Here is a 54379-nt window from a genome sequence, read left to right on the forward strand (position 1 = left end):
GGGTGGGGCGTGGACCTTTGACTAAGGTAGGTTAAATTTGAATGCAATGATATAGGTATCATGTATCATTGTATACGAAAATAGCTTATGAGGAACTTTGTATTAAATTTTCAAGTATTTTGATAGGGCCAAAAAAATTTTATCAACACATCAAAAGAAAATTTTCAGAAAAATTGAAAATGTCAGTTTCCTATAAATATCTCAAAAAAAGTCAAAATATTTTAAAATTAAATCATGTAATGCAAATGCCAATCTAAATAACTTGTGTAATTTTCAAGTATCTATGACTTATACTTTTTGAATAATTACAAATATTTAAAATCGTTTGAGGATTAATCGTCATTCTTCCCTCAAATTTACTCATTGTAACTTTATAGTATAGATTGTAAATATTCAATAAATGTTATTATTATTAAAAAAAAAAGAATCAAATTTATAATTTGTTAACGGTTAACTTTTAACTTATCGATCATGTGTCCACTTAACTTGAGTTAAATATTTTCATTAACTTGCCCACTTTTAGGAAACTCCCAATCAATTCCTAATGGTTGGTACATAAAGTTATACACTGATGCATCAATATTCTAATTTAATAAATTTAATCTTAAATGGTAAATAAAACACTTGCTTGATTATAACTGTATTTGTTCTACATTATAATTTTAAGTTTCTAAACACTAGTTTAAAACGCCTTATATCCACGCATTGTTTCCGTGATCTATCAGATAGTTCCCAGTACTTATGTATAAATATGATTGTTGTCACTGTCGAGAAAGGATCTATAATTATAAATAAATAATTTTATAATGGTTCAATAAATTCATATTAGCCAACATAAAAAAATTTGGTAGGCATCTAAATATTAACTTTTATATAGGTATATAGTATAGTTTCATAATATATCCATTATCCAATATAAATAATATATAAATACTTTATTTATAAATTATTAAGATATAAAATTTATCTGCGTTTTTATACATATAAGCATATTCAAGTTCACAAATAATTTTTAAATTGTACGTACCTATATACTTATATGGAACTATACCTTATTAAATGCGTATACCTATTGTAAGTACTTTAGAAACCAAAAATTTAGAACACTACCAGAGTGAGCTTTCTCAACTTGTTTTCCCCATCAAACCGTATTCAACAGCCAGCACGAAAATAAAATATATTCTACTATGAGCTTATTAAACATAGACATACGTAAATTACGTTAGAAAACATATTATATGGCTGCATCTGCATAAATGCATATAATGCATATATGTATATTGTATAAGTACACAATATATGATGCACAATTAATTACACATTGTATAATAACATTATGCTAATCCAAGTTTAGAATAATATGTATAGGTACCTACATCATAAATTATAGTAACAAAGTTTGTCTCCTTTAATGATATCTACGCTGTTGTAAGCAAAGTGAATGCCACTCTATAATCTATATATATATAATAATATAATATTGTAGAAATATAATATATTATAATGTAATTACTATTACTGTAGGCAGGTACTATTATAGGTGGCTTGACTACCCACAATCGAAATACATCCAATGAAGGCCAACATTGTCAAACCCAAACCAAAACAAACTTTTTGTAGTTCAACTTTGTGCCAACGAGGCAACGACCGGAACTTGCAGGAGAGAATCACTACAATACTGTGTTTAAATAATATGTATATACATGCATTATTAGACTTTTATGTTATGAGAGACGTAAGTACGACAGCAGTATTACAGTCGAGTGCCTATTATAACGACAACATTTTGTTTGAGGTCGAGATAAGAACTTCAAGGACTCACGATCAATAACGTTATAATAAGGTACTTGCTGGTTGATGCACTTGTTCGTGCACTAGAAATGAATAATGATGCAGGTACGTGAGTACTTATACGATTACAGATTTTGTCAATATACGTATTTTGTTCCGTCAGATCCCACTAGCAGAAGAAAGTCGATCCCTATATTTGTATGACAACGATAGTTTTATATTTTTATTTTTTCGGTGATAAAAATATGTCTAATTTTACCCCTACAAATACAAAGTATATAGTAATGATTATTCAGTAAGTTCATTAATCATAAGTAATTTTTCAATTTTATCAGGACTTTCCCTTGGTTTAGCAGTAGCATTGTTAATGCGGCACTAATAAGGATTGTATCCTAGAATATAATCAACAAACCGTATGTAGTTCAAAAATAGTTTGTCATAGGTACTTGTAATTTGCATCAAATAGACATTTGCTATTTATTATACAATTTACAAAATATTTGACTCATTTTAAGCTATTTAGAATTATTTTAAATATTATTATTTTTTCTTAGGCGTTTTTGCATAGTTGTACCTATATAATTATCTATATGTTTATGCTCAGTTAAAAAGTATGACAATTTAATACAAGATTCCACACAATTCAACACGTACTCGTTAAAGTATTTTAAAAATATACAAAACATAATATGTACCTACAAACACATTTATTATATTTTTTGTCAACGATTGAAGTAGTTTTGACCAAATAGTAGATTGATTTAGAGAAATAAATTATTAACATATTTTGCATTTTATCATTGTCTCATAATGAAAAGGTTTTAAAGTAATTTTTGTGATTGTTCATTGAATCATTTGTAAGTTAAAGGACATTGAATAATATTTTTACTGTAAATACTAAATCATAAAAAGTTTATGCAATATCCAGAAATTCGATTAACTTTAGTTTAGAATCAAAGTTTTTTTATTCAACTTGATTGTTAATTAAGTATAATACCGTATATTTTATTTTGAATTGTATAGTTGTATTTTTATTCTTATCATAATATTCAGCGACAGTCACGAATAATATGTTGAAAATACTGTTTAATTTTTAATAAACAAATCAATATAATAATAACACATTTTTATAGGGTGGTAAAAATATCCTATATGAATTCACTTGGGAGGTAAATATATCCTAGTATAATTTAAATAAAGTTTAATTTATCCCAGTATATTTTTACCACCTCTGGAAGCGTTTTACCGTGGGGGGGGGGGGGGGGTAAAATATCCGGGGGTAAAAATCGCCTGTTACACCGGCCCCTTGTCTGCGCGTGCGGCGATGTCATATATAGGCAAACAATATTATCACCTCAGCACATTTTCTTCATTGACCTTGACCTTTCTTAATATTAAAATATTCCTAACATATATATTTAATAACATTATTTTTCTAATTTCTGTCTATACAGTATACGATTACATGTAGAATTGTAGACCTATCACCAGTGAGGTAACCCGCGGAAATTTCATAAGAAAGACTCGTCGGGATGATGGCCAATGTTTTTTAATTAATCCCTTGAGTAACTTTATTATACATTGGCGCTGTATTCATATATACCATATGTGAAGTAATGGCTTCATTTCTTGAACTTAGATAGCAAGCAAGATGGGGTGGGTAACGAGTAAACATTTTAGATTTCACTACACAAAAAATGTTTGAGTTTGAGGCCACTGCCTAATAGTGCCTATAATATAATATGTATTTTAATATTGTATAGTTTTGAAAATACTTTAAGCAAAAAACAAAAAAATGGTTGTTGTTTCCTGATTGTTAGGTATGACTTGGCAGTTCGTCGAATTTGAATTATTATTATAAGACACTAACAATAAATTTAGTTTAAAATTTTTACTAGAAACAATAAAAGTCGAAGTGGAACGCATATAATAGTTTACTGGCAGTCCCCTGTGCGTTTTACCAGGATATTATTTACGTATAGTATTCAACTTGGCACCGCAGTGAAGTCACTTATATGAGTGACTTTTGAAAAAGTAACTACTAAACTTTTGTAACCAACTCGTACATCCAATTTTATTTTTAAATTAATTATTAATTATTACTAATTATTATTATACTAATATAATAATAATATATTATTATTATAATAATTATTATATATTATTTATTATTAAGTATTAATTAATATTTAGTATTAATATATATTTATATTGTTAATAACTGGTTGTTAATTATATTAATAAATAATGCGAATAATAAGAACAACTTAAAATCTTAAGTAATAAAACAGTATAACATTGGAATACTAATATACTATTAAGTTTGACTTTTGAAGTCAAATTCTTGAATGATTTTCAATGCGTATAACAGAAAGACCTGATACATTTTATTCGAATCAATATTTTTCTATTTTTTTCATGTATTTTATAGTTAGGTATTATTGTTTAAGATTCTAAACGTAACATAATTTTTTACAGTGAAATGTATTTTTTTTATCTGTATGCTCGATGTACATGTTATAGAAAAAAAAAAATATTTGTTTCATACAATTTTAGGGTTGTTTCTAATGGCAAATGCCACATTGTATATACAGTTGACAATTTTGACTTTTGAGGGTTAAAATTTTAGTAACACACCACTAAAATGTACATAATTGAAAAAAAAGTAAAGGATCATGTTTAATCGATATATGACTATATGAGAATGATAAATAGATTTATTTTATTATTAGGTACGACAAAAAGTGCACAGAGTCCCAACAAATACTGCCTTTACTATTATAGCAATAGCCAACTAGTTTTATTTTACCTATTTTTTTTTTTTTACTTTTATCAATTTACAAGCTTTTAATTTGAACAAATACAATATAACAACACACCATAAGCAATTTGAAATTTTATATTGGTAAGCATCAGAATAACCCGGGGGCGACATGTCTAATGCAAAAAAAGTATTTTTCAAATGAATGAATATTATTTATTTTAAAACCAAAATTTAAAATATTTACTGTTGCAATTTAAAATTATGAACGGTATGATTATTTTTTTTCTTCATTGTTATCCTCGCGAAATCTATTCGGTCAATCAAAAAATCAGATTTCATATTGGGTTTTATTTCGTGTGCTGAATGAATAATAGGTACAATGCTACACCGGTCATGGGCTATAAAATATATTATTGGCCGACCATTTTCTATTCATGAAATTACCTACCATTCGTCGTCTTTCACTTTGTTTACTAGTTTATTAATTTTTTGTGAAATCCGAAAGCATTAAATAACTAGTAGAATGACCTGTAATAATATTTTATATTAATTCGGTAACTAAAAAAGTAAGCAACTAGAACTTACGTATACTGTTATGTTAAAACATATAGAAATCATTATAAATACAGAACAATCATATTATTAATTATGAGTTTATGACAAATTGAATTTGACATTAAATCACTGAAGTCGTTCAGTGTCGCAACTCTCGACTGTGTACAATACTTTTAGCACAATGGACATTGGACATGTTATAATAATTTTAATATAGTATAATATATACATAAGCTAGGTGTACCTTGTACCTCTATAAATCAGCTATATATATATTATATATTATAGTATGTATTTTTCGGTAAAGTTATTTTTAAAAAGGTCTGAATATGCCTTATTATATTATTTATTTTTACTATGTTTTATGTATTAACAAACCCCAACCCCCTCCCCTTTAGACAAATTTCTGCGGGCACCTATGAAATAGGTAATCTTTTTGATTTCATCAGCACAATTATGATCTAGCGCATATTCCTATCCTATACCCGTAATACAAATACGAAAAGTAAAATAAAATTGTAATGTCTGATACACTTGCAAATTGAAATCGTTTGAGAAGACGTGATGAGAGTTACACGTGTATGGGCGTGAGGGTCGTTTTTTCGTTTCAATTATTTTGCAATATTATAATATTATTTGAGCTTGGTAACTGTGAGAAGTTTTAATTTACAGCCAGATATCATATTATTTTATAATATACATGTTGTATTAATGAGCTGTACCTATAATATTATAATCTCGACGGATAGCAATTAGGTTTTCCTATCGTTTTTGGTTTTACTCGTTAAAATATAACTATACTTATATTGATGTTATATTGGTATTCACAATTTATTAACATTATTTCCGTTCGTTTCACATTTAAAAAGTAAAAGTCTTATACCAACGAATAATTTAACTGTTATTTTTTATATGCCCACTACATGGAATGGATAGAGGCGATTAGCACTGAACACTAAACATGTTCTTCCCTTTATTAACATGGTTAAAAACGAAGTTTAAATTCTTTTATGGAGGAGTATGATATATATATTTGTGTCTAAAACCTGTTAATACGCATATATAAGAAAAACTATATTTATAATGAAATTAAGAACATAACATTATGTACGTACTAGTATGTTATACTGTCAATTATATATATATATATATATACATATATATATCGGCGGTTCAAGGTTAGGCTTGGTCCTGTAAAAAATAATTTTTAAAATTAATATAATTAACTATATTAACAATTAACAATATAACTTGATTTGAAATCGTAAATAATCTAGATGATCATACGATTCATACGCTATAATATTTTGAATTTTTATTTTCTATGCCCGTAGTTGTAGTCATATGTAATATTTCAATATTATAGGCATTGGTGATATTATGTTGAGTGGAGTGTGAACCCAATCTAGTTTCCTCAGAATACAAAAATCAATACCAGGGATCAATATACATTTCACATTTTAAAAGATGTTAAAAATTAATTTTAAACAAAAATGTCTTCTTATTAGTTAGTTTCATTGATTTTTAAAATAATAATAAAAATAATATTTGAATTTATTTATACATTATTGTAACTATTAAATTTTTCTAATTACACGCTAAACGGCTAAACGTAACGTTACCATCTTTTAGCCCTACCTGTTTTTGTACCACCACCATATTATATTAAGTCCAATTTTATTGTCCTGTGTATTTATAAAGACACAATTCATTTTATTTTAGCAATAATTATTTCATTTATATTATATTATTACAATATTACACACTCACGGCGTTGTGGATAGGCTATTCAAGTACAGCATGGACTATAACTACTAAACTCTTAAAATATATATAGTTACGTGCTTATATATTATAAACGACGACTGATAAATTTCATCTAAAGTTATTTATTTGACGAGTATTTACCTGTACGAAATCTGCAAAATGATGCTATTTGCTTTGTATATGCGAATAGGTATATTCAATAATAACTCACAGAACAACATATCGACGTATTTTTGTTATAACGCCTGTTGCTGGATTCTTGATTTGTGCACTAATAAATAAAAATGTTCAAAGTATTAATTTGGTCATGCAATTACATGTAGGTACCTATTAAAAATGTAAATATTTTGACATTTCCTATATAGATTTAGAGAAAGTTAAAAATGACGGTGAACAGTTATCATGCGCCGAATTATTGATTAAGTATGTAAAAAATTATTTGTCGTTATTATAGCATACTTTAGATTTGGTTAAGTATCAAATCTCAAACTATAATTTAATACTTTCTATAGTAGGTAACTATTTATACAAACTATTCACTAGTCACTACTAAATAAGGGGGGCTATAATAATCCGGAAAGTATATGTCCGGACCGTATAATTCCGGAATGTATTTATCCGGACCGTATTTCGACGGAATCCAAAAAATATAAACCGTATTTTAACGGAACATATAGTTCCGGAAAGTATATGTCCGGACCGTATAATTCCGGAACGTATTTATCCGGACCGTATTTCGACGGAATCCAAAAAGTATAAACTGTATTCTTCCGGAACATATTTGCCCGGACTCTTAAAAGGTAAAAACCGTATTCATCCGGACCGTATTTGCCCGGAACGTATTTGTCCGGAAAGTGTTGTAAATTGCCTATATTAAGAGGCCGTTCTGATACCCGAAATTCGACCTTGCAAAAATATGGAACACAAATTAATTGTAATTCAATGTATCCACCTGCGTTCAATTTAAATGGTAATTGGTATGGATTTTTCCCTAATACCCAATATTTGGTAAAAAATACATAAAACGTTCGACAGGAAAACCGTCATCTCTAACGTAACGAATAACGTATGCTAACTGGTCTGTGTGGTTGATATCAGAAGTTGAGTCTATCACAATCGAAAAATATTTTGCACTTTTAATTTCTTTTATAATTACATTAGTAACTTGTGTTGTCATTAATGTAATTATTTCATCACAATATGTTGTAGAAGAAAGGTAAGATGTATGACCACTACCCGGGTTTCCATGTTGAACTATATGATTGCTTAGAAAAGGGTCAAATTCAGATATTAATTCTAAACACATCATAAAATTACCATTATTTTGACTTCCAAATTTTTCTACGGAACCTCTAAATGGAAGACCACGACTTCCCAATGTTTTTATGACAGCAATATCCCGTTTCAACACATTTTTCCAATAATCTATTTCATTATTTATTTGAATACAGAGATCACTATCTATTCTCCCAATATTATTGCTCCTACGTAAAAATACTATTTGGCAGTTAGTATGTCCCTTAGAGACTTCATGTTGTTTTACAATTTTAATAACATTTCTCCAGTCCATTAAACCTTCTGTAGCAAGTTTAGTAGAACCTCCAAACATTCGACAGGGGATACAAAATAATGCATTTTTACTACGAGAATAAATTAAAAATTTTCTAAGCTGTTGTTCTCCATTTAAAAGTTTCCGATAAAATACACTTTTTTTTAAGTATCGCGTTTTATTCCCAAACTCTAATTTTTTTGATAATAAATCATAGTCAATATTTTGTTTTATTTCTTTTATTAATAAGCGATCAATTGTCAAATCATTAATTATCCATTCTGCAGGATCCTCGCTGATTAAATCGACTTTTGGTACATCATCTTTTTCAGTAGTATTATTTGAACAACTTTCTGAGGATGTGAAGTTTTGAATATAAGTGATGTCCGTAGTACTAGTACCCGAGTTTGAACAACTAGCGAGCATTTTCTGTGTAGTCTCATAATTTTCAACTTCATTTAAAATATTTGTTGGTTTAAAAAAAGAATCAATTTTTGGGATTTTTTGCACTAAGTTATTTAATTGATTTTTTTTTCTTCCGCGATTTTTTTATACTTATAGCCACTTAAACGTAATCGACCGTCACTCATTTTACTATAGTTTAATTGAAAAAGTTACAAATAAAAATTAAAGAAATCAAATATTCATACAAATAAGAAAAGTGTGAACTTCATCTGCACTAAAAAAAAATAACACCGAACACGTTTGTTACTATAATACTACAAAACATGTCACAATATAATAATCGCTCGTTCGCGATTGCATTGACTAATAATTGGGTTTTTTTTTTATTGTGATTAGGTACAGATAAACACACAATCGTCAACCCATGTTATATTAATAACTTTTTTTACTGTCGTCGTATCCACTTGTCTTGTCTATTGTCAAGTCGTAGATTTACAACACGATAACGAACAATTTACAAATAATGCAGCAATGCTATTTATTATAATAGGGCGATAAACTCTACGGTTATGATATTGAAAAACATAAAATATAAATATTACCACAATCCCGTTGGTCTAAAAACATTTTATAATAAGTTGCATTTATTTTAATAAAAATGTAATATTAAAAATGATTTGCCGAACTTGAGAAATTGCCGCCCTAAGCACTAGCTTATAGTGTTTACTGGTAAATACGGCACTGAATATGTCATATCTTTATCGTGCTTAAAAATTTAATATTTTTTTTTTACTTTGCCATTTTTACACGTAGTTTACAAAGGGTTTTTGTTGTGATAAATTATAACTTAATGTTCATCATATGTAGAATTTATTTTTTTTCGTTTTTTTATTTTGTTATTTTCGTTTTAAATTTTTTTTTTTTTATAAACATTTTCCATCCCTGGTTTAAACTGAATAATTCATTTTGTTTAGGATTTTGCAAACATTGATTTTTATGATATTGGGAAAATAAATCTACAGTGGTCAGTGAGTGACTTAATTAGAAATAACAATTTTTATGGTGAAATTGTTGATAGTTTTGGAAGAAATGCATGACGATTATAATTTATTCCTTTTGAGAATTAATAAAGTTAACTTTACATACTATGTACCTATACTGGCTATACTTGTAAGTTGTAACATAATAAAATATATAAACGAGTATATAATAAAAAAGGTTGTTTTTTTTAAATAGTAAAACTATAATATTTCTCCTCAAATCCTAACATTAGAAAACATCTAACATCTTAGAAAAATTTCTGCGGGCGCCTATGCCAAAATATAGTAGCTGATGTAAATCTAAATAATTATAAACTTGACTATGTAATCATCATACTTAGGTGGTAATGTACTAATGTGGTATGATTACATAAGATGGGAATGACTCAAGATAAATCAAAAGATGCATACAATTGCAAATGCAGCGTTTAGTGAAAAATCTAAACTATATTTATGTCTAAAAAGTGAACTTTAAAAATAAAGAAAAGACTCAATAAAACATGTATTTTAAGTATACCACTATAGCATAGCACTATACGGATATGAAACGTGAGTTATAAATGAGTCTGAAATAAAATCTTTAGAGGCATTTGATATGTTGGAAACGTATGTGAAAATGTAATGTACGTATGAGAAAATTGTGGGATAGTGGGACACACACTAAAACATCCAGAAGAACCTGAGCGACCTCAACATACATTTATTGAATAATTCAAGAAATATTAAAAAGTTTAAAGATGTATGATGTATGATACTATATTGTCCAAAATATGAGAATTGGCGATTAATCGTGAAGAATGAAGAAAAACAGTTGTAAACCAATCTATGGATTGAAAAAAACCTAAAGATTGAACTACCTAATACTAATTCAATCATCGTTTTACAGCTATTAAAGTTTTATAATCTTCAATTATTACCGGTTACTTGACTTTATCTTGTACCATAAATTATTCAAAAATTTACGTAAGTAATGAATGGTAACATGGATGATATTCCTATATAGGTACCAGCAGTATACTCATGTTAAGATTTTTAAAAATGGCAAAATAGGGATCGGTATTTTATACTAATATAATATTATATATAGGTATATTATTTAGGACTATATTCTGTATGATTATTATTCTTGTAATTCAATTTTAAATTTTAAAATAATATCTTAACTTATGTATAATAATTATACGGGAAACATTTATTTTTCCCTTCTATTTTGTTTTATTTTTAAACAAAGCATTGAATAAAATCTATTATAGATATCTGGATTTTACAATAGAATACCTATATATTATGCATTTTTGAAATAATGTTTCTATTTTTATTTTAGACGCGCATTCAATAAGTATAATATACGAATTACAGAATTTAATTATAAAATTATAAATAATATAAATAAAATGATTTGAGTGTAATTGTTTGTCATTCTCTTTCGTGATTTCAATGCAAATGCATGTGTTTTCTGAAGTTTTGTGCTCGAATATTATTACAAATTAACACTTACCTATTAAAGATTAAACAATATATTATATTATATTTTTTAATATATTGTATATAATTTTAATTACGTACTTTATTCAATTATGGAACACGACGGATACAGATACGATAATAATGGGAAAAAAAATGGAATTACGTAAGTATTCTAAAATTATATTATTAGTTATTATATGCAGTATGCACGAATAATTGCAAAATATGATCAAATATGCATCATAAATGTATACTACATTAAACAACTGCTATCATGAAAACAAATGAAACAAATAAAATATAAAAAAGTCGGCAAGTGTGTACCGCTCTGCTGTACATTAGGGGGTGGGGTGGACCTCGGATTAGGGTAGATTAAATTTGAATGCAATGATAGGTATCATTGTATACGAAAAACGATTCTGAACGGAGATGATTTGTCAGTCTAGAATATATTATAATTAAATATTGTCATATATTCTATTTTGAAACAAATATTCCGATTTCATAAAAATTTAAAACTCAAACGCTTAAAACATTTTTCCTATAATGACACTTAAAATTTTCTCTATAGCTTTTTGAAGCAAAACTTATGGAAAACTTAGTGTTGAATTTTTTAACGTTAGATATAAATACAAACAATTTTATGAATTTTGAACTACAAAATAATTTGCAAATATTCATGATTTTGACGAATTTTTGTCAAAATTTGAACTTCAAATGCTAATAAAAAAAAATTGTGCCTATGTATTCTTATAATTTTTTAATCACTATAACAATAACATATGAGGAACTTTGTATAAAATTTACAAGTATTTTGATAGGGCCAAAAATTTTTTATCGACACTTTAAAAAAAATTTCTCAAAAAAATCGAAAATTTCAGTGGTCTATAAATAACTCAAAAAAAGTCAAAATTTTTTGAAAATTTAACTATATACGGATACCATTGACATTAACATTTGGTGAAAATTTCAAGTATTTTCAGTGATTAGTTTTTGAATTACAACCATAAAAAAAAATCGATTTGGTCAAAAACTGGTTTTGCGTAAAAATTGCCGTTTTTCCGTCATTTTTTTTTTGTTTTTCTCGATTTTTTTGAAAACTGTTGGAAAATGTTAATTTTTTACCTCTATAATGCACCAAGGATATTCACTTTTACATCGGAAACCACCCCCATTGTTTGAAATTGGAGCATTATTTCGACTAGTTATGCTGTACACAGACACAAAAAAAAAAAAACAAAAAAAAAAAAAAAAACATACATCATTGTAAAATCAATACATTCTTCACTCCGTTCAGAATCTAAAATTAGTAGTGTTAAACCTTTCAACATCTACGAAAATTAACATATAAAAAAAAATATTATTGTTTTAAAAAACAATACGATGATATGACAATTTATTTATCATATAATGTATTTTAGTATTAAATACATTAATTTAGATATTTAGTAGATAGATAGATATTTAAAAGGTAACATTTAAGAATTCGATTAACATTGAAAAATTGAATCATTATATTAATCCCAATAAGTAATAGGTATTACAATTAATTGAATTAAAAAAATCCAATGAAAATTTTGAAATGAATATAAGGAAAAGGGGTTGGAAACTAATGAATTTGTTATTGATTTAATAGTTATTACAAATGTAGTAAACGTACCCTACATTTTTGCCTGGGTTCAATGAAAAAGATGCCAGATGGCTCATTGGTTGTTATGAAACTACATACCAATCATGAGCGTGAAAACAATGACATACAATTAGTAGATAATCTTAAAAATATTTTAAAAAGAAGAGCGGCCTCAGAAAGTACACAATTAAAATTAATTTATGATGAAGAATGTCGAAGGTAAATTATATATATTTTGTTTTTTAAAAAGTAAAACTACAATTTATTAATAATAGTTATATGTATTGTAGACATCCATTGTCAGCAAACTTATATCCGTGGTCTACTGCCGAATCGTTAATGCGCTTGGCTCGTAGATCATCTATGCCTCCTTTACCCGAAAATTTACAACAACTGGCAATCATTTTTGAAAATGGACAGTTACCAAGATATAACTGCTGTGATATTACCATATTTAGGAGCTGTGTGCAAGATATAGATGGGAAAAGTAATATGATATTTGCATGTCCAGTATTAACCCAAAATATAAGTAATATGGACATAGAAGAACTCCATGTTGATGGAACATTTAAAGTCATTCCGGCTAGAATGGGATATCAAATGTTGACTATTCATGTTATGATACAAAATTATGTAAGTTTTTTTTCCTTAAAATAAAATATACTCAATTTTTTAAACTTTTTATTGTAAAAATGTATTTGCAGTCAATACCATTAATATTTGTATTAATGGAATCAAAAACCAGAAATGCATACGACACAGTTTTCCATTATATAAAAAATAATATCCTAACAAATGTATCACCCACTATTATAATTACTGACTATGAAACAGCATTAAGAGATGTACTGCAATCATATTTTCCAGGAACACGGACTGCAGGTTGTTGGTTCCATCATAATCAGGTTGGTTAATATAATTATTAGATATGTGCTTTATAAAATGATTTATTTGATGCATACTTTTTTTTGATACAGGCTGTTTTCAAAAATATGAAGAGTAGGGGATACTATAGACTTGTAAAAACCAATGAAAATGCGTTGAAAAGTCTAAAACTTTTATTCGGATTACCATTACTACCACCTCAAGATATTGAAAGAGGTTTTCAATTAATTAAAATGTTTGCTATTAACCATGGAGTTGCAATGGATAATTTGTTCAGCTATTATGAAAGGTAACTTTACTAAACAAATAAATATAAATTTATATTTAAAAAAAATATATAAATCATACAGAATTTATTTATTAATATTTTATCTATATAGGTATTGGTTGCGTCGTGTAGGTGCTCCAATTATGTCGGTAAATGGGCTTCCAAGAAGAACCAATAATAATCTGGAGAGTTTTCATAATCAATTAAGATTGAAATTCTCTGTGACACATCCTAACCTATGGATATTCTTAAGTAAATATACAAATATTTATTCATTAAGGTCAATAGAAGTTATAACTGACATTTAAGAGAGAGGGAGTGAAAATAGTAAATAATAAGTTATAAGACAACAGAGCGATAGGGAACATAGCTTTAACATTTTCCCAATTTTGAAATAGTATGAGTATTTATTATAACATTATTCATATTAAGTGAATATAAGTTCAAATTAAGCATACCTAATAACTATACATAAATAATAAATAATAACAATAATTGTATTAATATAATTTATAAGTAGGTAGGTAGTTAGTGAATTGACCATAGTCAAAACAAAAACATATACATTTGTCTTTGTTTAGCCAAGCATTATTTAATATCTATACTAACAGGGAAGTTAAAGTATACTTATGAATATACTGTATCACCTATTCATGTATAATTGACAATTGTTTACTTTAATTATGTTTTTAACAATGTAATTAATATTAAAGTACAATGCATAATAATTGTCTTATTTGCAATTGTTTCTGACTAATATGTAAAATTAACAGCTCTAAAAACTTGGAATCAAAAATAAATAACACTTAGTTAAACATAAATGAAAAACATTTTATTAAATAATTTAAATATTAATTAGTATTAATTTAAATATTACACAGTTCATACTACAAAGATTATGGTTAAATTAATAAATTTGTGTAGTATAATATTATATTTTTTATGCATTTTAAATAGATTAATATATTAATTATTTTTGGTATAGTTCGATTTTAATTTTAATGTAAAAAATGTATTACATTTTTTTTTATATTGTAATTACTAATATTATTGTTTTTATTTTTCTTTAATTTAGTATTTATCTTATTATTATGTTAGGTATTTTGAAAATCAATAAATTTTTTTTACTTTTGACCCACCTGAATACCAACTACATGCAATTTCCTACTATAAACAGTATCTTAAGTTCTAAGCTATAAAATTATTCCACAATTTATTTATTTATATATATATATATAAATTTTTTTGTTTTTTATTAGGTAATTTGAGTAATTTGTTTAAAAATTACCATATAATTTTTAACCAGCTCAGTAATAATCTTCAACCCACCAGAAATTTAAAAATGAAATATCTATTACAGTCAAAAAGAATAAAAAATGCTACAAACCAGTATAATGCTGGTGTTATAAGTATATGGCAATTTATGCAAATGGTATCTTATTCTACTTCAAGATACTTGAATCGACAAATAAATTGGGCAAATGAAGTAGAATTAGATCCAGAACCAGACATAGAAACTACTCAAGAAGAACATGTACCAGAAGAACCACCACCACAACCTGCAACAATTGAGCCTCAAGAGTCTGTTTGTATGGTCTGTATGTTTAACACTGCATCAAATAGTCAACAATTCATTATTTTACCTTGTGGTCATGCTTGGATATGTAACACATGCATTCAAAATCTGCCAACACCAACTACATGTCCACGTTGTAGGATGGCCAATGTGTCTTTCCAGAGATTGTTTTTGTAAATTTTATAAGCTTAGTCAAGTTAACTAAATATTTTTCAACTAAAATATTTTAGTACATATTTTTTGCCGTGTAAAATAAAAATCAATAAATGCAATTTATTATGTTAGCATTATTTATTTTATTATTAACTTTCTTTTTCAGGGGTTTCAAATAGACAATTTACAATACTTTCCGTAAATATACGGTCCGGGCAAATACGGTTTAGTATTTTTTTTAATTCCGGAGGTATACGTTCCGGCCAAATACGGTTTTTAACTTTTGGATTCCGGCGATATACGTTCCGGAATTATACAGTCCGGATAAATACGTTCCGGGAAAATACGGTTTAATATTTTTTTAATTCCGGAGGTATACGTTCCGACCAAATACGGTTTTTCACTTTTGGATTCCGGCGATATACGTTCCGGATTTATACGGTCCGGAATTTATACGTTCCGCCCATTTATTTTCCGGATTAATACGGCCTCCCCTAAATAACTGTCATTGAATGATGATGTGGTCATGTATCTACATGTGATTTACCAAATTGATACGAGTGATAAGGTTTTATGTGGCTATCCATAATATAGATTCTTTTAATTCCATATTCGATATAAAAAATATAAAGAAAGTCAAAAAATATCGTATCTTAACTTTAAACCAGCTAATTATGACTTTAAATTGTTTAATTTAAATGCTATCACTACTATGAAATATATTATACCTATGTATTTATTGTACTCAAATTTGAAATTAGTGATATTTATTATGTTATGTATAATGTATTATATATGAAGAATAAACAGGAAATTATAAGAAATCATTAGAGCTGTTTATCGCTGTAATATGGTGTACAACAGTACAACCTGAAATTGTATCAAAAAAAAAAAAAAAAAAAATCACAGTAAAACCAAAAACATATTTACTTTAAATAACATAACTCATAAGTATGATTATCTCCTTCAATAAACAACGTTTATACTTTTTACTTCCTAAACTTTAATGTTCTACAAACGAAATTTGACTTAAGCTGTGTCAAGTTATATTCATTATTCAGTGTTATAATGTGTTTATTAGAGTGAAGCCTAGATATTAATTAAAAAAAAAAAATAATCTATAAATAAAAAATTGTCTGCCAATGGTTGGAATGTAGAAGATTATCATGATGCATAAAAAATCCTATTAATAAAGTTTACTTAAAATTGTTTGTATTAATTAAATATAAAATCAATATAATCATTTCACACATATGAGCATAAATTTAAAATTAAAAGTCCAATCAATTAAATTTTAAGTGAAAACCAATAAAAATAAAACATTAAAATTGTATGTATTTATGAGAAATTAAGAATAAGAATAAATAGTTATACTCAACTTTAATGAGTCGTCAACGACATCAGTATTTTAATTAATTACCCACTCATTTATTTTATTAATTATTACAATTTTTTTCTGATGTTTTTAATCGGTTCATGGCGATTACATTATCAACAATAGTAATTTATTATCATAGATATTAATATCTATGTTTATTATAACAATAAAATGTGATTTCCAAACTTGATTATGGTTCTATTTGTTATGGAAACTCAGAATCAAAGCTCTTAAATATTGTAGATAAGATCCACAATGCCGGACTGAGATTTTCAATTGGAGCATTCAAAAGCAGCCCGATTGTTAGTTTGTTATCCTTGACTGGTGAACCCCCACTTCAGTACCGAAGAACTAAATTATCACTTAATTATATAGCTCGCATCTTATCTTCACCGGAAAATTCAACTACTCACTTTTTAAACAAAAAACGCTTTTCAAATATATATGAACACAATTCTAAACTAAGAAGACCATTAGGATTGAGGCTACAAAAAGAGATGATGGATATCAATATTGAATATAACGAAATATGTCAACGCGAAAGCAGTCTGATTCCCACCTGGCAACAACCAAATTACCTAGTTGATACAAGCTTAACAGAACACCTTAAAAAAGAAACACCAAATACTATTTATAATAACCTATTTAATGAACTAATACACACTTCAAATACCAGCACTCAGATCTATACGGATGCATCCAAAACCGATTTGGGCATTGGACTTGCAGTAGTACACCTCAATACAACCAAACAGTACAAACTCAATAAATTATGCAGTATTTATTCAGCTGAATACCTAGCACTATTGAAAGGAGTTCAATTAGCCCTCGATATCAATAATACTAAAATCGATATATGTTCTGACTCACTCAGTGCCTTAACAAATCTACAATCCCAAACCCTATCAGAACCATTGGCTCTTTCAATTAGAAACCTTCTTTCCAAATCAAACAAAGAAATAAGATTTATATGGACCCCAGGTCACTGCAACATAAAGGGAAACGAGAAGGCAGACGAAGCGGCTAGAAATGCAGTCAATAGTCCTGATGGTGAAATCATTCCTTTTTCCTCACTTGTAGATATAAGAAGAAACATAAACAAATACTGTATTGAATTGTGGAACTCACAGTGGCACACGACCACGGAAAATAAACTAAGAGAAATAAAACACTCTGTCGTACTCTGGCCGAAATACACTGACATAAACAGAAAAAATGAAGTGATTCTTAATCGACTCAGAATCGGTCACACGAAACTGACACACGGACATCTTATGGCAAAGACAGATCCACCCCTTTGCCCAACATGCAATACAAACTACTCCATCAAACATATCATCATCCACTGCCCAAACTTCAACGAAACTAGAAAAGATTTCAACATCCCAGACAACCTGTACGAAGCAATTGGTCCATTTTCAAACTTTCATAGCATAATTTTATACTTTAAAAAAATAGAATTGTACAATAGCATATAATCATTTAATGTAGAAATTAACACATGCAAGCTAATAACCTATGTAGTTGATGCTTAACCAATAAAAAAAAAATAAAAAAAAATGTGATTTGGATGATCTAAGACCACAGATTTCTATACTGCACTCAGTATGGTTGTCTGTGTCTCTGACATTGAAAGCAGTAGAAAAATCTTAAATTAATGCGCGTACGGCGATAGCGCCATCTAGCGGAGAGTGTGTTTGTGTGTAGAGTATTCGTGCAAAGACTAAAGAATTATAGAATTTTCTAGAAACGGCAGGTCGCGCTGTGTGGCCGTATTTGTCCGTGGTAAACAGTAAACACTAATGACTAAATAAATGTTTAACGCTTAACATTTCAATAGCACGACTGCCACAGTGCCACGACCTACGGGCCACGACTGGTCTTCCTCTGCACTTTAGCACATTTAGTATTAACTATCAGCAGCGGCTCTTGGTCCGTTCACTGAATCGACTGATATTCGAGTTATTGCGTCGTTCCGTTTATTATTATATTTTGGTCTACAAAGTGTCCGAATTGATCGAGAACGGCGAGTGCTCTGTGAAGCGAGAAGAGTTGGAATTAATGTTATATTTACACAGCACCGTGTGATGAAATAAAGTTTACCTATATAGTGTTTGTCGATCGTACGTCAAATATTTCAAATCTAAAACTAAAAAATTGGTCAACGAATAATGACCATGTCGAGTTATAATCAGTGGGAGGCCCTCCTAAACTCGATGGACCACGATAGTCTAGGTGCCAGTAACCGTGAGTATAACGCCAACGTGCTTAAAACAAGGTCTATAAGGCGGGCAAACCAGTGAAAATAATTGAGTTAAGTTAAGGAGCACATATGATCCTTATGTTAAAACACTAATATAGCAAATTTACACTCAGCAGAACACTTGTAGCTCCTTTAGCTTAAAAATTACAGTGAATCGACCTATTATGAAAGTGTATGGTAAGTACATTATCTGTGTTTGTACGTTGGTTTTTTACGATAACTCAATTTTTAAGTGACTTATGAGCATATATAATATACAGTACATTAAAAATGCTCATAACTCACCTAAAAATTGAATTACAGTAGGGTCTCGATTATCCGAACACAGGCTAATCCGAAAGACGCGGTAATCCGAACGGGCTTGAGAATTATCTTATCGCCATAATATGTACATACTACATAATATGTACGTATTATGTATGTATTTATAAATAATATTTTCCGGTAATAAAGTTTTTCAATTATGTGGGACAAGGCTACCAATTCATAACGGGAACCAATGTACAAAAAAAAATCAATATTTTAAATGGTAAAGTTCATAATTAATATTAATATTTTTATGTATTCAATGTCTTTTGAAATAACGAGTTTTTACACGATTAATACAAATAAAAATAAAATTTCATATTTTAAATAAAAATAAAATTGATATTTTTTTTTTAAGCCATAGGTAATCCGAACAAATCGATAATCCGAACGACCCCTTTCCCCAATCTCGTTCGGATTATCGAGACCCTACTGTATTGTAAAAAACCAACATACAAACACAGATGTTCTTACCATCAAGTTTCATAATAGGTCGATTCACTGTAATTTTTAAACTAAAGGAGCTACAAGTGTTCTGCTGAGCGTAAATTTGCTATATTACGCACTGGTAAGACAGAGAAAACAAATTCCACTGTTACATACTCTTAACAAACTATGAATCTAAGCTAACTCGATAAGTTAAAAGTTAATCTATATTTTTAATTGGTACGTAAAGCACGTCATTAAGAGTGGCTGTGTCTAACGAATCTGATAAATTAAACCATTACACAAATTTATTTTATCCAGAAAAAGGACAAAATAGATTGTGTTATTATTAGGGAACGGATTTGAATGCAAATTACATTTTTTTCTGAATGTCCGAAAACATTGGTTTCCAAGCAAAAAGTTCATTTCATACATCAAAGAATTAAAAAATGTAACTTTTATTTTGCATTTTTTGTTTTTATTGAATATAAACCCATTTTTAAAGTTTTTTAGGGCATTTCTTTAGTGCATTTTTTGATGTTAAAGCATTTTTTTAAGGCATTTTTCTTGTTTTTTAGAGCATTTAAATCCGTTCCCTAGTTATTATAGTATTGGATTATTTTATATTAATATTTAAGTATTAACAAAAAATTTCAAAGCGTTTTTAACTTGATACATTATTTTTGAATCAACCGAGAAAAGCTAAGTTTTTCAACTGTCAATTTATTAAACTAGTTCATAGGTTTATTAGAAACTTGTTAAGTTAAAAAATTTAAAAAAATTATCTTTTTAATTTAACTAGTTAATGCCCACCTTTGAAACAGATCATATAATTATTATAGTGCTGTAACAATATATCTACCTGTTACATGATTAATATTGTGTTGGCCAGACATGGAATGGGGATGGGACCCCTTGGAATCAACCACTGATGTGAGTGTATCAGACGACACGTTTAAGGTAGTAATTCATCCAAACACTAGTAAAGGTACCGGAGCTGTTCGTGGAGACATGCCGTTTATGCCCGGTCATATCTACTATTGGGAGATCAAAATGGAAGGTTCGCCTATGGCCACTGACATGGTACAGTCACATTTAAAAATATTAGTATTTAGGGGATATTTCATAATGCCAATAACTTATTTCTGTACTCACAGATAGTTGGTGTTGGCACAAAAGATTTCGACTTGGAGAGCTCTGAAAATGAATATACCAGTCTAATAGGATCAGATGAGAAATCGTGGGGATATTCTTTTAGAGGTAAGCTAAGCGGTTGCATTCAGTTTTTTTTTCTGATGATATTAATGCATAATAATATAAGCTAACACTGATATAGATAACAAATTAGATTGCCAGGTTCCCTATACTTACCGGATAAACATTTGAAGTCACATATCTGCCATAATAGACAATAGTAGGTAATTCGTATCTTATCATGTTATAATTTTGATAATACCATTTCTCACAGATATATTAATTAAATGTTTAAAAATATATACTTTTACGTTTTTGAGTTATCTTTTTTTTTTCATTAAGGTAACAAATTAATTTTAACATTTTGATGTTATTTAATGTTGGTAATTTAACTTCTGATGATAATGTTTTTAATAATCTTTGGTTATGTTTGTATAATAAATAGAGGTCGGATTTTTATGATTTTACATATTTATTTCTAGTCTATGCAGTTAAGTGGGAGTGAGAAATCTTTACGATTCATGAAACACAGAACTCATAGGAAAAAATTTATTCTGCATAAAAAAGCATATTTTATGGGTTAGAGAATATTTAACACGTTAGAGAATATTTTTGTAATATCGGCATATAATGAATATATTTCACGTATATCAGCACTTTGATAGGTATAATGTTCACTAAATAATTCTGTTTATAAATAAGTAATTTCTGGATTTTAATAAAAATTAATCCAATTGCGATAGCACGTAGGTTATTTCGTTAGCTAAAATAAATTTAAACTGAATTTTTTTTTAATATTAAAAGAATATTTTTCATATTTAAGGACATAAAACATCATATATCTGGTATTTTAAAAGAATATTAAGAGAATATATTGCCTAATTTATGCGACATAAAAACATCATATTTTAAGGATTTTAAGAGAATATAAATCCGACCTCTAATAATAAACATCAACATTAGGTAAATGTATTATAGTAGGTACTATAATTTATTAATAGTTAAATTAGATATATTTAAATAAACAGTTTTTTAATTAAGCTTTCCAACTAATTTCTCTGAGGTTATTAACTAAATCCCCCTGATATGTTTCTAACTTTTCATTACATAATGACTTAAAAATAACAACTACCACTGAACTAGTCAAAACAATGTACAAACGTTTCCGTCGTAATTTAAGCACGCATAACAATACTCTAATATCACCCTCCCAAAAAACCCACCACATAGACTAAAGCGTAAACGATGTAGAGATCTATTAAATTAGCATAGGAGGTGATACCAATGGGGTTATTTCCTCAACACGTTATTCATGTTATTTTATTCTAGGTAAATACATCAAATATACTTATTGAAATTATTGTGCACAGATTGTAAATTGTCTTTCCTAATTAAAAAAAAAAAACTTACATATTCTAAAATAAAATAGTTTTATGAAGCTTTTGTCGATAACTAACCACTTTCATTATTGAATAAAATAGTGTTTTTTGCTAAAAGATTTAAATATGTGTGTTTTTAGTAATATTAAAAAACATAAAATTTATGTTATTTTTTATTATTAATTAATTCTTAATACAAATATTAAATAATAGTTACAGGATTACATTTAATAATGTTAAAATCAATCAAACAGAATATAAGAAAAAATATAGAATAAAATATGAATAAAAGGTACACATACCTATTAACTCTTACGGCATTTAAGTCAAAATTATTCAAAAAATGTTTAGCAATTGGTACACTTATTGTATACCAATTAAGAAATGATTTTGTCTGTTATTAGATCAGTACTCAAATTCGATTTTTGCTTGGTAGGTTAGATACTAAACAAATACCTTATTTAGTTTTTGATTACCAGAAAAAAAAATTTTCCTGGGCTGTTAGCTTTTTGATTACCACGACTAGAACATTTTTTGACACAACACGTTGTTAGCATTTTAACAAAATATAATAATTTATACTTTATAAATATAATATAATATAAAAAATAAAAATAAATTCCACTTTTATCTTAGTGTGTTGAATGTAAATGTATGGTAAAAAATTTTCTATTGTATTGTTTTGTTTATGTTGTACAATGTGTATAAGTACATAGATAGATCTGTTCAGTAATTAACATATTACATAATATGTATAGTGAAATACTACTTCAACTCGTCAACTGTTTTCTATGAAAATAGTGTAAACAATTAAAGAGTATTGAAAATAATAAGGTTTAATATGTAAATAATATAGTATAATATAATATTATTTATAAATAATACATATTATATGTAAAAAATATATATTGTATGAAATATGCTAAAAAACAACTCAGACTGATTTTAGCAAATAATTTCTTTATTATTTAAAATTCTAATTCATACATTTTAAGTATAATATACTACACACATATTTTATTCAAAAATGTATGAATGACAATCATATTATACCATAGTTTATTATATTGCAATAGTAATAAGTAACAATAAAAAAAATGTTCATTTTAAATTAAGAATTCAAATATTTGCCATGTAATTGATACAGATTGTTTATTACTTGTAAAAAAGAAAAAAATTTAAATTTTAGCGGGATTTCAGTATCCATATGTCCTACTCAAAGTGGCTGATAATCATAGACCTATAAAAGAAAGGTCTATGTAGATAACAACTTCACATCTTATCACTAGTCTAGTTTAGTTTAGCGAACTCTAGTTTATTATCTATATGTATATGTGATACCTAATAATACAATATTTTCCTCAATAGGTGTCAAACACCACGGTGGAGAAAGTTTGATATATGGTCAAAGCTATTTTCGCGGTGATGCATTGATAGGAGTTCGATTGGATATGTGCAGAGGGACATTGGAATTTTTCCGTAATAGAATTCCATTAGGTAAATGATTAATTAAAATTGCACTGCTAATCAAAAAACTTATTAAATTTAATAATTTTTAGGTGTGGCTTTTGAAAAACTGAATAATAAAAATCCCCTCTATCCCATGGTTTGCTCCACTGCATGCCGAACTAATTTCACAATAAATTACTGCCATTCATTGCCAGTAAATCTACAACTGTATTGTTTGCAAGCTCTTGACTCTAAAAAGACTTCATTAATACCATTTGGTATTTCAAAAATGCTAATGGACTCTTGGTGGATTCCTAAATCTTATTCTTCTTAACATAACTTAATATTTCATAGTTATATTTTATTTTTTAAGATAACTTTATAATATTGTTTCTGAGAAAACTTTTAGTATTTAAGATATGTAAACTATTAAAAATAAATAGGTAGTTTTCTACACAATTTTTTTGCATATGTATGAATTGTTATGAATACAGTGTCTTTACCAATCTGTCTTAATTAGTGATTTATTAATATTATTACTATTACTTTTATTTTATTTATTTTATTAAACAAACAAAAATTATTCATTTGCTTCAGTCATAGTGAAGATAATTTCTTTTTTTATTTACTTGTGATAAATTGTTACTTTCAAATGAATGTTTCAATTAAATTTGGCTTAAGAATTAAGTAAGAACGATGTTACATTGAAATTGCATAATTTAGAAAAACAAGTTATCAATATATGTATTGTTTTATATAAGTGCAACTGATAATAAATCACTAATACAATTTATTTAGGTAGTGTTGTATCATGCATATTAAAACTATTAACTAGATTAAATAAACATTTAATAACTAGTAATTACTTTATGTGATCACTGTGTACTAGTATAATAAAATTGTGTGTGTTTATTGATATATGTCAGAAGCGAGTAGTGTTATATAACAGAAGTTGAGCTTAATCATTGTAAAATATAATATACCACCCAAAAACTATTTATTTTTTGGACTAAATACTAATACTATCTTATAAACTACATAAGTAAGAATAATAAAATAATTCAATTTGTTAAAATTAATATTTTAGGATAAAAGTATTTGTATACCAGTATGCCAATAAATTTAATAACTGTTCAATTTTACAATTATGTATTTTGTCTTTACTAAATATTTGAAAGATTAGTAAAATATTTTCTTAAATTAAGACATTTAAAAGATATATTTTCGCATTAATAAATGTTTAAACTTAAATGTACCAATGCTATTTTTATAATGTTAAATATCAATAGATAAGTAGGTACAATAATAATTATTGTTGCATTAGTATATAATATATATATTTTATTTTATTTTGAATATAATATATATTTAATTAGATACGGTTTACATATTATGTTACGTTATAGTAAAATACTATTTTGTGTTGTATACGTAGATACAATACTTTAATTATGTAATAGTTAATTTTCTGATAACAGTTTGTCACTCAGTATAGAAGAAATAATTTAAAATTCCTATATACTTTAAAAAATTGTATGTATCTATGGCATCAACTGCTGGTATGTACCCTGTAGTAGTGTAGTCTATCGTTTATTATTTATATTAGATATTTAGATTTATGTTGAATTTACATTACATTGATCGTTATAATATATTTATTCTTTGCTTTCTCATGTAATATATATTAAATTAGATTTCGTAGTCAAACTTTGTTGAAAATGTGACATATTATGTTCCATTGCAGAATTATGTAGTCAGTGGCGGCTATGCCAACTTTTTCAGGTGTTGCTTAACATTAAATTTGAATTACCAACCCCCCCCCCCTCTTAGGGACAATAACCGGATTTTTGCAGTCACCAATTGACATAAACTTTCGAATTCCTAAGCCAGTATTTAAGAAACACTATTTAATAAATAATGATAAAAAGTAATTGAAATGTAAGTAGACCTATAGTTTAGCATGTTTTTTATCAATTGTATAGATATATACATGTATGTACATATAAGTCAAGCATGCATCATACATCATTATTCATTTATAACATACTATTAAATAACTAATAAGTTATATATTTTGATAATATTATTCAACAACTAAACACCAAAATATAATACATAAACACATTTTATTATTATTTTTTATTCATAGCAAACTCAAAATAATAAAATACATTTGGTACTTTTATATTTATCATTACAGTTGTAATAGTTGTTATTTTAGTACCACACTGGAAAACTAGTTCGCTACCACAAAATACTGAAATTAGAATATGAAAACGATGTTTTCTGTGGACTATAATTACTGATTGTGCATTAATATAAATATAATATAATCAATGATAAAATATGTAATCCTAATATCGTATTAACTATAAAAATATTGTATTAACCTATGATGATGCAGTTGTGCAAGATTGCGCTTGCAATAAACTGGCCACAATGTACATATACTAAGTTGTACCCCTACAACTCCGTGCTATGGACACCCTCCCCCATATAAAGGTGTTGCTTGAGCAACACATTAACCATAGGATAGCCGCCACTGTATGTAGTTGTGAGAAGTTGTCAGACTGTAGGTATATCTCTCAATGTGTTTATAATTTATACCATATTATTTGATCTTTATACTTTATTATGTGATAATAATATTTAAAATTAAATATTTGTTTATGAAATTATAAATGAAGTGTACTTTTAATAACTTCTAATAATCTATAAAACATAATGACAATATTATTATAAGTAGGATCTTTGACATAGTGCTATATAATAATATTGGAGTCTCCCTATTCAATAAGTAATATAATAATCTATAAGATTATAATAAATAGTCATAAAAGATTGATATTGAACAGTCAGATCCATGCATAGACACAATATAGATTATAGATCATAGAAATAATATAGACAAACGTTTAGTCTTTATCATGTCTTTGTATTATGTATTCTTGGTAAATATAATTATTTTTGAAAACATTTGTTTTAGAAAATTTAAATTCTTATTGAAAAACAAAACACTTAAAAAAAAGTAGTACACCTTTGAAGTTGTTTCAAAAAAATAGATAAATAAAGTATAAATATAAATTCACCGAGAAAATAACTATTTTGTAATAATGGTCGCAGTACAATCATATTATAGCTACAGTTGTATGCTTGTATTGTGTTCACTGTTCTCCTAGTGAACGAGTGTCAGGTGAGGCGATTTCGAGTGCCTCATGGATCGGTTTTATGATTCATTTCCGGCAATATACGCGTGAAAGCATTTAATTATTAAGGTGTACAATGAGCAAATTTTGATTTAATAATAAAATAAAAATTATCGTAGCGTATTCAACATTCAATATACTTTCATATACGGTGTTGGTACCTACGCAATCAGTGTCGAAAAAAGATAAATAATTAGTACCTCCGACCTCCCTATTGGTAATCCAGAATTCTTTATAATACAATTTAATATAAACTACTAAAACAAGTAGATAGGTGATGTGATAGGAACTGAAAACTGGCAGAGGTGAAGTGTAGGTATTTCATAAATTTATTAGTTTCGTATGTCGACGATTTACACGAATTTGTGGAAGAGATAAATAGTTGCACGACCATTTCTGTCTAGAAAGTTCTGAAGTGGATAAAAATCGCATTTTAATAATACATAGCTCTTTTTTATACCTTCGTATGATAAATACAATTTTGGAGGGTCATCTCACAAAAACCAACCTCATTAGCAGTTGACAACGAGTCACAAGCAACATGTATTTAATATTTTAATGCAATAAAAACCATATAGGTAAAAAGGATACATTTATGAACTCAAAAATAGAAAAATATGCAAAGATATACAAAATAATGCAAAACTAACCTGAAAGATAAATTCACAATTTTTTATTTTATGGGTTTAATGGTAGTGCTATGAAAAATAAAAATACTTTAAAAATAACAATTTATTTTATCTATACGTATTACTTAGGTATTCAACATACCTACCTATCAATAATATGAAAATATCAATAAATAGCCCTGTAAGTTGCTACAAGTCTACAACCAACATGATTTTAAATATAGTTTATTTTTTTGCATAATTTATGTAAAATAAACATTTTTAAATATTTAATAAAAGTTCAAAATTAATTTATAGGTACCTATCGAATTTGGACAATTCATACCTATACTTTCTTCTTCTGCAAAAAAATTAAAAATGATACTAGGTACGGCAGTGTATTTTTTTTTGTTTTTTATGTGTATCATCACTATCATCCAAAACACATTTTATACTTACGGACCAACGTTTCAAAACACCAGAAAAAAAGATGCCTTTGTATCAAAATCTCAGCCCCAATTATAACTATCAGCAGGTATACGTATGTTAAAATTGAGATTGTAAAAGACACTTTTGCAGTTAATTACTGTACCTAAGTAGGTGGTTGTATGAAGGTTAAATAAAATTAAAAATGAAATGACGAATATCGTTATTCTACGAATGAGTCGACTGATCAAAAATCGTTGTTCAGAGTTATTTTTCAATATTCAATATTCAACAATGACTGAATATTAGGTACTACTTATAAGTATATATGTAAGTATATACTACTTGTAAGTTGTGTGAAAAATTATAATTTTTTTCTTATATTTACATATTTTCGTTTTGTATTATATCAATCAAAATCGTGCCTTTTAAATAAGGAGATAGCCGCATATAATTATTATGTACATAATATTATAATAACAACAATTATTGTAATTAACGGTTATACGCATAATTTATCTCGGTTTAACTATAAAATATTATAAATATATACATAATATAATATATATATATATATATGGGTTATATACTGTTATATTATATTTATGTACACATATTATGCATATTATAGAACATTTTCCTATGCCCTATCATGTATATGACCCATATACTATAGTCGCAATCGCGGGATTCGTAATTGTACACATGATATTCGTTGCGTTTTTATTTTGTTGATAAAACAGCCATGCAAATTAGTCCGCAATCGCAGTGATTTAAACGGCACGCTGCTTGGTTGTTATGATATAATATGAATCATCGCGCAAGTCCATTAAACCGCTTCATTCCACATATTATTATAATAATCGCACCAGAGTATTCCTCCGCGCAGCAGCATCTCTCCAGATTTTATTCTTGTCGCAGCAGATATATTGGTAAGTATTTATAATAGTCTATCGTTATTCGTTGATATATACAAATGACGAAGGTGGGCAAGTTAATGAAATTATATAACTCGAGTTAAGTTAAGTTAACAGAGCTCATCATGATCCATAAAAAAAATAGTTAATAGCTAGATAATTATAAATTCAACTCGATGAGTTAAAAGTATTATTATGGAAACAAATTATTAACTTAACTCAGTTTAAAAAAAGCGGTAAAGCGGATATCGCTCTGCTGTACTGTAGGTTACAAGTGCAGGGTTACTGCAGTAATGGGTGGAATTAAATTTGAATCCAATGATAATATATCACTGTATACGAAAAACGATTCTGAGCGGAAACGGTTGATCTGTCTAGGATATATTATAGATTATTATTATGTATTATTAATGGTTATTGAAATATTTGACTTTCTGATGGACATTTTTTTTTTTTTTTTTGATAAAGGTAGAAAAACTTATAAGGAATCTTGAATTAAATTTTGAAATCTTAGATTTAAAAAGAAAAAAATGTTTTAGAGTTACACCAAAATAAGGAAATCGCTAAAAGTGAAAATCCAATTGTAAAAATTTAAATTTCAAATGCTCATAAAAATTTAATTTGAATTTCCGGTGGACTTTTTATTTGTGATAAAGATTGAAAAACTTGTAAGGAATCTTGTATTAAATTTTCAAATCTTAGATATAAAACGAAATTTTTTTATGAATTTCCAGCTTAAAATAATTTGTGAATTTTCGTAATTTTTACGTATTTTGTCGATATTCAAACTTTGAATGCTTATAAAAAAGAATTGTGGCTATGAATTTATTTTATTTTTCAACTGCTATTGTAACAATATGTTAAGAGCCTTGTATTAAATTTTCAAGCTATTCTGCCTAATAAATAAATTTTTATCAATATTAATTAAAAAAATAATAATGATTGAAAATTTCAAATGCCTATGAATAGTTCAACTTAAGTCGAAAATTTTTGAAAATTGCATGGTGGATAGAATATACTTATATAAACATTCGGTGAAAATTTCATGTATCTATGGTCATTTGTCAATTTTGTAATATGTAGTCTGTACAAATAACGAAAACTAGAAATTGGCTACCCAATGTTTATATTTATAGATTAAATACACTTTTTTTTTGGGAGGGGGGCAGAACCCCTTCATCACGATGAGTTTTATATAAAGTGTGCTGTAATACAAAAAAATAAATACATTTTAGACTACCGCATATATAGAGACAAAAATAATTTGTATGGACTAAATATAATGTGGCGGTGTAAAGCCTATGTGTCACAGTGGAAATTGAGTTGTACCTATAAATATATATATGCGATATATAAATTATATATATATATATATATATATATGTATAGGTATATACAGCATGAGTCGAGTGTATATTATGCTCTACTGATAACTAAAATTATTATATATTTATATTAGTATAATATTAATAATAATATACCTGCTGGTCCTACTGGCTATAATATTATAATAATTCATCATTTTATCAAACCTCAAATATTTTGGCATATGAATATTATTAGGTATACTACATAATTTTAGATTCTGAACGAAATGATGAATGTATTGATTTTAAAATGATGTGTGTGTTTTTTTTTTGTGTCTGTGTACAGCATAACTAGTCGAAATAATGCTTCGATTTCAAACATTGGCGGTGGTTTCCGATGTAAAATTGAAGATCCTTGGTGCATTATAGAGGTCAAAAGTAAACATTTTCCAACAGTTTTCAAAAAAATCGAGAAAAACAACAAAAAAAAAGACAGAAAAACGGGATTTTTGTGTTTATAACTAAGGATTAAAAATACAACACTAAGTTTTCCTTCAAGTAGTTATAGAGAAAACTCGAAGCGCATTATAGGAAAAATTTTAAGTGCGTTTGAATTTTAAATTTTTACGAAATAGCGTAACGACATAACGATTTATCCTTAAACGATTTTAATATTTGTTATCATTCAAAAAGTATATCTAGTAGATACTTGAAAATTTTACCAGTTATTAAGATTGTCATTTTCTTTACATGATTTAATTTTCAAAATATTTTGACTTTTTTGAGATATTTATTATTTATAGACAACTAAAATTTTCAATTTTTCTGAAAATTTTTTTTGAAGTGTTGATAAATTTTTTTTGGCCCCATCAAAATACTTGAAATTTTAATACAAAGTTTCTCATAAGTTATTCGTATAGTGATTAAAAAATTATAAGAATACATAGGCACAACTTTTTTTTTGTCACGCCTGCACCGAAAGTTTGGTTTTCGACAACGGTTGAAGCGTTCGAAAGCGTCCTTTTTCCGTCCAGCGGGCGGTAAAGTAGAAATCCCCAAAGTGCCGGGCGGAAAAGAGGAAATCCCCAAAAGTGCCGGGCGGAAAAGAGGAAATCCCCAAAAGTGCCGGGCGGAAAAGAGGAAATCCCCAAAAGTGCCGGGCGGAAAAGAAGAAATCCCCAAAAGTGCCGACCGCCGGGCGCGTATCCCCTGCACAACCAGAAATTAAAATGTATACCTACCACGGTTCTTACAAAACATAAACTTTTGGTTACATCTTAAATGTATAGTATAACCTCCTTGCATGACGCATAAACATTTAAACATATTTAATTTGCACTGTTCCTAGATAAGTGCGTCGAACGATGCGTTAGTAAATGTCTTCCATGAAATTGTTTTTGTAGAATAGTCTATAATTGTTGCATAGATCCCTGCATAACCTTTTCCATGAACGCAGGGGCGTGACAAAAAATAGTATGTGTGGCTCACTTCCCGCCCTTGCCACACAATATACTATTTTGTGTCTGTCATCTCGTTTTGGGGCAGTAAAAGTGCTTCGATTTTTTACTTCAGTACCTTATTAGATTAGAAAGTGAATCTAGTTGATATTTTGGGGATCAAAAGTAAAAAATTCTTAATATTTTTCTAAATAATCGGGATAAACAAACTAAAATTTAACGGAAAAACAGGAAATTTTACGTACAATCAGTTTTCGACAAAATCAATTTTGATTTTTTATGTAACTTTAAAACGAATGACCATTTATACATGAAATTTTCACCGAATGTTTATATAAGTATCTATGTTCTATCCACCATGAAATTTTTAAAAAATTTTGACTTAAGTTGAACTATTTATAGGTATATGCAATTTTCAATCATTATTAGTTTTTTTTTAAATTAAAAACTATAAAAATTTGTTTTTTAGGTAGAAAATCTTGAAAATTTAATACAAGGCTCTTAACATATTATTACAATAGCAGTTGAAAAATAAAATAAATTCATAGTTACACTTTTTTTTTATGAGCATTCAAAGTTTGAATTTTTACAAAATACGTAAAAATCACAAAAATTTACAAATTATTTTAAGCTAGAAATTAATAAAAAATTTCCTTTTTTAAACTAAGATTTAAAAATTCAATATAAGATTCTTTACAAGTTTTTCAATCTTTATCACAAAAAAAATGTCCACCGGAAATGCAAATTAAATTTTTATAAGCATTTGATATATAGTTATATATCATATAAGCAAATATTGACAAAAATTCGTCAAAACCATGAATATTTGCGAATTTTTTTGTAGTTCAAAATTCATAATATTGTTTGTATTTTTATCTAAGGTTATACAATTCAACACCAAGTTTTCCATAAGTTTTGCTTCAAATAGCTATAGAGAAAATTTGAAGCGTCATTATAGGAAAAATATTTTGAGCGTTTGAGTTTTAAATTTTTATGAAATCGCGTAATGATAACGATTTATCCTCAAACCCGGTATATGTATATCTATGATAATATAAAGTATTATGAATTATGATAACTACGTGCAATGTTTTTGGAAAAATTGATTAACCATGCCTTATGCAAAATGCGTCTTAATTGAATAATAAAATATTCGTTTCAAAATAGAATAAATGAAAATATTTAAATATAATATATCCTAGACTGACAAATCATCTCCGTTCAGAATCGTTTTTCGTATACAATACCTATCATTGCGTTAAAATTTAATCCCATCCATTACAGTAACCTACTGTACAGCAGAGCGACATCCACAACTTACCCGCTTTTTTTATACGAATTTAAAGTCAAAACACAAATATATAGGTACAAAATATTTTGTAGTTAGAAATTCCTGAAATTGTTTTTATTATATTATCTAAGACTTTAAAATGTATTGCAATGTTATTTGTATAATTTAACACATACTATAAAAAAAAAACAATGGAAAGTCACATCTTAACGCGGTGCATTATTTAACGGAATGTTACCTACTCATTAGTCATTAATGGGTAATTATTAAAGACTATAAAGATATTACGAGTAATTGCCGTTTCAGTATTATATTTTAATTAAATTTGTGAAAAGCTGTTTGTTATAACTATAAACGATAGTCGATAGTCATGTACCTACTCATACTATCAATTAAGCCTCGTGTTGTGTCACTTTTTCTCACTGAACTAAATACGAAGTAGTGCTTCTACTCAGCGGTGCCCAGGCAGGTTAACAATGCAACTGCATGTGTTCTGGAAAGGAGTGAGCATATATTGTTGCAGGTGTCACAGGGAAGTTTACAAATTTCTAGCATAAAGTATAGTCTATTTCTTATCTAATTTCTTTGAACTACGGTGATTAATAAGGGAAAATATTTTTATAAATAAAAAATTGGGTGGGTTGGTGACTAACTTTTTTTACTACATGTGTTCTTATAAAATACCTTTGTGCTCCACTGCTTCTACTAGCAGAAGATAAGGATATGGTTGCGATTAAGCTAACGCGTGTTGCGTATTGGGAGTCTAAGTCTAACACAAACTTTAGTAATTAATTAAAATAAATAAATATACGTATTTATTACTGTCATTATTGAGTATATTCTTTTAGCTGTAATCGTGTTATTTGTACCAACATAGTTAACATTTAAAAGTATAAACAACATATCAATAAGTGTAGTTTGCACCATCGATTATTCTTTCGTATAGGTGCCCGTTTAGATAGTATACCATATGTTAATAAACAGTGGTTAAAGTGTGGCTCAAAAGTCAAAATAATAACGGTGATCATTACCGGTAAATCAAGCGTTCATCAAGCGGGGTTGGCCCGCTGTATCCCCATACAGCTATTTATATACATAGTATATATCTCCGGTATTTTTCTTCGAGGACCGGCATAAGCCAGCCATAATCCTAGACATCTCGTGCTGAAAAACTCTTCTAAAGCCGGCCTTGGCCCGCCGCTTTAGAGGCTCGTACGGTGGTGGCCGCTCTCACTCAGCTTCTGCGGCCGGTCGAGCCCTCTCCTCTTCTTCCTCGGCGGTCAGGATGCTTTCGACCATCTTGTAAAAGAGTCTGAAGGTCTCTTCGGCGTCGCAGAGAATCGTCGACCTCTCCTTGTCGTCTGCCAGTAGATCTTCGAAAAGGGGACCGCAGAGTATGTTGGGCACATATGTAGCCGTCGGAGGACGCCCGAGACGCACGTGGAGATCTGGGCGTAGACCGTTCCAGTTCTCACAGTGCAATAAGGTGTATTCTGCTGTGTCTGAGAGACACTGGCAGTGAACACACCTTGAGCTTATGGCCCTAGCGAAGCGGTGAAGGTAAAACTGAATGCAGCCGAGTCCAGTGAGCGCATGAGTCCTGTGGTATGTCCAGGAGACTACTGGAGTCATCCTGTTATACCACCTGACTAGATCAGGGATGAGGCGGCTTTGTCCAGGCAGCCTTGCTAGAGCTGGACCACCTCATCTGCCACTCTACAATGGTCGCCTTCCTCTCTTGCTTTTTGATCTTATTTCTGGAGATAGGTGGATCCCCAGGAATCGGTTCGTCGTTGAGCTTGGTTTTGATCCTCACCCTCTCCCGAGCGATGAGATCCGCTGGCGGCATGTCAGCTAGAAGGAAGGCGGCTTCGTCAGAGACCGTCCTGTAGGCCCTGATGACCGTCAAGGCAGCCACTCTCTATGGTCTTCTGAGATTACGGTTGGATTTGGCCGTGCCACAGACGGGTGCAGCCTACACCGGGGCGGCGTAGAACAGCTGGCTTTCAACGACAGAACCCAGGAGTCTTCTCTTCCATTGCCCAGGCCCGTTGATGTTGGGCATGAGTCTGGACAGAGCGACCGCCGTAGTGGCCGCTTTTTTGGTGACCGTTTCGACGTGTTTCCCGAAGGAGAGGTGAGTGTCGATGATGACTCCTAGGTACCTCAGATGTTTTTCAGAGTGATTGGCTGGCATCCGATGCTGAGTCGAGGAGGGTTGTAAACCCATCTCCTCGTCAACATCACCGCTCTTTTGATGGGCCAGCTGAAGACCATGCTTCGCCGTCCAACCGTCGATTTGGTCCAGAACTGGGTTCACGAGCCTCTCGATATGTTCACCAGTCCTAGCCAGGCCCACAACCGCTAGGTCATCGGCAAAGCCAACCAGCTGAATGCCCGGGGGGACCTCCATGGTGAGAAGATCGTCATAAACTATGTTCCAAAACGTCATAAACTATGTTCCAAAAGCGTAACATATACTACAAGCACACTACTTAACTCGAACGAGTCAGGTTCAAGACTAAATTGCCGACAGGACCGATACTAATATACTATAGTCTTGTCACGCATAAGCAAAATATCTAAGATAAGACGCCTACATACAGGAGTTATTATATTCTGTAAAACAAGTGGCTTTATAGTCTATATAGTGGTTGGCAATGGGCATATAACAATGGAAATAATGTGTTATTACTTTATTAGGTATAATATCTTGCACGTACCTTCCTATTTCAATTTGAAAAAAAAACATGGAATGACGACCAAATCAACAAAAATAAACGACCAACCAGAACGCATCATTTGGAACAACAACAAAATATTTTATAATAATAACGATAGTATAAACAACAACAATAACAACGACAACGAAGATCAACATTCAACAGACCGTCGACGCGCAATCGCTTGTGACTCAGGTTGCGTGGTAGTAGCATTGAACTAGGTATATGATAACTGGAATGCTCACCCTCCATAAGACCAATGTAAACATAACCGAGATAGCCTGTTAGAAAAAGACAGCAGATAAGAATGGTGTTGCTAATTTGCTATCTCTTTATATCACACTTATTTATATGATTGTTTACCAATAAATAATAATAATATCGTTGTTTTGTTCTTTTTAATACTGTTAATTTGTGGTGTATGGTTTTATTTTTATTATGCTTTAATGGTTGTATGAATGCTTTTAAATGTAATAAATCAACTATTATTTTTCACTATGATTTCTTATACAGTTTAAAATGTTGCTATTTTATTTTATGTAAAATATTTTTATTAATATTATATAGTTTTATTGTCATACAGGAAAAATATCCAGCTGAAGTCAACTCAACAAAAGTTATCTAGTTAACTTAACATTATTTTATAACTTTAAGGTTAAGACTATAGTTAAAGTATCTACAATTTCTTATAGTATCTTTAAATAATTACTTATTTTAGGAAATTTTGGCCAAGAAGTATAACAAAAATCTATTTAAGATTCTGTTTACTGTATCTTTCCAGTAGTAATCGTAGCTATATTACACATATACATTATTAAATTAAGTTAGGAAAGTAGTAAGAACAATAATTGAGGTAATTTGTAGGTACAGCTTCAGGTAAGTAGTGTAAGTAACTTTTCTTTCAATTATGTATAATATTATAAATACCTACTAATTACTATATGTTTTTATTTTAATAAAAATCAATTTTTCGTAATTGTATATGCTTTATAGTTATGAATTAAAACCTTCTAACTTTAAATTTAAAACTTAATATGTTATTCCCAAGATATAACATACAATTCCTCGCAACTTCCTATACATTTATATGGCAAATGTAGAAGTCCACAAGAAAAGCATGTTTCAATACTTGTTAAAGGTATTATAAATTATAAATTATAATTATAATATATATAATATAATTATAATTAATTTAGACCCGTTCTTACAATCTCCGGTTAAGTGTCGGTTAAGACTAACCGGTAGAATTCTATCGGTTAACTCATGATAAATTCTTCCGGTTAGTGTTATCAGGCACTAACCGAGCATTGTAAGAAATAAGAATGGCCCTTAATCATAAATATTTTGTGGAAGTTAAAAAATAAAATATAAAGATACCAAATTTTAAGAACCAAACTAAAGTCTAAAATAATATCGCGGACCGTGGTAAATTAATTTAAGATATTAGCGCAATGTGTAAGACAAAGATAGTAACACCAATAGTATGTCCCATCTCGTTCTAACATTCCGTTTTGGGCAACACTGCTTGGTGAGCATTCCAGTTATCATATAGTAATTCAATGGGTAGTGTAGTTGTAACCTCGCACAGATAATACAAACATAAATAGCCATTTATTATTATTAATATTATATCCGGTGGTGGTGGTGGTAGCAACGGCGGCGTACAATGAAACGGTGACGGAGTGCGGAACTGCGGAGTGCAGAATATCGTCGTCAGTGATAGTAGTGCGTTACCATTATTATGAATGGATACAACATCCAAGTGAAACGTAGTAAATTGAGTTTGTCGTGGGGGGCACCGTGTCCGTGAGTCTGCGTTTGGTGTGTACGTTACGTAGGTCCAGTCTTTTTATAAATTTATTCTCAGTTTACCCTTTCCCGTCCAATCAACGACGTGGAACTGTGTAAGTATTGTAATATTAGGTAGGTAGGTATACCAATTTTTATTTTTTATAAACGTCTTCTAGTGGTTCGAATTCGTTGACTTCGGTATTTCGACATTTCCGGTCGTCGTGCCGTTTCGTTTGCAAACGTATAAATATTGTTGTTATACCTATTATATAGTCTCGTCATTCGTTCAATATGTTACCGCGTTTCCGGTGGCCAATTCGGGACCGGGCCAACGGCGACACCGCACGAACGGAACGTTTGACGCAGCAGTCGTCTTATTAGTTATTAATACCAGAATATCATCTTCAATCCAATTGTGTGTTCCAGCAGAACCAGCGCGGCCACGGCTGCGGCTCATTCAATCAACTATCGCATCATGTCGTCCCTATCGTTGCCGAGGGTGTTGCAAAATCGGAAGACTAGTCTAGACCAGGAACGTGAGCACTTTGAAAAGATTCAGGTAAGATATTAACAAGTTACTTATGATTCCGTTGGGTAACCTCGACACCTTGTATAGTCATACTTCCACATAGATGTGTACCGTCATTACTGTTGAAATTTAATGTATACATATTATCTATATATTATGTATTTATGGACCTTACTGTTTGCAATAGAAAATAAACACTTCAAACTTATGTCTTGGCCCATTGTCAAGACCACTTGTTTCAGTTAAACATGTTGATGTTATTGGAATAATTAGAGATAAGGATTTCACTTGAAAAATAATTAAATGATTAGAATTGATAATAAATTTAAAACTAATAGTATTTTCGTCATTTGTATTGTAATTTTTGTTTGATTTTTTTTATTGAATTTAATTACAAGTACCTCCTATTAAAATTGTGTAGTGTTGTATAATCACTTTTAGAAGAACGGAGAACATTTTCTACTTTTTGTCACTTTCAGTAATATTTTTTAGAGGCCTGACAAGCTGCTCCCAATTTTTCATTTTAATAATGGAAGTATTTCATGTAAAAATTCATAATTACCTACTTACATTCATTGGTTTACTTATTTTATTTTATTTACTATACTTACCTTTTATTAATATTAATGATTTTGATGTAAATCATAAGCTACCAAAAAATGGAAAAACTGAATTTCTTACTAGTAGATATAAATTGTAATATAGTATTACTTTTAATTAAATTTATTGTTTCAGGCTGCAAGCATTAGTAAAGCAATTAATACATTGGAAAATCCAGTAAAAGAAAAACATGCTAGAAGTATCCTTTTCTTAATAATTAATAAATTATATTCAATATATTACTATATCTAGTTTATAATTTTAAACAATCCATTAAATTAATTCCTTATAACAAATTATTTTAGATGCTATTATAGGTACATTTCAAGAGAAAAGTGCAGATACATTTTGGCGTTATGTCACTAAATTACCTTTACAAGAACATCGTATTGTAGCCTGGAAATTTTGCCATGTGTTGCACAAAGTTTTGAGGGAGGGCCATCCAAATGTTCTAGCATCATCTCAAAGACATAAAACACTTTTACAGGACTTAGGAAAGTTATGGGTACAGTTAAATTTTTTTCTTATCTTCAAGTCAAGTTATAAAAAAAATAGTTTTCAATTTAGTAATAAACTGTATTTTTTACGCACTTTAAAGGTTCATTTAAAAGATGGTTATGGAAAACTCATTCAACAGTATTGTCAATTACTACTTACAAAATTAGATTTTCATAGACGTAACCCTGGATTCCCTGGAAATTTAGTTTTATCTGAAGAAGATCTTTGTAGAATTGGAGACAATGATGTTAATAATTATTTTCAAATGTGTGTGGAAATATTTGATTATATTGATGAAATTCTAGGACTTCAGTCTGCAAGTAAGTATAATTAGGGAAATTTATAGCTTATATTGCTCTATTCATATCTATTTATTTACTTTTTCGTATAGTTTTTGGTTCATTGGATATGTCTCGCTCAAATTCAATGACTAGCCACGGTCAGTGTCGATTGGCTCCTTTATTGCCTTGCATATTAGATTCTGCACAGTTGTATGATTTATGTGTGAAAATCCTGTTTAAAATGCATGCGACTTTACCACCTGATCTATTATCTGGCCATAGAAAACGTTTCCTTAGACAATTTACTATATTGCGTCAATTTTATTTGGGGTCATCTAATCTCCAGTATTTTAAAACACTTATACAGATACCTCTTCTACCAGAGGTAAATTAACTTTAGAATATAATAATGTATGAATTTATTTATAATTATGATTATGATTATTATTATATATATTAGAATCCTCCAAATTTTTTGGTGCAAGCGGAATTATCAACCTATGTTACTCAAGCTGCCATTATATTGCCAGATGAAGATCCATCAGAAAATAATAGTATGATTGGTGAACTTGTTGATCTGGGAATTGGGAATAGTGTCACTAGTAGTGAAACCAGTCAAAGATCATTGTCTCCTGATCTTTTAACTCAAAGGTATATCATTTTATTTTATTTTTTAATAAAAATAAGTAAGTAAAAACTAAACATACATTTAATTATTTTATGTATGAACTGGCTCACTAAGGGGTGTAGTGGACGGGTGGATTAACCCTATGTCCTACGTGAATCCAGCGAGTGCTATACAAATTCTATTTTGACCATGCTGTTTGCCGTAGTGTAGTGCGTCCGATGCGGTGAAATACAAGCTGTTTAGTTTTTTGCCGGATTCACGTAGGACACGGCGTAAGAATTCGGTTGTGATGCGTACCGTTGCTGGTTCGAATTTCGGTCATGGGTGGCATTGCTTTCCGGTAGAGCTCTGCATGGTCCGTATTTTTATGGACCGGACCGGACCAGTTAATTTAATTCTGACCAAGACTGGACTGGACTATCATTAAAATAATCTAACTGGACCGAGACTAGACTGAATTTTTTAAACTGTCATAAAAGATTAATACCGGACCATTTTATTTTTAAATTGTTGAAAAAGACTGTTAAAAAAATATATTTTTAACAGGATCAAAATCACATGAATTAAATTTAAAAAAAAAAATTCACAGTAGATTCAAGATCAGTGGGACCGGACCGATTTTACTTTTATTCTTAGAACAACGTAATAGATACTATTTTATTTAATACAACTTACCAAATATTGGAGACAGTAATAAGTTCTATTAAAATCTGCTGGTAGGTAATATGTAGTGAGTACTTAGTACTTAATACTTGGTACAGACTTGTGTCACTTCACACAGCCAATGTAAAAATGATTGAAAAATGGAAACAATAAAATTTAAAATAAATAATAATTCTTCTATTAATAATTGCTTATTATTTTGTTTACTACTGTACCAATTCTAAATTAAATATTTGAAGTAAGGACTATGAAGTAGAGACTATTATGGCTATTGCCTATATTATATTTATAATAAAATATGTTATTACGATTTACGAATGACGATAGTAAACCCAAAATCAATTAATATCAACAGTCATCGTGCTACGTTCAGTTTATTACTATTTATTACTAAAGTATTTATAATCCATTACCTAGCTGATGTATTGCATAATGCATAGTTAGTAGGTAGTACTGTAGTAGGTACTTGGTATAATAATATTATAATAATAATAGTAAAATACAATAAGTATTGCAATAAAGTACCGATAAATAACATAGTGGTCGTTACTACGAGAAAAATGAAAATTACAATAATAATAATAAATCATAGTATTTCTATTTCCTAGTACTTCCGACGTTTAATTTTAGATACAATAGTATAAGACCATAACTGAACTGATGTAATTTCCAAAATTGAAAGACCGGACCATACAGAGAAGCTCTACTTTCCGGGCAGTTCACGCTGTCTAGAAAGAGAGGCCACCCCCCCCCCCCCCCCCACCCGAGCATGGCAGAAACCTACGGGTGCCCACTAGAAATTCTGCCAAATAGGCATCTAACCTAGACCTTTGGGCCTACTCCCCGACATAGTGCCATACGAAAAAAAACCTGGCTCACTATATATATTACAATTAAAATTACTTTAGATTTGAGTTATTATTTCTATCATACTAAATGAAATAATACACCATAAACATACTTTTCAGGGACAATATGATTCAGCATTTACATGGTGAATTGAACGCTCATCAGTCATTAATAATTCAATTGAAACAACAAGTTTCTACATTAGAAATGGAATTGGCAAAAAAGGTACAGATTTTGTTAAAGGAGGTCTACAACTTAAAAAAAAAAACTGATTTTTCGCTGTGTGAAAATATATTAGTGCTTCTAAATAAAATGTTGGTGAACTTTAAATTGTTGTTGAACAATAATTTTCATGTAGCTACAACTAATAGCCAGTTAGACAGTTGAATTTTATGACGTCACTCGTAAAACACAAATTATATTTAAATAGAAATCCAAAATCGATTTTAAGATCACCAAAATTGTTTTTCAAAGAATTATACTTTCAATACTTTCATACAATCAATCTTTTTTAGTTTATCCTTTAATAATATATTGAATAAATTACTTATTTTATTACTTCTAATTAAATTTTACAGGACAGTGAATTAACACAAGAAAGGCTTATCAGAGATGATTTACTGCATCAAGTAAATTCAATGGAAAATTTTAATGAATTGGATAGTAAGTTGTCATATAGTATACATTAAGACAAAAATGTCATGGTCAATACTAAAGTGAAGAATTTTATGTGTCATCAATAAGTATTTTGTAATATTGTAATGTCTATATTTTGATGGAATAGATATCCAGATTTTTAATACTAGATGGTAGATGCTCACTATAAATAATTCTACTTTGAAAATTGTTGTAATATTGGGAATCATTTGAAAACCAGCCAAATCACATATATGATTTCTAGTCACATTTTAACTAATAAATAATAATTATGTTATTAGTAACAGTGTTTATAATATTTTTAAATTTTCATTTTCATTTTCAGGAAAATATAAATTGCTTGAAGAAAAGTTTAACAAATTAAAAGAAGTGTATACAAAATTGAGAGAAGAACATATTACATTATTAAGACAGGTAATAATTCGTTATCAAACTCTTATTTACTCCATAATATTATGTTTTTAGTTTGCGCTAAATAACTAATTTTTAGAAAGCTGTCGTCGATAAGTCACTGAAAGGATCAGAAAAAATGACTAGATTTGCTCAGGCTGCAAATTCCTTGTTACTGTCCATTGTAAGCTATTGTTGTGTTTTACGTGATGGGCAAGGTATTGGGAAGGTGTAGGTCAATTATTGAATGATTGGTTGTACAAATTATGGTTCTCATTTGAAATTGATTTAGTTATTCAAATATAATTTTAGATTATACCTTAATGTTATTATAGTTGGTCAAGGGAGTAGTGCTTGATAAAATGTATTTATTTCAATATATTGTATCATACAATTTGTATGAGGTAATTTTTAACTTGAAAATTAGAACTTTTTTATTTCATATTCCCAAATAGAGCATTTTTTGAAGAATTTTGGAATTAAAAATTGAATTTAAGTGAGTAATTGATTATTTATAAGAATCTAATGTTTAGAAGAGTGGAATAGTGGCTCCATATTTTGCAGGGAACTCCTATGCTACTACTCTGCTCATTTAATCAAATATACTAATTAATTAACTATACATTTGTAATTCAGTTCTTATATTTCAAATTAGTCATTTAAAAAAATATTATTATTTGGAATATGAAATAAAAAAATATATGTCGTTTTTCAAATAAGTAACAACTTAAATAATGATAGCAATATTCCAAAATAATTTTGTAAATATTTTCAAAAATATTGATAATATTTAAACTAATGAATTCTCAAGTTAACAAAATCATAAGTATATACGTATATATTATTTAGGTTTTATAGGAAACTCAAATTTTTATTTTTAGGCTTAGTTAATTTATCAAATATATGTAATCAATATATTGTAATTTAATGTGGATATTTGAAAGACTTGTCCTCATAAGAAAAGATAGTAGTTTGAAAATTTTAAACAGATGAATATAATTGAATGTAATGGGTTGTATTTTTTATGAGCATTGTATTAAAAATATCTAGTAAACATTGCTGTTTCAATATCAATATAATATAAGTGATAAAAAATATTAAATAATATGCCTATGTACAAGGCCGGCTCTAGACAAAATTTATACATATATCAAAATTTCATGCCTTTTGTTTTTTAGTCCAAGTATTAACATATTACCCAAAATATGGCACCTACCACCAAATATATGCCGCTCCAGGCCTTTGTTGTCTGTTCCTTCTACCGAGCCTACCTATTTAGATATTGATATTAACAGTTGTAAAATTGATTTAATCTTTATTCTTTTTATTATTGTGTTGCCTATTATAGCATTTGGTTTGCTACTTTTGTATAATTTTTATATACCTAAATAATCTAAATATTTAATATCTTGCAAATTCAAAACATACTACTTGATGTAAAGTTATATAAGGGATATATATTTTATGAGTTAAATAAAATGACTTATAAATGTTTAATGCCCGTTAAGATAAAATTATTTGTAAATTTCTGTAGGTCAGCATTCAGCAGTGGCAAATCTAAGGGTGTTATGCTAGCTAAATTTTAACAACATGTGCAAATATTTTAATTTCATTGTTAAATCTTTCATAAGAACTTGCATTTAATGAAAAAAAAATTTAATACATTTAAACATAAGAATAATACATTGATGGATGAATAATTTTTGCTTGTGTTTGAATAAAATATTTAAAAATAACAAAAATAAACCTGATATTGAAATTGCTTTTAAAGTCCCAATGTTCAAAAAAATCTATACTCATGAATTTTTTTTTTAATTTTCATTTCAATATGTTGCCATTATTACCATAGGTATACATTAATTTAATTCAACAAGTTGTAAAATATTAAACATGATGTTAATAAGTATTTATATAGTAGATAAATGTACAATATTTATGTTAATTTATTAGTGTATATTTTATTTAAAAGCTGTTATGTTTTAAAATAAAAATGGTTATTATAGAAATCTGATGTGGACAAGCAATTGTCAAACATGCGTACCATTGAATTCAATATGGGACCTCAAAGAATAAAGTTTGAAGAGGAATTAATAGCACTCCAAACTACTGTGGATTCAACAACTCGTCAAAATGATGTATAAATAAAAATAAACCTATTATATATTTTTATTAACCCATAATTTTTGATTAGGAACTTCTGATGGAAACTGAACTATTGAAGACTGAAGTTAATGAAGCAAAGCAAAAATTGACTGACGCCGTACTTATGAAATCTGATTTAGAATTAAGACTTTCAGAATCTGAGGAATTACGTTTTTCAAACAATGCTCTTTGGTTTGGTTAGTGCATAATGTTATGTAATACTATATTTAATGTTTAACGGGGTCATAAATTAATATTTTTGAAGGACATAAATCTAGAAATTGTCCACAGATCATCAATATTTCTAAAATCGCTCAAAACCATATGAACAAAAATTAATAATGAAATTACAACATTAGAATGTACACTATTATAGGTTTTTACTGTTTTTACTTTTTTTTTCTTGTTTGTGAGCCATAAAACTTGTCCATAGACTGCCATTTGATGACTCCTGATGTATATCATACTTATTTTTGTACTTGTTGTTTATGCAATATGTGATTTTGATTAGAATGCTGTCGTAAAATAATTGAACATACATGTGAAATGTTAGATGATCCTTCTATGTCTTCAGCTACTTGTTCTCCTGGTATGTTGTCCAATTATATTATAACTGCAATACTTTATAATTTTTGTTTTTTCTTGGTTAATTTAGAGTGTGTATCTTTAATCAAAGAAAAACTTGTTAGTACTATTGGAAAAGAAAAAGATGAGGTTGCAGGATTTGCTCATTATGTTGCCATGTATATTGTTTTTGGAAAAGCTGTATCAAACACAAAATCTGACCTGAATGATGCTCAAAGTAAATATTTTCACACTATTTTGTGTTATTTAAAGTCTGTTTTACATATTATTTATATTACTTATAGAGTTGTTAGATAAATGCAAACAAGTAGGAAAAGACAGTGTAAAACTCTTTACAGCTTGGCAGACAGGTATCAAAATTGATGAATGTTGTGAGGGTCTTAACAATACATTGAATGATGTAGAATCTATGGCGTCTTCCACGCAAGCAAATGAATCATTGGGTGATTTGGTTGAAGATGAACTTAGTGTAATGGATAGAGCAATTGAAGAAGCGGCTAAACGCATTCAAGTAAACATTAAAAGTGAAAATACAAAATCATTTTTAAAACAATAATTCCATATATTTAAAATGTTAGGAAATGATCACTGAATCTAGAGCTGCACATTCTGGAATCAAATTGGAAGTTAATGAACAAATTTTGGATTCATGTACTTCCCTCATGGCTGCTATCAGAGTCTTGGTACACAAATCACGTAAACTTCAAGCTGAAATTGTAGCTAATCAAGGTTCTAATGGATCGGCTAAAGAATTCTATAAACGTAACCATCAATGGACTGAAGGACTAATTTCTGCAGCCAAATCTATAGGTCTGGGTGCTAAAGGATTGTTGTAAGTACTAATATTATTAAATATTAAAATAATGTAACTAATAATAATGTCCATAACATAAAATATGTTGTTTCTAAGAAGCCCACATTATTCTGTACACACCATTTTTTTTTGAATTAATGAAAAAAATATTTACCATGAATTAAGTGTGTAGACAACAGAAAGGGATAATTATTTTAAATAAACATAATTTTTTTCTAGTAAAATTCTTTAAACTTAAAATTGTATTTAACTATATTATGTATTCTAAAATTGGGAGAATGTTGACTTTTTCTCATCCATAACTTAAAAAAAAATTTGATTGACATTTTTTACTAGAATTTGCATTAGATTTACACCTTATTCGATAGTATTAGAAAAACATATTTATTTTTTTTATTGGTTATTAAATTGATTTACTAACCATAAAAATTATTATTTAACATTTTATCAAATCTACATTTTTATTCTTTAGTTATTAGTTTTTTTGTTAAAAGTAGAATTTTTGAATACATTTCATTATATTTTAGCATATTAATTTTAAAGCTTATTTAGACATTATTCATTTTTAGAATGTCTGAGTTAACTCTGTTTAAATTAAAAACAATATTGTTACTTTGATTTATAATGATTGTGTAAAATTATAATTTTGTATCTAATCATTCATAGTCTAAGAATAATAAATTATGCATAAATGATTTCATAAAAGTAAAATATGGTTCTAACAGAGATGCAGCAAATGAGGCTGTAAGTGGCGAAGGAAAATTAGAAAGATTAATAGTTGCTTCTCATTGTGTGGCTGCTGGGACAGCACAACTTGTGGTTGCTAGCCGTGTAAAAGCTTCACGAAACAGCAATAATTTGGCTGAATTATCTCAAGCATCACGTAATGTTACAAATGCTACTGCTACAGTGGTAGCCACAGCCAAATCTTGTGCCCAATTAGTTCAACAAACAGGTAATAAACAACTATAAGATTAATGTATTTAATATGAAATAAATAATTAAATAATATTTTTGTTATTCCAAATCTTTATTTATTGTTTATTTATTTTTTTTATCTATATTTTTCAGAAGAACTAGACTTGGGTGTCCTAAATGAACATCAAACGAAACGTTTAGAAATTGAGTGCCAAGTTCGTGTGTTAGAGTTGGAGTCATCATTAGAAAAAGAAAGGATGAAGTTATCTTCATTGCGTAAATTACATTACCAAGATGATCAAAGTTAGCGAACAAAACATACATTTCCTCTTATAATTAGTCTTTTGTATCAAATTTAATCTGCTTTTCTAAATAATATTATTTTCTAATAATTTGACTATCAAGCTTGTATTTTTATACCGCTCAACCTACTACTATTAGACATATTACGTGTTAAAATTCTTATTCCATTTTAAGCTTATTAAATTATTGATATGTTTTTATTATATTTCCAATCATAAAAAAAGGTTTCAGTGCATCAACTATAATTGTTAAATAATATTATATAGTACCAATTTCAGAGATCTTATCTTACTCGTGTTTCTAAAGTCGTTCTTTAAAAATATGAAATTGCCAAAAATACATTGAATTTATAGGACTTGGTATACAATAACTATAAAACTATTTGCTTATAATTATTCCATTTTATTTTACATTTTTACTACTTATTGAGCATGCTTAAATGAATTACTTACAATTTTTTTAATTTTATTTCACTTGTTGACGTTTATATTAAAAAGTTATGTGGTTTTTATCTCATGTTCTGATGATGTATTAAACGACATAATCTAATATTTATTGTTAAAATAATGGATATTATATTTTATTGTAAATTATATTGTAGATATAAGTTAAAACTTTTCTATTATTACTTTATTTGTGGCATATTTTATAATTTTTTACCTAGCTTACTTATTAGGCCATTGATTTGCGCCAATTCACAAACTATTGTTAATCATTGTAACCTAACCAAATATTTAATTATGTTTCCTTTTGTATATTATATAATATAATGTGACCTATTACTACTTTTTTGACTATTAAAAATTTGTCTATATCCTTATAACTATTTTTCTTATGCATTTTCTAATGTCATAATATTCTGGAAATTAAGACCAATATATTTAGCCCTACTGAAAATGATCTATAACGCCATGATATTAATCACATTATAAATATTGAAATAAATATTTTATTAAGTACTACGTAGGTATGTTCATTAATTTCAATGTTTTATGTTATTAACTTATGCATTAATTTATTACAGTTAGGTTTATTTATTATTTATTTATTTATTACAAGTTCATAATTTAATTTAAAAAAAAACTAACTAGTTAATGTCCATATTTGGAAAACTGCAACAAAACTAACAGATATAATCCCTAATGTAACAGGATATCGATGCAAGGGCGTTTACAAGAGGGTTATGGGGTCAGATACCTTCACATATGGCCTTTTTAAATTTTTATAAAATAGTGTTCTTAACAGTGGCATTCCAATTTGGAATTGGTTCTGGGGTGGTATAAGTAGGATAGGTAGGATAAGTAGGTAAGTTTATATTATAGTACATCCACCTCCTTTAACATAAAATTTCATAGATGATGGTATTATATTAATTTATTATGATAAATTAATTGACATAAATGATATAATAATTGTTTTCAAAGGTATCTTTTAACTATGAACCGTACAATTTTCAATTTTAATAAAATTATGGTTGTTTTAAAAAAAAAAGTTTTTGGGAAGGATATATCCACGTACATGTCCCCAACCCCACCCATTTTGAATTTTGAAATTTTTTCAAGTAAACATTTAGCAATCAATTAGCAAAAATTTGCAAGACTGTTTCCACAATTTGCAAGCCATTTACTTAAAGGACTATACAACTAAAATAATCCTAATTTTTTTTATTGTGTTAAAATGTAGTGCTTAAAAAAAGAAAAATTTTGGTGGTATAAAAATTTTTGTCGGACAATTTCTTCGGAGTTTATTTATAAGTCACGTAAAACGCGTGACGTCATAAAATCACACCGTCCGCCGGGTCGTATCTAAAATACACGCGTTGTAGTTATTTCACTAGATTAAAATAACTATAGAGAAAAATTGATTTAAGGTATAAGTTACTAAAGTACTTAGTACATTTATAAAAAGGTTATACATTTCTTTAGATGATCATATTATTTTTACAGTATTAAAATATGTTTCAGGGTAGTTTACAAGAAAGACAAAAAATTAAAATATAAAAAATAGCAAATATATTATATTAAATAATATTATACACCTTTAATTAAAGTTTTAACAAATGTGTTATTATAATTTATAATTTATAGTTTAAGAACTAAAATAAATATGTAAAACAAACCTCACAATAAAATATACATAAGTACTAATTAAAATAAGGTAGGTTCATAAAATTGAATACAGGTAAGTATATAGTAGGTTTATACTGCAATAAAACAGCTTACATATTTGATATTATTTTTTTATATAGTATATTATTAATTATAATGTTAAATGTTTAATGAATTGTATTAAGTAATAGATTACACGAATTACGCGTTTTGAAAACCAACATATAATCCGTTCTCCTTAGGATAACGTTCACGATTTTTTTTGACCACACATGATGGAATAACAACTCTATTCCTTATAGACTATAGTATAAAACAAACACAATAAAGAATAAAATAACTGGACACATGGTATAATGACAAAAATGATCGAAGAAGCTGAAAAAGAAATTTTACCACAGCAATTTGACGTACAAAGAGAATGTAAATATGTAATAGGTACTAACATCCCAAAAAATTTTATCAAATTTATCCAACATTTCACCTTCCTTAGACGAATTAAAATCAAAGAGGTATTAAGATTTACCTAAAAATATAATTTAATTAGCTAAATTAGCTATTATTAAATATATTATAATAATTCAATTACGTATAACATAATACCTATGTATTTTTATTTTTTGTTTGAATTAATATATTTTATTGTGAGGTTTTTTTGCATATTTATGTTAGTTCTTAAACTATACATTTTATAATAACACATTTGTTTAAACTTTAATTAAAACTGTATAATATTATTTAATATAATATATTTGCTATTTTTTATATTTTAATTTTTTGTCTTTCTTGTAAACTACCCTGAAACATATTTTAATACTGTAAAAATAATATGATCATCTAAAGAAATGTATAACCTTTTTATAAATGTACTTTAGTAACTTATACCTTAGATCAATTTTTCTCTATAGTTATTTTAATCGAGTGAAATAACTACAACGCGTAGTGTATTTTAGATACGGCCCGGCGAACGGTGTGATTTTATGACGTCACGCGTTTTACGTGACTTATAAATAATCACCGAAGCAATTGTCCGACAAAAATTTTTATACCACTAAAATTTTTCTTTTATTAAGCACTACATTTTCACACAATAAAAAAAATTAGGATTTTTTAGTTGTATAGTCCTTTAATCATAAAACAAAAAAATCTATGGGTGCGGCTAGGGACATATGTCTCCAGCCCCACCCATATCATTAAAAACGCATTATGAAAATTTTCTTGAACCATCATTTAGCAGCCAATTAGCAACAATTCGCAACGTAGTCGTGGAAATTTGCAAACAAATATTTCGTCCGTAAAAGAGGTTTCCGAAATTCGCACATGTCCCCAGCCCCACCTCGTACTTAAAAAATGCGATTTTCGACTTGCGTTTCATGTCAAAATTTTTAGCAGCCAATTAGCAACAATTTGGAATGTAGTAATTTTCTTATTTTATTCTGATTCATAAACGAATATTTGTAGATACTTGAATTGTTCATCATATATGTATATGTTTATTACATCATTTACATACTTGATAATATTTTTAAAATATTTTTACTCGTTTTTAGCGGTTTATTGATATTTTCAATTTTTAATTTTAGTTTCTGTACGAAGTGATAAATGTATTGATTTTACAATGATGTTTGTTTTTTTTTTTTTTTTTGTGTCTATGTACAGCATAACTAGTCGAAATAATGCTTCGATTTCAAACTTTGGGGGTGGTTTCCGATGTAAAATTGAAGATCCTTGGTGCATTATAGAGGTCAAAAGTAAAAACAAGAGAAAAACAAAAAAAAAAATGACAGAAAAACTGGAATTTTTACGCAAAACCAGTTTTTGACCAAATTGATTTCTTTATATGGTTGTAATTCAAAAACTAATCACTGTAAATACTTGAAATTTTGACCAAATGTTTATGTTAGTGTTATATATATACAGTTTAATTTTTAAAATGTTTGACTTTTATTGAGTTATTTATAGACCACTGAAATTTTCGATTTTTTTGAGAATTTTTTTTTGAAGTACCTATCGGTAAAAAAATGTTGGACCACCAAAAAAACTTGTATTAATTTACTAATAACTGATAAAATTTATTACAAGGTTCCTCATAAGTTATTGTTATAGTGATTAAAAAATTATAAGAAAACATAGGCACAATTTTTTTTATAAGCGTTTATAGTTCAAATTTTTACGAAATCTGTCGAAAATGCGAAAATTTGCAAGTAATTTTGAAGCTGAAAAATCATAAATTTTTTTGTGTTTATAACTAAGGATTAAGAATACAACAGAGAGATATCTCGAAGCGTCATTATAGGAAAAATTTGAGGTGCGTTTAAATTTTAAATTTTTACGAAATAGCGTTACGATAACGATTTATCCTGAAACTATTTTTAATTAGTTTGTTATTATTCAAAAAGTATGAATCGTAGATACTTGAAAATTTCACCAGTTATTTAGATTGGAATTTTCTTTACATGATTTAATTTTCAAAATATTTTGATTTTTTTTGAGATATTTATAGACGACTGAAATTTTCAATTTGTCTGAAAAATTTTTTTTGAAATCTCGATAAAACTTTTTTGGCCCTATCAAAATACTTGAAAATTTAATACAAAGTTCCACGTAAGTTATACTTATAGTTATTAAAAAATTATAAGAATACATAGGCACAATTTTTTTTTATTAGCATTTGAAGTTCAAATATTGACAAAAATTCGTCAAAACCATGAATATTATTTTTTTTGTGTTTATCATTACGTTTTGGGGCAGTAAAAATGCTTCGATTTTTGACTTCAGTAATTTGTTTTTATATCAGAAAATGAATCTAGTTGATACTTTGGGGGATTAAAAGTAAAACATTCTTTTCATATTTTTCTAAATAATTGGGATAAACAAACTAAAAATTAACGGAAAAACAGGAAATTTTACGTACAATCAGTTTTCGACAAAATCAATTTTGATTTTTGATGTAACTTTAAAACGAATGACCATTGATGTTTCATGAAATTTTCACCGAATGTTTATATAAGTATATTCTATACACCGTGCAATTTTTTAAAACATTTCGACTTAAGTTGAACTATTCATAGGCATTTGAAATTTTCGATCATTATTAGTTTTTTTAAAATTTATATCGATCAAAATTTATTTGTTAGATCGAAAAGTTTGAACATTTATTTAATGCTTGAAAATAAAAAAAAATTCATAGGTAGTCTCAATTTTTTTTTACAATAGGATTTTGTTGGGATAGATGTCAAATGCGGAAGCGCGAGTAAAAGAATTGAGCTTTCTACATTGATGGTATTCATGTGAAAATCTTTATGTAATGTTAGGTTTGAGACGTACGGTACCGTGGTGCATTGGAGAGTCGTCGAAGAGCTAGGTTTTGGAATACTTGGATATCATTGGTGTTGGATTTTTTTACTGAACCCCAGAGCTGTATGCCATAAGTCCAAATAGGTTTCAGAACAGATTTGTAAATTAGAAATTTGATTTTTAGATTGGTGTTATTATTTCTCAATTAAAAATAAATAGATTCATCTTTTTTTAAACTAAGTGAAGTTAATATTTTTTCCATTTTGATTTTTAACTTATCGAAGTTAAATTTATGATTTACTAACTGTTCACTATTAACTTATGAATCACGTGCCTTGTTAACTTAATTAACTCAACCTTTTTTCCCGAGGGACGAATATCCTTACAACCAATTAATTAAAATCGATATTTTTTATCAAAATACTTAATATTGCCAAAAGTTTAACTCAAAATATCTATAAGAACAAAAAAAACAGTTATATGTAATATAGGACACATTGCTGACTAAGCTTTTTTACCACTTTTTTTACTATAGGCTCAACGCATCTGGTGTTCACAACGTTCTTCGTGCCGACTTCACCAAACCATTCGAAATGTGTGCTATATTATTTACATAATATTATGTTACATACAAAGCTTTAAGCCATACATCGAGAATTATTCCGTCAAACTATTTTAATACAAAATATTACAGTTGAAAAATAAAAAAATTCATAGTCAGAATTTTTTTTTACAAGAGGATTTTGTTGGGATAGATGTTTAATGCGGAAGAGCGAGTAAAAGAATTGAACGAAAATAAAATTTTATTTCGATGTCTAATAAACCCAGCCAATAGATTTATAATATCTAATGCCCACCCAATAAGACCTCATGAAGTAATCACTGAACACCTACTATTCGAAAACATTAAGACCTTTAACCTTTTTTAAAGCCGGTTTTTAAGATGAGCTTGCACACATCATTAGTTTTAGGAGACAGGTAAGTAGTAAGTGGGGCACTTGAGCACACTTTTCCTAAAAATATCAGTAAAAGATCACAAGATTGATTTTCATCAGAAAATGTAAACTTTATCAGAAACGCTCGCTTTATCAGAAACGCTCGCTTTATCAGAAATAGAACACAAAATGAAATAAATCATAAAAAGAT

General features: G+C 28.2%; 4 protein-coding genes across 10 annotated transcripts; 3 read left to right on the forward strand and 1 right to left on the reverse strand.

Annotated features, from left to right (window-relative positions):
* Nucleotides 1-6289: 6289 nt before the first annotated feature.
* On the reverse strand, nt 6290-8486 carry LOC149055513 (zinc finger MYM-type protein 1-like). The gene is made up of 2 exons (XM_089225651.1): nt 8034-8486; nt 6290-6301 (listed from the first exon to the last, which is right to left on the reverse strand). The coding sequence occupies exons 1-2, from the start codon at nt 8484-8486 to the stop codon at nt 6290-6292; spliced, it is 465 nt and encodes a 154-aa protein (XP_089081777.1).
* Nucleotides 8487-12870: 4384 nt separating this feature from the next.
* LOC149055514 (uncharacterized) lies at nt 12871-15937 on the forward strand. Its single transcript, XM_089226474.1, has 6 exons — nt 12871-13187; nt 13259-13601; nt 13673-13873; nt 13946-14142; nt 14234-14373; nt 15381-15937. Exons 1-6 carry the CDS (start codon nt 13021-13023, stop codon nt 15872-15874), a joined length of 1542 nt encoding a protein of 513 aa, XP_089082600.1. The 5' UTR covers nt 12871-13020; the 3' UTR covers nt 15875-15937.
* Nucleotides 15938-19083: 3146 nt separating this feature from the next.
* LOC107164912 (SPRY domain-containing SOCS box protein 3-like) lies at nt 19084-25952 on the forward strand. 2 transcript variants are annotated; one of them, XM_015512916.2, is made up of 5 exons: nt 19084-19475; nt 21066-21306; nt 21381-21483; nt 24165-24293; nt 24356-25952. In XM_015512916.2, exons 2-5 carry the CDS (start codon nt 21118-21120, stop codon nt 24577-24579), a joined length of 645 nt encoding a protein of 214 aa, XP_015368402.1. In that variant the 5' UTR covers nt 19084-19475; nt 21066-21117; the 3' UTR covers nt 24580-25952. The 2 variants fall into 2 exon arrangements, with proteins under 2 accessions (XP_015368402.1, XP_015368401.1); XM_015512915.2 differs by having other exon boundaries at nt 19087-19475; nt 21116-21306.
* Nucleotides 25953-37792: 11840 nt separating this feature from the next.
* Hip1 (Huntingtin interacting protein 1) lies at nt 37793-48651 on the forward strand. 6 transcript variants are annotated; one of them, XM_089226017.1, is made up of 19 exons: nt 37793-38084; nt 38148-38530; nt 39236-39299; nt 39406-39605; nt 39699-39918; nt 39990-40264; nt 40340-40530; nt 42139-42244; nt 42598-42682; nt 43002-43090; nt 43167-43250; nt 45070-45201; nt 45258-45405; nt 45720-45797; nt 45864-46010; nt 46078-46304; nt 46372-46625; nt 47333-47562; nt 47682-48651. In XM_089226017.1, exons 2-19 carry the CDS (start codon nt 38447-38449, stop codon nt 47831-47833), a joined length of 2766 nt encoding a protein of 921 aa, XP_089082143.1. In that variant the 5' UTR covers nt 37793-38084; nt 38148-38446; the 3' UTR covers nt 47834-48651. The 6 variants fall into 6 exon arrangements, with proteins under 6 accessions (XP_089082143.1, XP_015368413.2, XP_015368411.2 ...); XM_015512927.2 differs by having other exon boundaries at nt 37802-38107; nt 38401-38530; nt 47679-48651; XM_015512925.2 differs by having other exon boundaries at nt 37802-38084; nt 47679-48651.
* The last annotated feature ends 5728 nt before the right edge of the window (nt 48652-54379 follow it).

This window comes from Diuraphis noxia, unplaced genomic scaffold, assembly GCF_037042655.1.
Source record: "Diuraphis noxia isolate RWA-SAM2 unplaced genomic scaffold, SU_Dnox_SAM2 contig0004, whole genome shotgun sequence".
Taxonomy (NCBI): Eukaryota; Metazoa; Arthropoda; class Insecta; order Hemiptera; family Aphididae; genus Diuraphis; species Diuraphis noxia.

What these genes read in the sequence shown, in the direction of transcription:
- Hip1 (XM_015512927.2), top strand. Translation starts at nt 38,447, where the DNA reads ATGTCGTCCCTATCGTTGCCGAGGGTGTTGCAAAATCGGAAGACTAGT. An exon ending in CCTGATCTTTTAACTCAAAG is followed by an intron (nt 40,531 to 42,138) that starts GTATATCATTTT and finishes CATACTTTTCAG; the next exon opens with GGACAATATGATTCAGCATT. An exon ending in TTCAGCTACTTGTTCTCCTG is followed by an intron (nt 45,798 to 45,863) that starts GTATGTTGTCCA and finishes TGGTTAATTTAG; the next exon opens with AGTGTGTATCTTTAATCAAA.
- LOC149055514 (XM_089226474.1), top strand. Translation starts at nt 13,021, where the DNA reads ATGAAAAAGATGCCAGATGGCTCATTGGTTGTTATGAAACTACATACC. An exon ending in ATGTTATGATACAAAATTAT is followed by an intron (nt 13,602 to 13,672) that starts GTAAGTTTTTTT and finishes ATGTATTTGCAG; the next exon opens with TCAATACCATTAATATTTGT. An exon ending in TTGTTCAGCTATTATGAAAG is followed by an intron (nt 14,143 to 14,233) that starts GTAACTTTACTA and finishes TTATCTATATAG; the next exon opens with GTATTGGTTGCGTCGTGTAG.
- LOC107164912 (XM_015512915.2), top strand. Translation starts at nt 19,400, where the DNA reads ATGACCATGTCGAGTTATAATCAGTGGGAGGCCCTCCTAAACTCGATG. An exon ending in CGCCTATGGCCACTGACATG is followed by an intron (nt 21,307 to 21,380) that starts GTACAGTCACAT and finishes CTGTACTCACAG; the next exon opens with ATAGTTGGTGTTGGCACAAA. An exon ending in CCGTAATAGAATTCCATTAG is followed by an intron (nt 24,294 to 24,355) that starts GTAAATGATTAA and finishes AATAATTTTTAG; the next exon opens with GTGTGGCTTTTGAAAAACTG.
- LOC149055513 (XM_089225651.1), bottom strand. Translation starts at nt 8,486, where the DNA reads ATGTTTGGAGGTTCTACTAAACTTGCTACAGAAGGTTTAATGGACTGG.